A 70247-nucleotide genomic window follows, 5' to 3' on the forward strand; every position below is an offset into this window, starting at 1 on the left:
TCAGTTAAACAGGTGATTCTCCATTCAGAACAGGGAGTATTCGTATCTTTACTCCTTTTGTTCATTTCAGTTATCAGCTATCAGATATCAGTTTCAGTTTTAGTTTCAACACTCATTACATGTTTATTCATTTGGGTTGCCCTTTCCCTGAGCACCCCACTGACAGTTCTTTCTCTCAGTTGCTTTACATATCAGCCCAATTCAAATGTACTGACGTCCCCTTTTATTGTCCGGGGCCTGCATTTCATGATGCAGGTAATGATTTACAGGTTGACGATTTAGAGCGCTAGGATTATCGTACCAGCTATTTGGTGAGCCCTAGTTCCCTCGTGACGTTATCACACTTTATAGTCTTTTCAGTATTTCTAGTCAGTCAGGTATGCCGGGGGTCTTGTCCCCGTAAACAATTAGACTTTATTATTCTTACAGGCTTCATAGACTACAGTTGCAATCAGTCAGATGTTTAGCAGGCTTTTGCATTAGCCTTGTCGGCTATATATTCAGACTTTCGAGCTTATTCAATATTTTTGCATTTATGATATTTCAGACAGACTTTTAGTAGATTAGCATATGTTAATATTATTTCCGTATTTAGTATGTTTTGATGTCACATGTTGATTCAGCTAGCCATTAGGTTCGTTCGGCCACATGCAATCAGGCACCGAGCACCGAGTTACGCCCAGGCCATGGTTCGGGGCGTGACAGAACTCCTATATCTTAACATAAGAATTTTCTATGCTATGAGTCATATAACTTAAAGAACATTTGTGATACGCCATATAATGAAAATGTTACAAGGGTGATAGGTAGTTAGATTGGTCAGAATGTTATAAGGGTGATGGGTAGTTAGATTGGTCAAACTCACTAGGGTTGGCTCAAGGGTGTGGCTCGTAAAGCTTTTTCTTTAGGAGCTCAAAATTTTTAAGGTCCCAAATTTTTTTATGGATGAAGTTTATGATTTTGTTTTCCTCTTTTACAATATTGAAGATTGTAAAAAAAATATATAATAAAAGAAAGGCAAAATTATATACTTTTCAAGAGAAATATTTTAGAACTTTGAACTAAACTACTCAAATGTTTGTATTATTAAATAAAGCTTTACAACACCATCTAAGGTAATGTATTTAAAACACGTGACTAACGTTTTCTTTTCCCAAGAATGTTGTTTCTTTTATTTCTCCACAAGAAGAATGTTGTTTCTTTACAATTTTTGATGTTTTCAACTGAATATCCCAATTTTTTTAAAAAAATGAAAATTTAGAAGTGGTAAGCCCATATATTTCTTCCTTTTCTCTAGAAGCATCTTTCTTCTTATTTCCTTCAATTCTCGAGAAGCTTGAAAATGATGTCAAATATCACATGGAGAATTTTGCGGCTAGTTGCCGGAGATGGAGTGGTAGCGTTAGGTAGAGTGACAGAGTTAGGTGAAGTGACGACGTTAGGTGGAGTGGCAACTTTAGGTGGAGTGGCCGCGTTAAGTGGAGTGGCGGGAAAAGGTGGAACTTTGATGGTGCCGGCACTGGTCACCGTGGAACTCTGACGGTGCCAGCACTGGTCACCTCTTTGTTAGTAGATGCATTGTAGTGGCGAGTGGAGAGCATAATTTTTTGTTGAACAGGAGTGGCTTCCCCCTTCTAAACAGAAACTTGAAAACACCAAGAATGTAGGTCCAAATAGAAGCCAGACTATTGAATTGAGAATTGAATATGATTTGTTTTGAGTATTGTATGATGAAGGGGTGGGGCTCACATCCCTACCCCTCCCATATTTATAGAGAGAGTATCTCTACACACTACATTTCGTTAGGTAACCACTTTATACAGTTCTAGTGGTAACCTCTAACTGAATCGTGACTAACATCTTATTAACTTGAATTAATTCTCACTATTATAAATTATTAATGTCACTATGTGAAGTAAAAAACGCAACAATCGTGAAAAATGAAAAGGCAACACTACATTCAGTTAGATTGGTGGCACTCAAAAATTTAGTTAAGTTAGTTGTATAGGTTAGTTGGTCTTAACACTTTTGAATTGTTGTTTTGTCTTTTGGATTTTGGATAAACAATTGACAAATTCCTTCTTGTAAAGAAATATAATATATATATAGATATTCTTAAATGACATAAATCTTTTAACTTCACATAGTAATATTATTACTCATATTAGTAAGATGTAATTTAAGTAAATAAGATGTAAGGCGTGTATTTACGATATATTAACTTTGATATTATTGTAAAAAAAAACTCTATTTACTAATGTGAAGATTTAAATAGTTTAATTTAAAGTTCTAAAATATTTTTACTATTGAAGAGTGGAAAGTCTTGCTTTCTTTCCTTTTTACAAATTTTTTGTACCTTATAATTTTTTGTTGCAAACTTTAATATTGTCGAAACTAAATAAAATTATAAAAATCACTATCAAAACTTTCGGGGCCCCTTAGTTTCAAGGGACAAAACTAGGCTTTACTATCAGAACTACAAACAGTCGTTAATTTGTGCTTGAATTTCAATTCATTTCAAAATGTTGGCTACTGATCTTGATTCAAACTCTTTTACTTTAAAATCTCAGTCCCCAACTATTTTCAAGAAGCAGAAATTTTTAGCTTTTTCCCAACCACATAAAACTTCTACCTAAAAGCGCTTTTACTTTGACCAAAAAATTTTCAGAAAAAAGAAGAAGATGTTTTTGGCCTCTAAAAAATTGGCCGAACAGGCTCTTTATCTGGATAAAAACTTGTTATTTGGCTATAATCTACTACCATTTCTTCATAAAATAGAATTTGTTTCAAATTAAACCCCCCAAATTATCAGATCTTTCATTCGATCGAAAAGTTATATAATCTTAAAAAATTTACCGTCTTTACTTTGCACATGGACATTAGTATTGAAACGGCAACCTGGACCTCACAGTTCTCAACTGTAACCTTAAATCGCCATCTCTTTTTTCTCTCTCTATACTTCCACATTAGTAGTATTACTGTATTAGATATACGAACTGCTATCTCATGGACGAAATTGTGACCTCTTTATTGCTTAACTATTTTGTGACTTGGTGTCTCCTTCACGTAAGCTTATGTCTTGGTAGTCTAGTAGCGGTTAATTTGAGATATTGTTGCTCCCACATAATATGTGTCTTGCAATTGATGCGCTTAGGTGTTTGATCATTGATGAAATTAGAAAGCGGCATTCGACATGTCACTCTTGGCCTCTGCTAGTCTGTAACATATGAAAACATTGTTTGGTGTGAGCTCTTTGTGGAGATTGGTGCTATTAGTGCAATTTGTACCTTATTAAATACTTGGAATTGTAGGGACCCAATTGTCAAGGTATCTTTTGAGGCATCCACTATTCAATATTATCCAAACTTTTTAACAAAAAATATCTTCTGGAAGAGAACTCAATGTTTACCTACCAAACTTTCATTATGAACTGCTATTTCTACTATACCTGACCATATTTATGAAGCCATAAGTTGAGCTTTCTAATTTCCATATCTTAGTTCATGCCTTTTCTTGAAAGTAAGATGGAGTTATTGGCTATAAGTACAATATCAACTGCTTTTTCATCACCTAATGATGCATACCTAACTGGATATGGTGATGAATTTCGTGCTTATGAAGATGGACAAATATTTGATATCACACATCAGTTCAATCCTAATACTCCTATTGGGGATTCTAATAAAGGAGTTGGACAATTCACACTCTTTTGTCGAGCGTGAAGAATAGCTGCAACTACAACTTTCCGGAATTGAGATTAGGTGTTCATGCGGGCACTCATGTTAATGCATCAAGACGGCAGGACATATGTATGAAGATTATTATGATGCAGGGTTTGTTGTTGATTCACTTGACCATAGATTTTTTTATGGTATTAACCCAGGAAATTCTACCTTTTGATGACATTAAAAACTTCTAGTTATATGATAAATCTTATGCTTATTTTTAACTTCGTGTGGCTCTGATTAACTCTACATCGCAGTTTAAAACACGGTAGTGACCCTGAGTTTTACTTTATCTTCAAACTAATGGCATATTGGTGAAAAAGTTAGTAGTGCCGGTTTTTTTTGTTGTCTTTAAGCAGATTATTTTCTCTAAGATTACTAAGTTTTCCTTTCCCTATCTTCTAACTTTTCTCTTTTTTGATGAAAATTACTTGTAGTTGTTTCCCACTTGAAACTCGTCATGTGAGAATTCACAATTTAAAGAACATCTTAGCATGAGAAACTTAAGTGTCCCATATTATCAGTACGGAGTAGATGCGGCTCTGTGTTTGTTATAGTTTATGGAGATCATGAAAAGCCACCACTGATAACTTAGCCAGATTTAGCTCTAAATCATAAGTGAGAGTTTGTATTCTTATGTTCCATATCTCCATTTTCAGGATTCTATTCATGTGCTCTAAGGTGCTTATGATGTTGCTTGATTTTTGTTGCTCATATGCAGGCTTTAGATGTTTTGCTTTCAAACATGCCTTTTGCAGATATATCATGTTTCCAAGGATTGTTCTTCTGTTCGGAAGCATCTTCATTGTTGCTCCATAACTTTTGCATTTACCACATAAGTCCTCTGAGGCACGAGGTCTGTGAATTGGCCAGTTTGCTTCCTTTTATGTAATCTTATCGGGGTTTTGGGTCTTTGTCTACGTTTGATTAGAATCGATTCAACTTATCTCCACTACTCAGATTGTGCTCTCTGATTTCCACAATAGTCCTTGCGGTTGGGAGCTGCGGCAATTTTTCATAGGACCTTGTTCATTAGTGGATGATTTGGCAGATCAGATAGTTGAGGTTCTAAACTATGTTAGGTAATTTCTCGAGCTTCATTTACTCTATATATTTAATTATGATTATATAAATACTGGTGCTTATATACTTACCTTATTCACAGTAAGTTTGTTTTTCAGAAATGTACCTGTGATATGCCCCTTAGTTGTCGATCATCTATTTCATTAATAGGTATTTAATATTATAGATAAAATATGGTGCATGTGTTCTTGGTATAATTCTTGTTTATCCTCTATGCAGAACACCTTCGTGGAGTGAATGCTTTTATAATAATGTACCATTTCGTATATTTCTTTTGCCTTTTCTCTAGTGAGAAGAAATTATGCTTCATAGAAGTTGAGATAATCGTTCTCATATGCAAGTCATGTCAAATTTACTTCTATAGAATGTGTGGTCTGCTGAAAGACTTTTTACTATATCGTTACTTCAGAGAGGTACCCGGTTGTGTTTCTTTTATTTGTTTTTTCCCTTCATGTCTATTGCCTTTTTCCACTGATCAGATTGAATAAGGAGGTTTCTTTAATTGTATCACTAGTTCAGGCACTGTCTTCTTCTTAAACACAACATAACAGCGACTGGTGAACATTTGCAGCTTAAACTTGGCATGACAACATAACAAGGTTGGTGCATTTACACACCTGTATTTTTTAAAACAGAAGAAAAAATCAGCCGGCCTTTGGATAATATTATCATCTAATAAAATTAGCATGACTTACTTTTAAGCTCTAGTTTCAATAAGGTGTAAATAGTTTTACTCCATTAGCTAGTTGTTTTAGTATAATATAAGGGCATGTCACGTCTGAATACAAAATACAATTGTACCTTTTGGAATCCGATTTGTCCTAAAATATCATTTGACTCTCTTTGTATTATGAATATCATGTCTTGGTTCTCCCGAATTATTTGTAAGACATGTCTGCTTATTTTACTCAAGTGTTCTGATCACTCCCATTATTCATATGACCCTTTATGCTGAAAACATTCTTATGTATAACTCAAATCTATTCAAGTTGATTAGGTAGATTTTCTCCTTTAAAAGAGTACTTCTCGTGAAAAGTTTTATCCTCACTCTTGTGAACACTTGAGAAGTTCTCTAAACTTCTCCTAACGAAGCATTTATTACTATAAGTCCCATAATGTTAGGTTGTTGTTAATAGTCTAATGAAGTTATAACCAACAAGGCCACCGCCCAATATTTATTTTTGTTTCCTTTGATACATAATAAGAGTAGAAATGCTATTCGGGTAAGTATCCTTAAGAGCTTAATCTTTGTTGGTCTTTTTTTTATGGATACAATAAATATCTTGACTATTTTTTCTTTATTGTTAGAGGGTTCCAAGAAAGGTTTTATGGAGATGCTTGGAGGCTAGAGGTGTACCTGTAGCATACATTAGGGCGATCAAGGACATGTATGAGGGAGCCAAGACCAGGGTAAGGACAGTGGGAGGAGACTTGGAGCACTTTCCAGTGGAGATGGGGTTGCACCAGGGATCAACTCTTAGCCCATTTTTATTTGCTCTAGTGATGGATTGTCTGACGCGGCGAATTCAAGGTGAGGTGCCATGGTGTATGTTATTTGCGGATGACATAGTCTTGATCGACGAGACACGCAGCGGAGTGAACGCTAAGCTGGAGGTTTAGAGACAAACTCTGGAGTCTAAAGGGTTCAAGTTGAGTAGGACCAAGACAGAGTACATGGAGTGCAAGTTCAGTGACATGACACATGAGCCTGGCGTGGAAGTAAGGCTTGGTACCCAGGGCATCCCAAAGAAAAGAAGTTTCAAATATCTCGGGTCTATTATACAAGAAAATGGGGATATTGATAATGATGTCTCACATCGTATTGGCGCAGGGTGGATGAAATGGAGACTTGCTTCAAGAGTGATGTGTGATAAGAAGGTGCCACCAAAACATAAAGGCAGGTTCAACAAAGTGGTTGTGAGACCGACCTTGTTGTACGGTGCAGAGTGTTGGGCAGTCAAAAGCTCTCACGTCCAAAAGATGAAAGTTGCGGAAATGAGAATGTTGCGACGGATGTGTGGGCACACCAGGCGAGATAGGATTAGGAATGAAGATATCCGGGATAAGGTTGGAGTAGCATCAGTGGAAGACAAGATGAGGGAAGCGAGGCTGAGATTGTTTGGGCATGTGAGGAGGAGAGGCACAGATGCCCCAGTGCGGAGGTGTGAGAGGTTAGCTATGGATGGTTTCAAAAGAGGTAGGGGTAGGCCGAAAAAGTATTGGGGAGAGGTGCTGAGACAGGACATGGCGCAGGTTCAGCTTACCGAGGACATGACCTTAGATAGGAGGTTTTGGAGGACTCAGATTAGGGTAGAAGGCTAGTAGGTAGTCGTTGTTTCGATCTATAGTCTATTGTCCTTTGTTTCTTGCTACTATATGTGGTTTCTTGTACTTCGATTATCTTATTTATCGGTGGTAACTACTGCTTTTTTTTTTCAGACTGCTCTATTTTGACTTATTCACTTTCTTTAGTTTCATTTGCATTTTGCTTTGAACTGCTTGTGCTTATCTAACCTTTCTCATTGTGATTTCTCTTGAGCCGAAGGTCTTTCGGAAACAACCTCCTTATATTCCGAGATAGGGGTATGGTCTGCGTACACTTTACCCTCCCCAGACCTTACATTGTGGGATTTCACTGGGTATGTTGTTGTTGTTGTTGTTGTCAGAGGGTTCCTCTGTGTTTTTTTCTTCTTTCTGTGGCACCTTACTTGATTGACATGGTTACTATCTCCAGCTACTACCTTCTTTGCTTAGTCCTAACTTGTGCCTACATTTGGTTTCTGCATATATCCCATTCCCACGTTGCTCATTAATTATTTCCTCCTCTTTTATGGTATCTAGCGTAGAATATAGCGAAAATTATTTCCATAGATTGCATTTTCTTGCATGCTCCTCACCGGAGTGAACTTATCCTTGGTGTAAGCATATTTTGTTAGTTACAAGATTAATTTTGCATGAATCTCATCAATACTACATGCTTCGTGTCACTAGTAAGTGGAACATCGTGCTGCAATTCATGTAAACGCTTGAACTAGTATCTACTTAATACATGCATAGATATATATTTGTATTATCTTCTCTCATACCTAATGTCAGATTTTTTTATTGGTGAATAAGGAACTTGGGCTTGTTCTACTTCTCTTTCTTTATCTGATTTTTTGTCCGTATGATTCATGGTTCATGTACCTTTATTATCTTCATTAAGTTGATTCATTACTGCCTTCAGTTGACGAATTTCATTGACCATATTTCTTCATAGTATTTAACCTGGGTTTAGTAGCATTCTTTCCCATTTTTTGCGATGAAATTATGAACTCCCATTTTTTGACTTGATCCTGAGAGGCTTCTGTGTCTTGCAGTTGCAGTTGGACTAGACTAGATGAGTGATAATCTTATTCCTGGTTTCCTTTTAAGCATTATGGACTAGTAAAAGAATTTGTAATTAATTGGCATTTGCTTTTCTTTTCCAGGAATAGATTACTTATCGGTTGCAGCTCCAGAGCAACTGATTCCCATTGAAGTAGAAATAGACTCCACAGAGGTCCTTCACCTGTACAACATTCACAATCTACTTACCAAACTCTTATTACTTCATGGGGCTGCTTGTTGAAGAGATTAGAGAGTCTAGTGTACGACAAACTTCCGCCGGGGCAACAAAGTTGTAGATGTTTTGGCAAAGCAAGGCAAAAGTCCAAGTAGACAAGGATGGTTGGAATTTAGTAAATGATTATGTCTATTTATGTGTAATAAGTTGGCTAGTCTTGAAAGAATGTGTAATCACAAGCAGAGACTGCGATAATGTAACTTCGACTACTGATATAATGCTATAATATTAGTATACATCTTGTTATCAAGAAAAAAAACCAAGTTAGATGTTCTTTATTTTTCATTGGCTTTGATAACATACAGTAACCACCAAAATTGTGTGTTGGAAACTGCTTATTTTAGCACCGTGAATATGTTTTAAAATTCAAATGAAAACATTATTATTTTCTATCGCGGTTTATGCTTCTCCAAGAGATCCAAGTCTAGATTATATGTCATATTCGATCTTAAATATTACTAGGGAGTTTCGTAGTCTTAGAAATTGCAATCAAAAGTATCCAATATTCTTCAATTATAAATTTTAACTATAAAAGAAATTATTTCTGATTTGAGTATCGGAAAAGACAACACTTGCATCTTTACTAAGAAAGATTTAGCTGGAAAATATTGTGTTGCCGGAAAAGAAGAATTAATCGGTGAATTCAAAAGGAAAGCTAGCTTGCGTATGTAGTATTTTAGTTTAGAGGATTCTTTTAAAAGAATATTTATAATATTCATTACATAAAATGATATATTAGTACGGACAAATTATCAAATTAATACTCTTTATATTAAAAATGATCTATCGTAAACAACAACATACCCAATGTAGTCCCACAAGTGGGGTTTGGGGAGGGTAGACTGTACGCAGACCTTATCCCTTCTTTGGGAGGTAGAGAGGATGTTTCCAAAAGACCTTTGGCTTAAGAGAAAGCAGGACAAAAAGTCAGACAAGAATTGATGAAAGTAAAGGAGCCATGGCAAAATACTATTAATAAGCATTATGAAGAAAAGTAATAGTAAATGCAACAAACTAATAAGGTAAGCGAAGTACAAGAGACATCAGGAAGTAACATAAAATCAAAGGGCAAGGAACTAAAAAGATAATACTACGCCTACTAGTACAAAATGGATACATGGGACAATGCTCCACTACCTACTAACCTTCTACCTAATCCGCATCCTCTACAACCCCCTATCTAAGGTCATGTCCTCAGTAAGCTTCAACTACACCATGTCCTACCTAATCATTTCTCCCCAATACTTCTTCTGCGTACCTCTCCTCTCCTGAAACCATCCATAGCCAGCCTCTCACACCTCCGAAATAGGGTCTTCGTGCATCTCCTCTATACATACCCGAATCATCTCAGCCTCAATTCCTGTACCTTGTCCTCCACCGAGCCCATTCCTATCTTGTCCCGGATAACTTCATTTCTAATCCTATGCTTCCTAATATTCCCACACATCCATCATAACATCCTCATTTCCGCAACCTTCATATTTTCGACGTGAGATTTCTTGACTGGGCAGCACTCCGCCCCATTAAATAAAGTAGGTCTAACTATCACTTTATAGAACTTGCCTTTAAGCTTTGGTGGCACCTTCTTATCACACAAGACTCCGAAGGCGAGCCTCCATTTCATCCACCATGCCCAATATAGTGTGTGACATCATCATCAATCTCCCCACCAAGATACTTAAAACTTCCTCTCTTTTGAATGGCCTACGTCTCAATCCTCACCTCCACACCCTCCTCATGCGCTACACTACTGAAATTGCACTCCAAGTATTCTGTCTTAGTTCTGTTCAACTTGAACCTTTTGGACTCCAGGATCTGTCTCCAAATCTCCAGCTTAGCATTAATTCCTTCGCGGGTCTCTTCAATCAAAACTATGTTGTCCGAAAATAACATACACCATGGCACCTCACCTTGTATTTTTCGTGTTAGTTCATCCATCACTAATGCAAATAAAAACAGGTTCTAAAATTGTTTAGAATACGAAGTAAAAGCAACAAATATCTAATTATAAATTTAAGTTAACTATTCATGTGGTGGTTGCACAGTATTTCATTATGGGACGGAAAAAGTTTCGATGGAAGTGTAAAGGGCCTTACGTGGCGAGAATACAAATTAGTTAGAAATGGGTTTGGGATACCAAATAATTATACAAAAAAGGATATTTGATCTTTTATTCGGTTATTTTAAATTTAAATACCAGGTCTACATGCAAGTATCTATCATTTTATAACATTTGAGAAGGATATAGTGCACTCGCGTATACATAGAGACTCGTTATTAGAGATATATTAAAAGAATTGTTATAAAGAATCAAACTAGAAAAGATAAATATAATATCGTAAACTAGAAGAAAGATTAGTGTTATTAGACGAAATCTAGAGAAAAATCACTGCTATTATCCCTTTATAATATTATGATAAAATTAATTAGTTTAGGGTTAACGACATATACATATAATTTTCCCCCTAATTATAGAGTCACAAATTTTAAATTCCAATATTCATAAAAATATCCACTTTAGTACATTATTATCTTCAAAGAGGAAAGATCCAAGACCAAATGAACCAAACCGGTCAGAAGTCCAGTTACCAGAAAACTAAAAAACCCTAATCTTGAAGTTTCATATCTCATAGTAAACTCAACAACTCATCACAGGTGCGCAGCTTTCATCCATCCCCCGCCCCCCCACCCACACACACACACACACACACACAATTATACGTATATACACTTGAATCACATCAATTGTTTAATTCTTTCTTCATAATCCAATTTTGGTACATATTCTTTATGACCTCTGTACTGTAATTTTGTCTGGTTTTTCTTTAAAGATTTTATTTTTATCATCCTGTGTGTATCAGTAGATTATGTTGCTTTGCCTATTTGTTTGGTTAATTTTGTTACTACTCAATTGTGTAATTCTTTCTTCATACTATTGTGATTTTGTCTGCCTTATTCAATTAATTTTTATCATACTGTTTGTGTCTTTTTATCAGTATTTCTCTCTAATTGATCTTTAATTCTTCAAAATATTTCCAATTTATTTCTTTATGTTTCTATTTAATTGGCTGTGTTTTGTTTCTACTACAAAAAAGGGTAAATTTAGGATCAAGGTGTAGTTGATAGGCAATTTATTTTGTATTTTGTGCTTAATTACTGAGGGGGGAAATGGAAAAAATTGTAGAAATTTGATTTTGTTCATAGGGGGTTTTCATTATTGAAGTATTTATTTCACTTCTCCCTGACCTATACATACAGACCCTTTACACGACGGCGTTTAGGGTTTGTTACGAGTCAATTGTGTAACTCTTTTCTCCATAATCCAATTTAGGTACATATTCTTTATGATCAGTGTATTGTAATTTTGTCTGCCTTTTTTTTTTTTTTAATTATTTGCGGTTTTTATCCTACTGTGTGTGTGTCTTTTAATCTGTAGATTATTTATTTTATTCTCTTATCGATCTTTTTGTCAGCTATGGTTTGTGTATGTAAATATGTAGCTTTTCCTCCTTGTTTGTTTAATTATTAAGAATAGTTCCAATTTTATTTCTTTATGTTCTGGGTCCAGTTTCTATTTAATTGACGTGACTAGTTTAGGATCAAGGTGTAGTTGATAGGCAGTTTATTTGGGAAAGTTTTGTATTTATTATCATTTGCTATAATTACTAGGGGGCAAGATGGAAAAAATACTGAAAATTTGATTTGTGTCTAAAGTGCCTTTCTGAAAATCATATTTTTGGGATGTGTAATACTTGAACAGTTTGTTTTAGTTTTGTTTTTCGTATGTCAAGAATGTGTATAACTAGTTAATTAGGTTTATTAACTTTTATTATTGGTGCATTTAGGGGTAATTCTTAGAGTACATTATGGGTGAGACTGGGAAAAGATCTCGTAGGGATGACGGAGATAGCAAGAATCAGAAGAGGAGGACAGACAGAGATGAGAAAGGCAGCGATGATGAGCTAATAGTCTACAGAATTCTATGCCCAAATAATGTGATTGGCAGTGTTATTGGAAAGAATGGGAAAGTTATAAATTCGATTAGAGCGGAGACCAAGGCGAAGGTCAAGGTGGTGGACCCGTTTCCAGGTGCTAAGGATAGAGTTATAACCATTTATTGCTATGTAAAGGAAAAGGAAGATGTTGAGATCGATGAAGATTTCAATGAGAAAACACCTCTTTGCACTGCTCAGGATGCTCTTCTCAAGGTTTATACTGTAATTGCAAATGCTTTGGCTGCAATTGGAGATTCTGATAAGAAGCGCAAGGATAAAGAGGAGTGTCAGCTTCTTGTTCCTTCAAGCCAGTCTGCTAATATCATTGGTAAATCTGGTACCACCATAAAGAAGTTGAGAAGCAAGATGAGGGCCAATATTAAAGTAGTTGCCAGAGATGCTAGTGATCCAACACATTCCTGTGCACTCGAGTTTGATAACTTTGTTCTGGTAAGTCTTTTAAATTATTCATTGATGCTCTCTCCGTTTAAGTTTGTTTGTCTTTAGTTGCTATTTGGACAGTCAAAGGATATTTTTTTTACCACAATTTTTTAAAATAATTTCTAAATATTTTGAATTGTTAACTATTGTGACTTATAGTACTTTTTATGTAGTTTCTAAGTAGGCATTTGTCCATGAAAACCAAATACTTTTCACTTTATTTGGAATTTTGAAATTGGAGTTGAAGATGGAGTTGTGTTTGGTTATAGTTTTTGCAAAGAAAGGTTGTTTGAATGTAGTGAAAGTGAATACAAGTTTTTTGGTGTTTTTCAAATTCCAAATACAACTTCAAGATGTATTTGGAATTTTCATGGCCAAACGTTGGTTTCCAAATAAAGTGAAATAATTTTCCGGAAAAATGTGAAAAACTCTCATGGCCAAACGGGTCCTAAATATGTACATTTTATTTCAAAAGAGTTGAAGATTCTATGTCTGAATTCACATCGAACATTAGTCATATTGACCCTTGTATATTTAAGTTATAATTTTCTCTTGTTTCTTGATTAAAAAAAAAATTGACCCTTGTATTCCGAATCAAGCCACATAAATTGAAATTGAGGGAGCAATTAAGTAGTGTTAGTGCATCAGGCGAAGCTTATAACTTTACATTGTGCTCTTATCGGGAAAATGTTTTTGAGATTTTGTTGTTTTGAGTCAATTGTTGTACTTTATGCGTGAACTGACAGCTTCTTACTTTAACTCAGATAACTGGTGACCCAGAATCTGTAAGGAGATCACTCTTTGCTGTTTCTGCAATCATGTACAAGTTCACACCTAAGGAAGACATTCCTCTTACTACCAACGTTCCTGAAGTTCGTCCAAGCATTATTATCCCTTCAGATGTTCCCATATATCAACCAGCTGGGATTTATCCAAGTGTGGATCCTATTATGCCGTCTCGATCTGTTCCATCTGTTTTAGGTACCACCCACATACCAGAGCTTCCAGGTTATGTGGATGCAGGAGGCACATGGCCTATTTATTCTTCTGCTCTTCCCATGGTTTCTGGTTACGGAGGTGCCTCTCAAACTGAAGAATTGACTATTAGAGTGTTGTGTCCAACTAGCAATATTGGTCGTGTTATTGGCAAGGGAGGAGCTTCGATTAAAAGTGTAAGGCAAGCAAGTGGTGCTCGCATCGAGGTTTGTGATGCCAAAGCCGATCGTGATCAGTGCATTATCACAGTCATTTCCACTGAGGTATTGCTTTCTCTCCAGAATTCTTTGGTACTCGAGTTGTGAGGTTTTGGCCTTTTAGCAGTCATCTTTCTTTTTGTGGAAGTGTACTATCTTTGCCAGTGCTTTTCTTCTCCTAGATCATTGTGAAACAAACTTTTACACAGTAAGCATTGGTGACATTTTTTCATCTGTTTTCTTTGTTTATCCTTACTAGAAGGTAAAAAAGGCTATGCGCTTTTGTTCCCGCTTCTGATCTTTGAGATCTTTACATGATAGGCCTATAACGTGTGTTCCAATCGGTAAATGTGTACCTTAGATTGCTCAGGAAGGGGATGATATATATTTCATTTTATTTGATGCAAGAAACATTATTTAATAGGTTGTTTATGTTGCTTTGCAGTTAACTTTAATATGAAAGTAGTTTGTGCTTCATCTCCACTGTCTTGTATTGCATGTAGTAACCATTTTCAGCATTTGGTTTTCTGTAGTCAGTGGATGATCTTAAATCCATGGCAGTTGAAGCTGTACTGCTGCTGCAAGGGAAAATAAATGACGAAGATGAGGATACTGTAACTTTTCGTCTACTTGTTCCGTCAAAGGTTATTGGATGTATCATTGGGAAAGGTGGTTCAATTGTTAATGAAATCCGGAAGAGAACTAGAGCTGATGTACGTATCTCAAAAGGCGAGAAGCCCAAATGTGCGGATTCAAATGATGAACTTGTCGAGGTCTGTCTTTCATAATAGTTTAATCAATTAAGCTGTCTTTTACTTGCTGATCTTGATATTTCCTCAAGTGTTTGAGTCATCGTTTTAAACGCGTAGGTGTCTGGAGAAGTTAGTAGTGTGAGGGATGCCCTTATCCAGATTGTACTGAGGCTTAGAGATGATGTTATAAAAGGCCGAGAAGGTAATCATAATCCAGCTGCAGGTGCTGATTCTTTACGCTCTAGTGGTAAAGAATCAGCATTTGGTTTTGCGCTGGCTGCAGGATTGCCCAATGTTCCTCCACCTGCTCCTTTGAGCTATGAACATAGGATTGAAACAGGGAATGGTGTTGGAATGCGTTCTTCGGGCAGCCACTATGGTCGCCATGAGTCACTCTCGGTATACTTCTGCTTTTCCTGCATGCTGCAAAGTTCGATTTCCATTCTATTGTGTATCTGGGCATTTCAAATTCGTTTTTTGATCAAATGCAGCCTTGGAAACTGCATCTTATGTTAATTTTTTCTCGTTTGTTTCATTTTTTCCATAAATTGTCTGAAATAGCTGTTATAAGGTGATTCAAGAAATGAAGCATTTGGAACTGGTGAATGCCTAAACTTTGTTTGATGAAGATAAGATATGCTGAGTACAGTTATCTCGCTTTGGTAAAGGAGAGATATTGAGAGTAGCCAGTAGTCCGGAAAACATGTTACCCCCTTCTTCCTCTTTTACTATCAAAGGTTTGGTAGTTATGGAGAAGTTACATTCACGTCATTCTGGACCAATCTTTCTTCTCCATTCATATAAATAAGTCTAACTAATGGAAATGTTAATCCCTTACTGAGGATGTAATACAAATATGTGTGAAGTCACATACATGCATGATTTCTCGGGTGTGGTACTTATGCCCCCGATTTTTCTGCATTTCATAGAATGAAACGTTCCAATCACTGTTAATGTTTATCTTGCATCTTCATGGATTTACCGGTTGTGAAGTCCTTGACTCTATTTTTTAAATCTCTTTTGGCTTTGCGGTGCCATGGATTCCGCTTCTTGCTGAATGCTATTCTTCATCATATGTTCTTTTAACTTTCACTGTTCCTGGATGTTTACTTACACTGCTTTTTCTGTTGGAAGATGGCGGATGATGGCTATGGATCGTATTCTTCATATTCCTCAAAGTTATATGGCGGGTAAGTCATGCTGGTGAATTAATTTATATTTTCTCTCTTGCCAAATCATTATGTCATTTATTCTTGAGCTGTATCATGTCTTTCAGCAGATTACCTCCACCCTCAGCTCTAGAGATCGTTATCCCAGGAATTGCTGTTGGTAAAGTTATGGGTAAAGGTGGCTCAAACATAGATAATATCCGCAAGGTCAGTAGTTTCTTGAGCCCTGTTTAGAACTTGATTTTTATGTCCATCACTTATCTTACTTTGGTGGTCTAATTTACATGGTTGTGAAGTGATTTGGGTTTTGAATTTTTAAAACTAACCTCATCCTGCATCTCTACTACTCTTGATGTTGCATTTACATTTTGGTCAAGGCTGGTGTTGTCACTGACACTTCTGTCCACTCAACCGAAAGAATTAAAAAACAAAAGGATCTTTTGTGCGTGTGGGTGTGCACTCATACATCTCCGTGCATGCCACTATGCATGAATACTTTCATATCTGAATATTAGATACTAGCTACTTTATCTTGACTCTGTAGGTATTACTTACTGCTTTAATATGGTTGGTTACTTTCTTAAAGTCATTGATTGTCTTGCAGATATCTGGAGCATCTGTGGATATAATCGATTCCAAATCCTCTCGAGGTGATCAAATTGCTATAATTTCTGGTACACAGGAACAGAAGCGTGCTGCCGAAAACTTGATTCAGGCATTTATTATGTCGACTTGAGCAATAAGGACACATCTCCTTTCTGAAGGTGTGACCTTGACTAAATATCGAGGGCCCTTTTTCAGAAGTTCCGCTCTAGGATATGGTAGGTTCTCGTGCTGGAGAGTGTCATTTTGCGTAGGTTTGATAAAATTTCTTCTCTGTAGGAACGTTTGAAGAATTCATAAATGCTTGTTCTTTTTTCTGCCTATATAGGTTCAGCCATGTAGCCTGATAGGCGTTCTTTTCATCTGCTCTGGTTAGAACTTCATAGGACATTATCTTTCCTTTGATAGTCTGTCATCAGTTCTTATCTTTTGATGAATATGGCTTTCAACTGTCTCCTACTTTCCCATGCTCTTTTAGCTTTATACGGAACTTTAGCTATGATCAGCTGTCAAATCTCATGTTACATGGATTTCAGTATCTTGTTGCTGATTCCTCTTTGCTCTCAGCTTCTTCAGTAAGATTATGTCTTGCTGATATGATGACATGTGGTCCACGTGCTCTTCCTATGAGTTCAGATAAATTCTTTGCTGTGTGCATGATCACGATTAGGTATTTCCTAATAACGTGTGAGCATCTCCGAATTCTCAAGATCCTCTAAAGAAGGAAAATTTCTTGTGCTTAACTTGGGCTGAAGTTTTTACTGCTCCATATAATCATAGATCTGCAGTTTCCGGTGCCAATTGCTTCCACGATTTCTCATTAAGTATATGTTTCTAGCTAATTTGATGCCGTCCCCTTCACCTTTCTCTGTCTTGTATCTATTTTTGAAATCTTTCAGTTCATCTATTCACTTTACTGAACAAAGAAAAGGGAAAACAAATCTATTTCACTCTGACAGCCTTTTAGATCTTTGATTCAGAAGACTAGAACTGAAACTAAATTTAAACGGAAAGAATTATAAGCAAAAAAGGCAAACAATTTGTTCAGTTTACTCATTGGTTGCCTTGTGACTCTATTTTATGTACATAATATTGATCTGCCACCGCTTTTTGTTATTTCATGTAATTACAACTCAAAATTATCTTAGTACTAGCAAGAGAATTTCTTAGAGAAATTAATTCCAAAGTCTTTGGATTTTTCCTGTCTAAATCCTTCATCAAAAGGTTCACTCTAGCCTCGTTAAGGAAGGGGAAAGACACCTTTGCACATCTTTTAACTTATTTGTGCTTTGTTATCTCATCTTTTCTTGGTGAAGATCATTGCGTCTTTAGTATAAGACATGAGTTGTGTAGCAAATTGCTTGTTTAATATTTCCAATCTGTCGACTATCCGTCAAATCATTCTTAGTAAGCGTTAGCTAATATGAATCCTGTATCCCTTCCGCTCTAGTCATGCCTTCTGTACTAGTAAATTTCTTTTAGAGTTTCTTGAAATCTCACACTTATGGTTCACTGGGAAGACCGGACCTAATGTAAGGCGTAATCGTAACAAGGCATTAACCCCAATTAACATATCACTTGTATAGATTCTCTGCTTCATTATTCCTTTTCTTACCAAACTTCATATTTCTTAGAAATTGTAGGTCTTTTGAGATTCTTTTCTCAATTTAATCTTAGGTCTTCCTTTCTCCTTTTAACACCTTCATCACCATAATGTTACACTCTGATTATAGCTTCATGTGGGATATGGCCAAATTATCTCGAGTGTCCTTTTAATTTAATCCGTACGTTCTTTCTCGCGCCCTTTGTATGATGGTGATCATTTCTAATATTTTCCAATCAAAACCTATTGTCTATCCCTGTTCACAATACTCGTAAACCATTTCCGGTACATTTGTGGACTTCTCGTTTCAAGTACTCAAGGGTGTGGCCTAGTGGTCAACGAAGTGGTTGAGAACCATGAGGTCTCGGGTTCAAATCCCAGTAGAGACAGAGACAAAAACACTAGGTGATTTCTTCCCATCTGTCCTAGCCTTGGTGAATAGAGTTACCTGGTACCTATTGCTCGTGTCACCTGCTGGTGGGGGGTGACAGGTACTCCGTGGATTTAGCAAGCTGGCCTAACACCACGGTTATCAAAATTAAAAGAAAAAATGTTCCCAGTAGAAAATCTCTCTCGACATTCTATTTTAAGGTTCTCTAGGTCAATAAAATATCATTTGGAGATCCTTATTCTGCTCCTTCTATGTTTCTATCAATGTTGGTAGAAGTTCAAACTTTGTTATAGATCTACCAGATAAGTATTATAAACTCTGTTATAGATTTACCACACAAGTCCAAAGTAGTTATGTTGTCGTCCAATCAGTCTTTTACGCTCTCCATCTTCCCTTTTGTTCTCATTCCCTTCCAGTCTCTTAAATATGTTTGTTTTGGAATAATTAGTGCTTCTGGTTTATGTAAAGGATGGTCCTTGTGCTAAAATTCTCCATTTTGATGGATTGAGTACTTGGGATAAACTTTTCTGTTGTGGAGCTTGGCAGGATTCAGTTCTGGTCCATTTTTCTTGGTCATCTTCGTTGGACTGAAGGTTCACTATAGACATCTGAGTTAGAGAGAAGAGCTGTGGTTTTCAACTAGTATGGTGATAGTGATGTTGAAGCTTCCAGGGAGACGTCCTGCTAGGACATCTCCTGCTCGTTCAGTGCTAGGGATCAATTCTATGCTTTTATTGAAGCTTGATTTTTGGTTCAGCGCCAAAATTTGTGTTATCTTTGTAGGACCTTTTGGCATCTAGGTTAGCAATTAGAAGACGTCTAAGTAACAGGGAAGAGCTCTGACTTCCAACTAGTTTCCGACCCTAGTTTCCAGTCTGCTGATAGTCATAATGAAGCTTCTAATGAGATAATCCTGCTAAGAAATAGGGTAGAAATCTCTATTCTTAGGAAGTTTGCCCTGACCTATCATAGTTTTTATCCCGTTCTAGCAGGAAGTCTGCCCCATGTCCTCGGAAGTATGTAATTTAGCTTTGAGGAATGAGACATTTTTGTGATTAAATTAGTGATTGTACATATTTGATTTGATGTTTTCACACTTACACAAAATGAAAACTGGTCTTTGTATTCAAGAATGGATAACTAGGTGATGACGACTTGGAAGCGGTTTTTTTTTTTTTTTTTTTGTTTGTTTGTGTGTAATGTTATGACTAGGTGATGATGACTTGGTGGTGGTTTTTTTTTCCGGTTTTTTTTGGTTTTTTGTTGGTGTGTAATGTTATGCAGTTTGAAGCTCTGCGGATGCATATGTTTTCTTGCTTTAGTGACCATAATCTATTCGGTTCTCTCTAGTACAAAAGCTACTCCTTTTTATGCCACATTTATTTTTTTATTTGTGGCAAGGAAATGCTTGATAGTGTTGTTTGTGCTAAATTAGGTCCCAACATATTTTGATGGAGATTTTTCGGACTCTCATGGTTATGGTCGTGACACATCTTGATAACAAAGTAACTGCTGCCTAGCCCGTATCCACTGCGCTATTTTCAGTTCGAACTTGTATTACTGCATGTCAGAGAAAAAATAAAAGGTGTATACAAGTAACGTCTTAGTGATAAATTCATTTATTTTAAGTTTTGGATCTAGGCTTTCCCTCACTTTAGAAAAGCGTGTGTTCTGCTTTAATCAATTGAAAAAAAAGGTGTATGTTCTGTTTGGTGCAACCTCTTTTCAGTTTTGCGATTAGTTTTAACATCCAAAAAAGTGATAATAAACTGTGAAAAGATAAATCATTGTGCCTATTTTATAAAATTGCTTCTCTTAAAATTTATTAATATTTAATGTTGAATATCTTACAAGCTTAACTGAGACTTGTGCTAGAGATTTTACATTTGCTGAAATTTTCTTGATGAAACGTACAAAGTGTAATTCCGTGGTATCCATTTACAAAGTGTAATGCCCTCGTATGGATGGTAACTGATGATTTATTGCACAAGTCTTCAAATTAAATTCTGTAACTAAAATGTACTTAGACTAAACGTAAACGCGGTCACTTCAAATATCCCATCTATAGATAAATATAGAGACAAATTATTCAAAATTCCAACTTACTCAATTACTCATAATTTCAACCCATTTACCCAATAAGGTTACACATTTACTCATTATGATCCATTTTAGTTACTGGCTAAGTATATAAAGTAGAAAAGAATACATCAATCCAGGGTGGCACACATTTGCCGATTGGAAGACACTTCTCAAGAAAAAAAAAGTTGGAAGACATGATACTGACAAAACTTCCTGTGACCTTGTTTCTAAGCTTTAAACTCGTCTAGGCAAATCATGGCGTTTGGTGATTGAAGATCACCAATTCATCAGTCTTCACTGTTAATAATGCAATAGTGCTAACAAAAATTCTTTGCCAACAATTACAATGCCAGTGCCAGATGATAACCTGTCCATTACTCCCTCTATCCCAATTTATATGACACATTTTTCTTTTTAGTCTGTTCCAAAAAGAATGTCACTTTTCTATATTTAGAAACAATTTAACTTTATGAGATGATTTACAGCTGCAAATTTATCTAAGACTTGTTTTGAACCACAAGTTTTAAAAGTCTTCCTTTCTTTCTTAAACTCCTTGCCAAGTCAAATGGTGCCAGATTTTATATTCGTCCTTTGAGCTTTACGAAGGATGGAGGTGTTAAGTTTAAAGTCCACAAATGCATTAAGTGAGGGACTTTAAAAGTGAAGTATGAATTGGGAAATGGAGGGAAATGAAAGTTTGAAAAACAACCTTTCAAGTGAACACTTCTCCCACATTGGTGGTTGAAAGTGTTATGTGTGTGCTTATATTAAGCAACACATTCTCTAGCTCATAAAGGGTTGAGAAGAGGACCACCCCTCGCGCCGTCATCGTCGCTCGGCTCGGCTCGGCTTCGGATATTTATTTTATTTCCATTTTCCTTACTTAATGTTTCTAATCCGGATATTAATTAATTCAAGCGAAATTAACTCAATTCATTAAATTCGCGAAATTATTTTTTTTCCAACGGACATAACGATGACCAACGATCATCTCCTTCACCGAACAGACACTTTCATACCTGTTCAGATCAAAATAACAGGCTATAAATTTTCAGAGGCTTCGCCTCATTTGTTTTTTTTTACACACTGAAAAAACTGAAAATATTTTTGTTCTCTGAAAAACGCAATTTTCTTTCCCCTCATACTGCATTCTTTTCGAAACCAAAAATCAGTAAGTGTCGTGTGATTACTACCATTCGTTGAGTTCGCTGAAATTCTGCAATTTCCATTGCCGGTATTGCAGAATAGAATTTCGTTCTATCCTGGGAAGAATTAATCCAAACCTTTGGCAACAGTGAGGAGATTAAATTCTTTAAAGAAATGCAGTTTTCTGTGGGCTCGAAATAAACACACTGTTCTTTAGTTTATGTAACCAGATTACTATTTGATTAACAGGAATCACAAGAGGCACGTGTTTGTAAGTTTAGTTTCTGTTTCTGCGAGTAAGTAATTCATTCTATTTAACTATTCTTCTTTATAATTTTTCATGGGAAATATTTTCTTGAAAAATAAGTGAGTTTTTTTTTTTTTTTTTTTTTTTAGTGTTTGCTACGTAAGCAAAAAAATGTTCTCTAAAAATATTTATATGTGACATAGAAAACACTATCTGGGCGGGACATGTAGTGGGGAGTGGGAGCTTCGGCGTGGTGGGGGCGCAAAGGTCAAGGGGTGGGGGCTGTTGGAGGTGGGAAGTAGGCAATAAGCTTGGTAGGCCACTTATGAAACTTTGGGTCAATTTGGTCATGAAAATTGTGAGTATTCTGAAAAAGTAATTTTTTATTTTCAAAGTGAAAAATGATATTTGAAAATTGGAGTGGTGTTTGACCATTAATACAACTTGGAGTTGTTTTTGAATTTTGTGAGTAATTTGGAGCCACAAAAATAAAAATAATTTCTTGGTGTTTTTCAAATTCCGTAAAATTTCGGAAAGTCGAGTTCCGAAATTTTATGGCTAAACATGATTTTCGGAATTCAACTCCAGAAAAAAGTAAAAAATATGCATGACCAAACGGCTACTTATTTTTCTATTCTCACCAAAAAAATTTTTCCTCATTTTTCAAAAACTTAATTTTCTAAATAAAATATTTTTCAAAATATTCTAACCAATCATATGTGAGAATGTTTAACACACCCTAATTGGAAGTTAGACAACGGTCACTTTGAGATCTTAAATAACAATATTTACAATAGGTATTTTATGTGGAATAAAACCAAAAATTTTGCACCATTGTGGTGCGCACTTACAAATCCTTCTATCCGCGCCTAGCCTATAACAATATGATGCAAACAGATATCATAAAGGATCATAAGCCTAACTAAAGATAGGACAGTGCAGGGATTGTCCTTCAAAGGCGCTGGTCTTTAATTTTTGTCATATTTTTAAAAAAGTGATCGATAATATTTTGAGATTTTGAGTGCGAATTTTCGCTCAGTTAAAAAAAAGAAGAAGATAGATTTATTTTACTCTGCTGAAAATGCACAAAAAATAGGCTTAACTTTTATCCGAATAGACTTACTTTTAGTACGAAACTTTGTCTATAAAATTGTTTTTTTTACTGAACCAAAATTCGAACTAGAAACTCAGATATTTTAGGCTAAGGACACAAGTTAAAGACCGGCAAGTTGAGGGCCAAGTATTAAAGACCACCCCCGAATAAGGTTAATCGTGCAAATGACCCTTAAATAATGGGCCTTATTGAAAATGGAAAACCAAGCAAAGATTGGCTGCACGAAAAACGGATTTGGTCTTACGCTGACGAAGGAAGGAAGCAGATTTCGTGAGAAGTTTGCAAATCACAAATTAACTTTTATTCAAAGGTATTCTTCTCTTGCGAATTACTTTCTGCTATTAATTGAGATAATGCGTTGGTTTTTGAGATTGAACTTTTAAAAATAGTTTCAACCCTTAACATATATTTTGTTAATATAATCGAATGCGTGAATTTATGGGTCGGATTGGGAATATCCATTAACGGAATTTTTGAAGCTTTGTGAAGGAGATGAGTTTGGTTCATATGATGCATCTTGGGGGGCTTAAAAGCACTTCTAAAATTAGTTTATTTTCGAGAAAAGCAGTTTATTTTTGATCAATTAATTTAAAAATTACTTTTGAGCAACAATTAGCGTTTGATCTGATCAAGCTTTTAAAAGTGCTTTTGGATAAAAAATATTTTCTCTCTAAAGTTTGGCCTAACACACCTCACTTTTTTTTTATAATAAGCACTTATTGGAAAAAATAAGCACTTTTGGGAAGAATAAGCTCGACCAAACAAGCTATAAATTGGCTACCCATCATTTTCTTTTGTCTAAGTACTGTGGCGGCCTTTGCTTAATTGATTGTGACAAGGAAAGCAATTTCAGCATATTTCCTCTTTCCCAGGATGTCGCAATTTTACTGCTTTTTCAGATATACTGGGTTCATTTCTCGACTGCTATCACTAGTTTTATTTTAGAGTAAATTCGTAAAAAAAAACCCTAAACTATCACCATTTTACTACAACAACATACCCAGTGTAATCCCACAAGTGAGGTATGGGGAGGGGACGATGTACGCACACCTTACTCCTGCCTTTGTGGGGATAGAGAGGTTGTTTCCGATAAACCCTCGGCTCCTAAGGAAAGAAAATAGCAAGATAAAAAGTAAACTATCACCATTTTGCGAGTTTTATACTTAAACTATTGGTGTTTCTGTTAACTCTCTTTAGATTAAAACCCCCTGGGTTGAATATGTGATAAAATATTTAAGATAACTTGCTTGGAGATGCGTGGAAGATGAAAAAAGTCGTAAAAATGAGTCCATCTGACCCAATTAGTTCATAGTAGTTCAAGGGGTTCCGTGAACACCCAATATTTTAGGTATGCAGCTCGTAAAACGGTGATAGTTTAGGAGGGGTTTTAACCTATTCACTCAAGCTTTTTTCCACGTGTACTGCCACTTCGAACTTTTTGGAGGAGCTTTTGGAGCGTGATGTTCAAGTAGCATGTCATATTCCTTAAAAGGGGTATTTTAATGAGTTCAAGGGAGTTTGGGATTCTGTGAACACCCCATTGTGTATGTATGAAACTCGCAATACAGTGATAGTTTAGGGATTTTTAACCTATTTACTCTTTATTTTATTGTGGGGAGAGAGGAGGAGAAAATAATAAACGATCTACTGCTTTAGAGTTTGCTTTTAGTTCTCTCCCATTAATGGATCTTCATGGATTTTCATTCTTGGTGAACATGTCCCAAGATTTTTTCCCATTAGCTAGCTGATTAATTTCCCATCTTGACTTTCTGCAGGGAAGAGGAGTTGATGGTTTAATTTTTGTCTTACCATATGTTGTAGCTATAATTACACAATTGTAGACATTAGTACGTCAAGTTTCCTTAATTGACCTACATTGGACTAAAATGAGCACCATGGAACCAGAGACATACCAACCTGAAGTTGGAAGCTCAAATCAGTTAGAGACAAACAATTCAAATTATGTCTTTCATGTCAAGAAGCTACTACATCGAAGAATGCTGGTCGGTATAAGTGATGGAAGGTTCTTTCTAGGTACGTTTTATTGTGTTGATAAGCAAGGAAACATAATTCTTCAAGATGCAGTTGAGTACCGTAGCACCAGAAGATCTGCTCCTTGTCCAATGGAACAGCGAGTTCTTGGTCTCATTTTAATCCCTTCCTCGTGTCGGAAAACATGTCATGTGGATTGTTCTATTGACGAGGAGTTGTCCCTAATGTCACTTGGGGAGCAAAACTCATAATTATTAGTGGGTATAAACTTGATCGAAGTTGATCCAATTGGATGAATATGTTGCCGGTTTGATTTATCCTGACAATTTGTTATGCTGTTTTCAAGTGTGAACTTTACTGGTGTTATATTATCAGATGTATATTTTTCCTCAGATAGGAAGAAACCTTGATGAGTTTGTCACCAAGAAACCTGTCATTTTTCTGTTGCATCCGTCTCTCTAATGTTCCTTATGGATTGTTTCCTCTTTCCATGATGTCCCTGCCCCAATACCATTGTAATGTTCCAATTTTGACGACTTGCCCTCATGGCTTTGGTCTAGTAGTAAGAGCGCAAAGCTTGATGTGTGGTTTAGGCACAGGTTCAGACCTTGCTGCAGACAAACTCCTGGTATTTAAGTGAAGAAGGGCAAACCATTATCTATTGATTTTCGAACGGTGCCACTTATCCTCAGGATTTCTCGGTTATAAAACAAATTGTTTTGATGGCTAGTGTAAATGAAATGGTAGACCAGTCATCCAGGAGTGTTGACAATGGATGGAGATATCATGAGTGATTCTGGAATACTTTCTTGTTATCTTTCTTCCTTGTTGTAATTGGGGTTGCAAAGGATTGGTTGGTTCGTGTTGTTTGGTGTCGTGTTCATGTAATGTTATAATCTGAATTGCATAATTGAGACTTGGCATCAGTATTTATATGATGTTGTGCCATAGCAAAGGACAATTACATGACATAATGTTGTGAAGCAGATATCTAAGACAGCAAAATGCATAAACGAAAGAAAAAGGAAAGGAAGATTTTGATAATTCTGGTCTGTTTGAAACCAACTTTCATAATTCCCTCTCCATTTTTCCTGGCTATAATCAATGCTTGAAATTTGCTTCATTGAAGACGGAGGCAAGAAAAAAGATGATAAAAACTTTTCTATTCTTTTAAAGACCAAACAAATGAAAGAAAATGACTTTTTGTTTTGTTGGTTTTCTTGCATTTTCCTTTATATTCTTTTCTCTTCTTTCTCTTCCATAGTTTGCAAACAAAATCCGATGTGATTTCAAAACTTATTAGCTACTCTCAATAGACGCCACTCTATTTTATCTTTTAAAAAAAAATCTTGAGTTAATTCAAATTCAAAGAGGATAGCGCAAACCGGTTAATCTCACCAAAATTTATCTTCACCTTTTAATGGTTAATCCGTGTCTTAATAAGAGAGGTTTTTGTTCGTTTAGATTAATCTTTTTAATCTATTTGTTTGGTATGACAAAAATAATTTTTAATGGCAACAAGGGGTTGGAGGGGAAGGGGATGTTGGGTTATAGAATAAGAAAAGTGAAGCTGCTCAGATGGGTCTTTATGCATTTACCACTTTGAATTGTGGCACATGAACAGCTTGTTGCTGCAAATTCTCTTTAAAAGAACACTTCTCGAGAAGTAAAAAATCTCAACGAAAGAAGTCAAGAAAAGACCAAACAAATGAAAGAAAAAGGACTTTTTGTTTTGTTGGTTTTCTTGCATTTTCCTTTATATTCTTTTCTCTTCTTTCTCTTCCATAGTTTGCAAACAAAATCCGATGTGATTTCAAAACTTATTAGCTACTCTCAATAGACGCCACTCTATTTTATCTTTTTAAAAAAATCTTGAGTTAATTCAAATTCAAAGAGGATAGCGCAAACCGGTTAATCTCACCAAAATTTATCTTCACCTTTTAATGGTTAATCCGTGTCTTAATAAGAGAGGTTTTTGTTCGTTTAGATTAATCTTTTTAATCTATTTGTTTGGTATGACAAAAATAATTTTTAATGGCAACAAGGGGTTGGAGGGGAAGGGGATGTTGGGTTATAGAAAAAGAAAAGTGAAGCTGCTCAGATGGGTCTTTATGCATTTACCACTTTGAATTGTGGCACATGAACAGCTTGTTGCTGCAAATTCTCTTTAAAAGAACACTTCTCGAGAAGTAAAAAATCTCAACGAAAGAAGTCAAGAACCAATGCAAACTAAGATTCTGCAGGAACCAACAGGGAACTCAAGACACAGCTTTGATCTCATTGGTTTCTACTTTGTCTAATCTTTCATAGAAAATTTCAGAGAGAACAAATGAAATGAATATAACTAAGTGCAAGCTCACAACATCTTGAATCCAATCAATCTACATATTCTGTGAAAAAACAAAAAAACAAATATGGAGTAAGCACCACAAAGGTTGCAGTTAATAACATGGCCTTTTTTGTCAAGTTCGATACCATGCACTGAACACGCTAAAGCTGCAGTAAGGATCAGAAGGGATCAAGCAAAACCATCTAGTGCGGAAGTAACTTACTGACTACAGATATTCAATATCTGTCTTTGTAAGTTGTTCCATAAACGATCAAGAAAGGTATGGTCCGTACAACTGTGTCAATCGGTATGGCAAAGTTTACCCCCGAGGACATACCTGAGCCTGCATCATGATTGAAATGTAAAAGCAATTAGAAATTTCCTCAGATTTAATCTTTTTCTTATCTCTAAGTTTCTATATAGATAAAATATTCATGAGGACCGCGTCACCAGTGAGTATTAAACTCCAGTAGCAGCAAGAAAAGTAGTAGTTCATCAAAGATCAAGCAACTGAAATGACTATAAAATGGTCAAATATATGGTCAAACTATAGTAAAACACTGTTATGCATGATTTTTATGATATGTGAAACTGAGCATAAAGCAAGAAAAAGTGAAAAACCAGTTATACATGAATGGAGATCCTTTTTAGGAGCAAATCAAATCCGCCAAGTCCCTCCTGTGAAACAAACCTTGATCTAGCACATTTCTGGATCAAATATGATCTAAAAGAAAGTAAGTTTGAATTGTACCAAAATGCGACTACAAAATTTGATCACCCAACTATGGATAAATCCAGATTAGCAAAATTCCCGAGCAGTCACTAGGAGTAATAGCCTGTTTGGCCAAGCTCTTGGGAAACCAGAAATGCTTAATTTGGAACGTTGGGGTGTTTGGCCAAGCTTTTAGAGAAAAAAATAAGTGCTTTTGAGTTTTGAGCAGTAGTAGAAATTGTTTTTCATAAGCTAAAAAGTAGTTTTTCCCCAAAAGCACTTTTGGAACATTGATCAAGCACAAAGTGACTTCTCTATATTGACGAAAGTGTTTTTCAAATTGATTAGTCACACACAAACTGCTACTTTCCAGAAGCACTTTTTCGAAAAACAATTTTGACAAAAAGCACTTTCCAAAATAACAACTCAACTAAACATGCTATAAGCTTCAATGATTCTAACAATCCAATCTAATTTCTTAATTCAGCTTTATTTCTTAGAAAGGCATAACTTCTGATCCTTCTGAGGCATTAATGATAAAAATGCACATGCACATCTTTTACACCTTTCTTCTGTCAGTATCTCTTTACACCTTGTTATGAAAGGGTATTCAACTGAGGAACAAGTTCTGGCATGCTTTTAGATAACAGAAATGTTAATGCCAAAGAATAAGCAATTATGTTGATTGCATACGAAGTTTGACATAAAAAGGTATTTAAAAGGCAACGGATAAAAAATGCTGTGATTGTGCCAAAGCTATGTTCTGCAGTCTTAGGGTATAGGGAAAAGCCAATAGATTTGCAAAATGAGAATATGCTTTTACTTCTATTCTATCAGACAGTTTATTCTACAGAAGTTTCAAAAAGTCTCAAGAGATTTATACTTTTCCAACATTTCGTGAAGTTGTTGAGGCTTCAAAATCAATAGACCCACTCAATAGGAAAATGGACTTGGGAGATTTTATCAAGATTCTCATTAAAAGCAATGAATTTCTGACCTCTGAGGGTGAAGGTTGCTGTATTTACACCAATTACATGACCAGATGAATCAATCAACGGTCCACCTGAATTCCCTGCATAAGTAGGTCAAACTAAACCTAATTTTACATGAATAACTTAATGACAGTATATTTTGTGTATACGATATGTATAGTATATGTATATTCTTACTTAATATACACTACATATACATTTTCCAGCTGTTATTTTTTTAGAGTGGTCCAAAATGGTAATCATCCCAACAATAAAATATCTTATATAGGAAATCTAGAAAGAATAATGTTTACCTGCATTAATAGCAGCATCTGTTTGAATAGCTCCTTTAATGGCAGCTCCATTTGGTGCAGGTATTTCCCTGCCTAATCCACTAACCACCTGTAATATTTGAAGTAATTAGATAAAAAATAACAGTTTATTAACTAGTATCTCTTTTCCCTATGAATAACTGTTTTTTTCCCTTTCCCTTTCCCTTATGCATGGAGAAACATGAGCACATCAATATAACAACTTCGTCAGTTTCCAGATTTTGGTTCCGTTTGGACTAGGCATGGGAATTCTTTAGAGTTGGTAATTTAAAGCATTTTTCAGATATTGAGAGTATGGGTTGAATAAAATATTTCCTTTATTTATATCAAATGAAAAGATGCATACAGCAAAAGGACAGAGCTGCAATCAAGATTACAAGTTATACACTGAGTAGTTTAGTAGATTTGAAAAACAAGTGCTAGAAAGGCTTTTCCCTGGAAATGAAACCATAAATTGAGTCTCTACATGGGTATATTTCTGAACTATAAGTAAAATGTTGATATGTATTACCCCAGTTGTCAGAGTGTTCTCATATCCATAGGGATTTCCAATGGCAAAACAACTTTGACCTACACGTAAGCCACGAGAACTGCCAACGGATACTGGTTTAACTTCATCACCTTCAACATCAACCTGCAGTTGAATAAGAGACAATTAAACCCAGGGGATTCTTTAACCGATCAGCTTCTACAGATATAGAAAGTTGTTAAGACATCTATATTTTGTACATAATTTTTTTTCATGTTTAGTACCCATTCTCTTTTAACATTTCATTTTCACTAGACCTAATCTAAGAGAAGTGTTCTCATTTGTCCCTATATAATTGCTTTTTTGCTAAAGGAGAGCCATGACAGATGACAACTGAGAAGTTAGGGAGGAAAAGGGCATTGGAACTGTAAGACAACAACAGCTATGCCTCAGTCCCAAAATAAGTTGGGTTTGGCTATATGAATCTTCACTGGCCATGTTTCCTCATTTAAGCTTAACTCATGTCATTATCTTACCCAAAAGAAAAGTGAAAATAAGTTAAATATATATATATATATATATATATATATATATATATATAAGTAGTTGTAGTAGACTAGTAGTAATAGTAATAACAATTTTAAAAGTTCTCTATATGTTTAATGGCATATAAACCTATAATAAGGTCAAAATACTCCTAAAAAGTAATAGAATCAAAATCAATGTACTAACTTCAAATGCGTAACCTTGCTCACAGTGCCTGTCCCAACCCAGATAAACGAGGGTTGCTGTAGGCTGGCAACCAACGTAAAACTTGTCAACTTATGATGGTCCTTATAATACAGACTGAAACTGGATGACCTTGTATATAATTTAATAAGTGCTTAAGTACTTTTTAAGTGCTGAAAGTTATTTTATAAGTAAGCAGTTACGTGTTTGGATAAAAGTGCTTAAAGGGTTTTTAGAAGTAAGGGTAGTATTGGAATTAGCAGAAAATATAAGAGATAAAGAGGTAAAGTTGTTGGTCAAACCAAAATGGCTTTTAAGCCAAAAAAAAAAAAAAAAACTAAGCTGGGGTTGAGCAAATTCTTGGTTTTGGCTTATTTTAAGCACTTTTTAACTTAATTTAAGCTGTTTTCTATATTACCAAACACTCAAATAAGTTAAAAAATGGCTTATAAGCTGGTTTAACCAACTTATAAGCCAATCCAAACGGGCTCAATGTCCTCTTTGTAATTGTCATACTTTACTTCAACTAGCCATTATAAAATCCTTTAGATGGAGAAATTTAGATAAGTAGAACTATCAGTATAAAGCTGACCAGTATGAGATAAATTAGTAAACAATGGAAATTGGCAACATTATTAAATAATAGATTGATTTAACACCTTGAGAACAGCCAGATCATATGCAGGATCAACACCTACGATCTTCGCTTCCTTAGCTATGCTTTCTCCCTTAGCATTCACTAAAGAAACCTGAAAAGGAATTTCCTTTAAAATTAGAATTACCTGAAATGGAGCTGTCCTGTTGAATATCCAGATAAGAACTGAAAACAAAGGGATATAAAACACCAGGAATACAGAAAACCTTACAACGCTGCAGTCCAGTTTGATCAGTAGCTAATTTTGCAACGACATGGTAATTGGTTACCTGCGATAAATGCAAAATAATCATGCCCCTTCTCAGAGAACTGTCTGATTTCAGAATTATAAGTACACTGTATTTGGTCAGTACCACAACAAATTTACAGAAAAATTTGAAGCAGGGGTCAGATATTTAAACGAGATATCCAAAATTCAAGTTAATATTTTGGTAGCGAGAAACAAAAGGGATTTTTTCATTTTGGGCCCATCAGCTGAAATTAATTAAAGGTGCTAGCAAAAATATACAAAACCTATACATTGATTATGTATATTATATGTATATTTTTTAATACAATATGCATATTATACTTCATATATAAAACCTATACATTTTCTGGCTATTATTCTTTTGAGGGGTCTAAAGATGTAATTATCCATTGGAATCTTGAATTCAAGTCTGACATCAAGCATTTAACTTTCTTTGAAACGAGGCATTTAAATGTCTTTAGATAAACAGCAGGAAATTATCTAATTTACATGGAAAATTAAGATATTCATTGGATATCTGTAATCCTGAAAGTTGAAAAATCGTACAATGTGACCAAACTTATCCCAAATGAAGCCCGAACCTGTCCCTTCCACTTTTGCGTTCTCGTCATTAGCTAGCACCTTAGTAGAGTCATTGGAGCCTTTAGCCAGCTCAAGGTCTTTAATGAAAACAACAGAGGGGGAAGTTTCCTGCATTTGCATCATTAGTTCTGTTACTACATTTCGAACAGATAAAACTCACCAATCAATAAACATGATAAGACAAAGATGAAGATTTGATGCTTTCGTCTTATTGTTGTTGTGAAGATCTCGGATGATTTATTCATGACCATATTAAGAAGCATTTAAATTTATCTTAGATCTGCTCTATAGCCTTCTTACTGATACTAAACTATAACGCGTAAATTATCTGATTTGAACAAAGTGTTTCCTTTCTACACTCTCTATTCAGTGATATGAGACAATTATCTTTCAAATACAACAAGAGTTTGACAAGGTTGACAACGGCTGCAAAGTAAGCATAGAAGTCACAACTATCATGAGTTCAATTCCACTAAGAGTCGCATTATATTGTCCTAATGAAGATACCTGACCCACAAAGTTCAGTTGGTATATAATGGCTTCTTACTTCGAGACATCCAGTTTTCAATCTTTACTTTCCATACAGTAGCAAGTGGGCGGATTAAATTTGTAAGCTTAAAACAGAAGGGGGAAATGAATACTCAGTAATTCCTTTTTACTATATGACAGCAGTCTGTGTTGTATTAGTTATAATGAAAGAAAATAGTAGTTATTGGAATGTTTGTTTGATGAAGAAAGCTTTACATTGAAGTTTAACAAATTTGAATTGTTGAAAGTTGTATAAAAATAGAATGGGAACCCAAATAGAATAATTCAAACAACTTTGGGTTCGTTCAAGCTAAGAAGAGTGTTATATAAATTGGGACAATGGGAGCAGCGTTTACTTGATATAGTATAGGGATATAATGTATTCTTGACTCTCCACATTACAAAATGGTCTTAGTACTAATCCCAGGTTCCTACTCCAATGAAGCAAAATGGTTATTTTCACCTGTTCAATAGCATTTCAACAATAAAACACAAAAAGAGCCAAACTGGCAACACAATTCATCATTGAATTTTTCTGCATTTGGGCCATGCTCAAGTCAACAGCTAATCCACAAGCACTCAAAGGGGCGACCTAGTGGTCAATAAAGTGATTTGATAACCATAAAGTCTCAGATTCAAATTTCAGCGGAAGCAAAAACACGAATTCCTATAAGCAGAGGTGAATTTAGAATTTAAAGTTTACGGATTCCTATAACAACCTAAGTTAATACTACAATAATAATTGGGCTCACATTCACAAAAAATATAAATATTTAGTCAATATCTTAATATACAGGGTCTGCACAAAAGCTACTAGATCCCCATGAACCTGTATACAGGCCTAACAATCCATCTCAATTTGTTTGTCTTAGTTTGACTGGACATGAAGTATAAAAAAGTAAAGAAAACTTTTGAATGTTATTATCTTAAACTAAGATCCGTATAATGTATTAAGTACCAAATACCCTTTAATTGAGTGGTCTTTTAAACATGTTATGTGGGACGTTAAAATTAAAAAGTAGTCAAATTAGAAAAAGAGACAATTATTTTTTAAAAGAAACTAAAAAAAAGTAAGACAGACAAATTAAAAGAGAGGGAGTAATATACAACGAGAAAGCCAATCATTGGGTTTTCTTCTTCTTTTTAACCAATTGCACTAATCCTCTGTCCCATAAATACCTTTTCCTTTTTAGTTTGTCTAAAAAAGTGTCACCTTTCTGCCATTACATACAACTTTAACTCTAAAATTCCCTTTTTATCGTTAATGAAATATTTAAAGTTTAGTTAAATTACAAATTACAAAAGTCTTTCTCTCTTTGTTTAAGCTCTTAAACTTTGTGTCAAGTGAAACGGTGTCACGTAAATTAGAAAGGACGGAGTATATATTTTACTTGTACCCTTTTGGGTGAGTCATTTACCTGAAAGAGGTGAACTAGTGTATCTTCTTCTTGTTGAGGTTGATCGATTTGGAAGGCAGTAGCAGTAGCAGGAGAGTGATGATGAGATGTATTATATATGAAAGAGGAAAGCAGTGAAGAAGAAGTAAATATCAATGCTTTTCGCCTTGTCAAATATTGGGTTTGAGGGGGCATTTGGGTTTGAGGGGTCGGAACAGAAGGGAGGATGATATGCTGTGGAGAAAATACTCCCAAGACCACCATGGCTCTGAGTGCCTACTTGCAATGCAGACACTAGTGAGTTTAAACCAGATAACGTTGCCTACGTGGCTTAAAGTTGACCCAACTCAATATTTTGAGTAAACCAGCTTGGATTCTTAATTTGAAAGTTTCAAGGGCAATTAGCAGGAATGCCCTTATTTGGGGTGTTCTTTAATTTTTGTCATTAGTTAGAATCCTTTAGTTTCGGATTCGAACCCTCATTTAGTTAAAAATTAAAAAAAATCGCAAGGTAGAGATTTACCTGCAAAATTCTGTCTCAGGCAGAATTTTACTACCTCCAGGCAGAGTTTGAAACTCATGTAGAGTTTCGCCTTTAGGTATGGGCAGAGTTTTGGCATGCCTGAAGGCAAAACTCTGCCTTAAGGCCTAACTTTACCACAAAACTCTGCCTTGCGAGATTATCCTTTTTTTTTACTGAGCCGAGGTTCGACCCCAAACGTCATGATATTAGGTGAAAGGGACCAAAATTAAAGACCACCAATTTGAGGGCCAAAAATTAAAGACCAGTGCATTTGAAGGGCACTCCGCACAAAAAAAAAAAAAAAAAAGAAGTTTCAATAGGTTTTGGACTTGTGTATATGTTCAGTATAGGGCCCGAGAGCTCCGTGTGTGATTCAACACTATTGCATGGAAATTTGGAGTTTTAGGTTCGTAAGTCTAACTTGAGGGTTGAATTTGTGTTGTAGCATTCCCCTTTGTGTTTTGAGCCTTTGGTCAAGTCGATATAGGATATTTGGACGTGTCACAACGATTTGGTTAGGATCCGATGAGTTTTAATCGTGTTGCGATAGTATTTGGTGTTTAAATGTTGTTTTGAGCATAAACGGTACCACAAGAAGCAAATGAGCTCCAAATTATATTTTTATTGAACCATTAAATTCATATCGCGATTTCACAACTAGAGAAACAAGAATCGTCAAATTTGGAGACCGTATGAGTGAGTCATGAGCAATTTAGGATAAAAATCCATTGCTGAGTTTTGGTTGGTTTGGTGCGACCGCACCCCGATGTATAAAGTTGGCAGATTTTGGTATTTTTCAGCATTTGGGGAGCTAGGAAGCTCGGATTGAGGCAATCTTGCAAATTGATTTTTCTTGTACAAAAGCTGGGTAAGTGACTCTACCTTACTTTTGGTCATTTTGTAGGAATACCCATTGTTTTTCATGCTTAGCTTCATGGATTTGAATGTGAAAGTTGGAATACTAGCCCAAGGTGTAAATGATGAGTATAATTTTTGATGATTTGAAGGACGATTTGATATTAGATTTAAGTCTTGAGCGTATTTTGGACTCGTATGAGTACGGGTAACATGTTTATGACATAAAGTTACGATTTTACCTCTGAGGCTCGGGTTTGACTTTTTGATTGACTTTTTAGTCCGAATCATTTTATATTACAATATGGGCATCGTTGGACTCTTTTTAACCTCATAGAGTAATATTTTTAAATGAATTTGACTTGTTTGATGGATAAGGACGTGATAGGGCTTCTGAAAAGATTAAAACATCACTTGGATCGAGGTAAGCTAAGACTTTTATTGTAATAGGAGAACTTTTCCGATTAATGAATTGGGTTAAGGGTAAAAAGAGGTACTGAATACGCGAGGCGATGAGCGCTTATGCAACTGCTAGGTTCCATGCCAAGGTATTTTTAGTTGTTATGTGTGCTTCTTTCGTGCTTGTTGATTGGTAATTGAATTTCTGAGCATATTTTCAATGATTTAGCGATAATACATGTAGTGTTGATTTTCATGCTAAAACATTACCACAAATATCTCATGAACTTTACGACAATTAAGTTGCATATGTTCAATAATTCAATGCATTGACTGTTTCTATGTTTTATGTGTGAATTTGAGATTTATGTGCTATAGTAACATTCATTCTTATACTTTGTGATGGTTTATATGGTTATAGCCCAATGAGATCTAGTTCCGAGCAGAGTTATAAGGTTATGACCAGATGAGATTCAATTCAGGGAGTGATGAGATTATGGCCTGCCGAGACCTTGTTTCAAGCAGATTAGACTATTACTGTTGAAATTTGGTTCTAGCAGATTAATATGATGATTATTCACATGATGAGATATTATTCTGTGCAGGCGTATCGACAACATAGTTGTACCCCATGGGTCATTGGCCAATAACCGGTCCAGGTGTATACGGAGTGTTAGGAGCGCTTTATGAGACAATTGTAGTAAAAGGTTTGCATTAAATACATTTCATCCTAACTCTGGTCTATGCGTTTTATATGTTGTTGATTGAATCTGTGCATAATTTCCTCATTTCGAATAGTTCAAGGGCAGAATTGATACGTTTTCCTTTATTCTGGAGCAATCGCATAGTAGAAGGTATTTTTGAGTTTTGGCTAGTTAGATGGTATTTTTGATCTAGTTGACTAACAACGAGGATATTTTTGAGACAAAAACATAACAGAAGATAAAATTGACTTTTTCGAATAGTTCGGGGGTATTTTTAACTCCTTTTCCTTAGAAGTATTATAAATCCAAATATTTTATATCAAAAAAATACAGCAAGAAAGTATTGATCACAGAAAAATCTTTTTTACTGCCCAAATAACCAAATATATTTATATAGTATAATTTAAAATGACATAAATGGAGTGAAAAAAGAAGCTCTGGGTTGGATTTGGCACTAGAAATCTAATCCAATAAAATTAAAGCAAGAAGTGGATATGAAAGATTAAATAAAGAATACATGTAAAGGTAAAACTACTAACGATAATTTAGATTTATTTAATCCATTCCATCAATAAGGAGACAAGCAAAATAATGCACGGATGATATTATATTAAATTAATGATGAAGAAATTCGGGCGTATGTTTGTCAGCAGCCATGACTGTAATGTGAGTGGATTCAATGAATAAAATAACAGAATTCTGATTCAATTTGAATACCATTTCTGATCACGAGAATATACCATGTTATCTTGGACTTCTTTTAACTGAGCATTTGAATATATGATAATATATTTTTATTAGATATTTTCGGTTTAAATTTTGAAACTTTTTTGCGCGTGTCCTCGAATTCTTGTTACAAGTAAACCCCTTAAAACATATTAATTCAAAGTAATTATACGCATTAGGTTCAATAAGGCGTTAATTCAGGCCTTGAGGTTGATGCACATAGTTAAAAGAGATAAACATATTTGATGTGGTTAACTTAACATACTCTTAACGACATGCGCCAATGTTTTTTCAAATTTTGAATCCGAAGTGTTTAATAAATTGTAATTCAAGTGTTTACATGAAATTTACTAACTTGTCGATATATTAACCTATGATCTTTGTCCACGTAATCAAGTAATCCCCCGTTCAGTATTTGTCTTCGCTCTCCAATCTTTCAGTTTTCTAATTCATTCTGATTAGTTTTTTGAATTCTTGTCTTTAAATTGAAACTTCTCGGTGCCTTCTAATTTCTTGGTAAAAAGTACTCCGTCCGTTCACTTTTATTTGTTTACTTTGAACTTTTCACGCTGTTTAAGAAAATAATAAATGAAGCATAATTTACCAATTTACTCATATTTGCCAAGTAAACACTAGACCACAAGACAGTCAGCCACCCCAGGTCCGTTCTTGTTTTTTTTTTTTTCCTTCCTTATTCTTTGCTAATAATCAGTGTTCTGCAGATATAAGATTACAGTTTATACTATGATAATGTGATCAAGGTTTCCATATGCAACATAGACTCTGTGTAAAACACAGGAAACACATAATCTAACAAACAATTTTTATGTCTGCCCTCAATTCAGTTTAAACGGTTGAGTATCTAGCCGTCTAGAAGTGGGATACGGAAGAAACAGGAACAAAACTAAGCACACCTGTTCAAGTAAGTTATCTATTTTCTCTTCTTCGCCAATTAGCCGATCGCCTTCTTTAGGATGCAGAGTGATTGTTGTAAAATTAAAGCACATGATACCCCACATTTAATTATCAAGTCTGCCAGGAAATACTATTTTACCAATAACATTCATGTCCAAAAGATCAAGATGGAGAAATGGTTAGTGATACCAGAATAGCTAATTAGAGCAAATAATGTGTCATTTGCTTTTTAGATGATCACATCATCGTGAACTTCTTGTTCTTCAATCTCTTCCATTTTTAACAATGTCTCTGGTTGGAGATGAAACTAAATGAGCAGTGCAATCACTGTATGACATTACAAAGAGAAATTTAGGTCCGTTGTATATTTGTTCGCCAGCAATATCAGCCAAGTTATGATTCTGCTGCTTTATGGAAGTTAGCCTAAACTAGCATTACTGTTTTGCACTGACCTGGGGAGCCCTTTTAGCATTAATGCTTTTGCATAGGTTTTTTTGCTAATTGTTGAATCTTTTCATTTTCTTCAGCTTTAGTTCTGTTTATTTTCTATTGTTTTCCGTTTCTGAAAGCATGTATTACTCTTTCTTGACTTTCCTGTCAAAATTAGAAATTTCTCCTTTTTCATTCCAAATGATTCTAAAGCCTTATTGATCTGAAATTAATTATGGTATTTGTGTTCAGCAGACAGCACTAGTGTTCCATAAAATGGAGAGTGTTACCAATGTCATGGAGTACGAGATCCTAGCAAAGGAGAAACTACCCAAAATGATATACGATTATTATGCCTCTGGTGCAGAGGACCAGTGGACACTCCAAGAGAATCAAAATGCTTTCTCTAGGATTTTGTAAGTATTTCTATAAATATGTTGATACTGTTAATATTCTGTTAACCTGAAGCATTTGAAATGTAAAAATATAGCGAGTCTGAAAAGAACTTTTTTTGTGCAAGCCACTGAAATTTACTGTTCTTTCAAATAGGTTTAGGCCCCGCATTCTTATAGATGTAAGCAACATTTATACAACCACAAGTGTCTTGGGATTTAAAGTTTCGATGCCCATCATGGTTGCACCGACTGCAATGCAGAAAATGGCTCATCCTGAAGGTATCTGCTATTGTTTGTTTGAATTATGGCAAAGAGAGTTGGCTATGTTGCATCTATTGTTAGTAATTCTGTGTTTGTGATTAAGACATGTACGTATGAGACTTGACACTAGTAGAAGAGCTAGAGTCTACTGTTCTTACTACAAAAAAAAAAAAAAAAAAAAAAAAAACTGGAATTAGCTACAAAATCCGTCACTAAATTGCTCGTAACTAACAAAATTTTCTAATAATCCATCGCTAAATAGGGTTAGTGACGGATTTTTCTGTTTAGCTACAAAATTTGTCCATTGCTAATTCCTGTTTCATATTCTTCCTTTCTTTCTTCTGGAAGGGATGATTACTGATTGATACTAAGATGGTGAGTATCACTAAAGTTTGGACTAGGAACGCATGGCTTATTTTCTATGGGAAACAGTCCTGAAAAGTCAGAATTTGAAATAGTTGTACATTGACGTTTATAATATGGAATGCCGTTTTTCAGAATTACAAAGAGAAATCATTCCAAATTGTTTACTTGCAAGTGCTTCACGTCCTATCTTTTATCCTACAGTTGTAAGCACGTCATGGATAACATAGCAAGTGAGCTTCTTTTTTTTTTTTTTTTTTTTTTTAGAGTTATGTTTGTTACAAAAACTCAAGGGGTTCACATCAGAAGCTTTAACTTATTTGTTTTGTTTAATAGCTTTACGCTATAGGTAGACAACTGTTTGCATATGGTAGCTTCAGTTAGTAGCAAATGTAAAGCTAAATGACTATCAACTTCGGTTAAATTTGGGAGATGGTTAATACTGAGAATTTTGAGATTGTAAGTGATACTTCAGCAACGTTTGTCTTAGAATCCAATACTTTGATGCAGGAGAATATGCAACAGCACGAGCAACATCAGCTGCTGGCACCATCATGGTTAGGATTTCTATAACCCCCCGCACCCTGAACTGATTAAGCTTTAGCTGAGTGCTATGATTGTAGCTCTAAATTTGTTTACTTACGTGCATGTCCCTGCTATCCACTGAAACTTAGTTGGTAATTGTAGACATTGTCCTCAGGGGCTACTTCCAGTGTAGAAGAGGTCGCTTCAACCGGACCAGGAATTCGCTTTTTCCAGCTCTTTTTCTGTTCATTATTCATATTAACTCATAAGGAAGTGCTTTTTTTTTTCCTTCCTTCAATGGAATTATATATTCCCACCTTAGTCCCAAAAAGATTGTCATAGTTTGACTTGACACAAAGTTTAAGAAATAAAGGAAGACTTTTAAAATGTGTGGTCCAAAACAAGCCTTAAATATTTGTGTGACTGTAAATCATCTCATAAAGTTAAATTGTTTCTAATTATAGAAATGTGTCAATCTTTTTGGAACAGACTAAAAAATAAAGGAAGACAATCTTTTTAGGACGGAGGGAGTACTTGTTTTTGGCATGTCCATCAAAATTTATATTACAGAAGCCAATCGTGGGTATGTATTAATATTGCTTAATCATGCAATTAAACCCTGCGAGAAGAGAAGAAATAAAATAGGAAATGTCTTAAGAATTGGTTCATTAATAGCATGCAGTAGTTTGAACTGCGTCAAATAATGAAGTTCCCCAATTGTAATGACATACTAATTATTAAGAATATTCGGCAAAAAAATTCTTAGTGATTTTCTTGACTTCCAGAAAGCTCATTAAGAACTTTTTAAGCGATATTTTTAGTGATTCTCTCCACTTTCAACATGCTGCTTCACACTTGAGGATGTAAAGCAACTTAAGTCGCAAATCAAAACTAGAAAGTCGAGTTGAGTATGTCACAAAAGGTAGCTGTTGAAGAAGCACTCGCTTGGCTAATATTTGTCTAAAAATAGTGTCTTTGGAAACTAACTTGGTTGTGTTGCTACTGTGAATCCATGAGAAGTGCTGGAATTTGAGGACTTGGATGCTACTAGTTTTACTACATGACAAAGACAAATAGGCTGCCAACTTGACCAAATTCTGACAAACCAGATTGGGCATTGACTAGGCAATGATTTGACGATGACATGACCGCACAGTGACATAGTGTTGATTGTGCAATAACGTGTCGCTGATTGGACAAAAGTTAATTGATGACTTGACAGGTCAGCTGACATGAACAGATAACATAAAAAGATAGACATAGAATAAAGGTGTGCTGTTGGAGTGGTAATTGGAAGCATATCAGAATAGTAAAACGCGAAAGAAGAAAAGATATTGGTCATGTGGGCAGCGTACAGCCACCTTCCCGTAGACAGAATCTATCTAGATCTCTACCAAAACTGTACAGGCTTTGATACCATATGAGAAGAAAAGAAATAAGAGAGTTTCTTATGAATTGGTTTTTAGGTCTTTCGTTGTCTTGCATTCTCACACTAATTTCCTTATTCTTCTTTTTCCTGTATTTTCCACACCTAGTCATAACTACGAAAATTTTAAGTGACAACTGGTTTGACATGCTTACCGTTTTTAGATGAGGTTATTAACTAGAACACAACCTAGAAGCCTTTAGGTCTTTATTATGTATCTCAGGTGTATAAAGACAGGAATGTTGTTCAGCAACTCGTAAAAAGAGCGGAAAGGGCTTTTTCCATTTTTAGCCCATCATCCGAAATTATTTACGGGCGCTAGCCTAAACATACAAAACATATATACTGGTTATGTATATTTATGTATACAATATGTATAGTTATACTTAATTATACAAAAACCTATACATTTGTTGGCTATTATTCTTTTGAGCGGTCCAAAAATGTAATTTCCCCTTTAATTCGATCTTCAGCTTGTTTTTTGCATAAGCAGTGTTGATTGATATTGTGGTTTCCATTTGGCTCCTGACAGGTTTGTTTTACCACCTCACCTGACACTGAAGAACTTTGAAGGACTGGATCTTGGAAAGATGGATAAAGTAAATAATCTGACATACTTGAGACTAAAGTTATAAAGTTGTGCAATTTTTGCTGACTGTACACTTTGTTTGGTGACCCTGCATGCAGACTGATGACTCTGGACTTGCTTCGTAAGTTGCCGGTCAAGCTGATCGGTCTCTTAGCTGGAAGGTATTTTGCTGTTTTACTTCATCCTTGCAAAAATAACGGATGTATACTTATTGTAATCTGAAAAACTCTCTTGTTAAATTTGGATAGGATGTGAAATGGCTTCAGACAATAACACACTTGCCAATCCTACTGAAGGGTGTTTTAACTGCAGAAGATGGTATGCCAAAATATTATACATGAACACTCTGCTTTTTTCTTTTTCTTCGTATTTAGTAATTTTCATTTGTTGACGAGTTTAGCAAGGCTAGCTGTAGAAGCTGGAGCAGCTGGAATTATTGTGTCTAACCATGGGGCTCGACAACTTGATTATGCTCCCGCAACAATTATGGCCTTGGAAGAGGTTAGCTTACTACTTTATTGAAACTATGATGCCTTTCTTTGTTGCAACATATTTGAATTACATTGCTCAACTGCTATTACATTGATGTATATAACAGACCCTTTATATATCTTTTCTCCTTTCTTCTTTCCCCATCATCTATATAAGCATGTAGAGACTTCTCATCTCCACCAAGCTATGCGCGTAGAAAAGAACATAAAAATTAAACTGATCGTGTTTTTCTCTTGCTTCTCTCTATGCTTCCTTCACTCTTGTGAAAGTGGGGGGTTTGGGGTGGGGGATAAAGGGAGGAGAATGTAAATTGTGTCCTAGGTGTGTGATTTTGTTTCTGGCTGCTTTATCTTTTGCAAGTTCCTATTGCTAATCAACTTGTTGAACCTTTGGACCGCCTCTTTTCTAGTCACTTTTGATAAAATCTTTCTTGTGATTTTGTGTTCTCTTATTAATTATGAGAAATTGTTTGTTTTGTTTGAGCCGTCTTCGCTTAATGCATGTAGGAGGGGGGGCTGGGGCTTTTCCCCCACAACCCCTTTTAAAAGTAGTGTCTCTGAGATCATAATCTCCATAAGAGTTTTACATGAAATTATTTCTTTTATTTGCTGATAGAATTTTTGCTTCTTGAAAAACTTGCAGGTCGTTAAAGCAGTCAACGGAAGAATTCCTGTTTTCCTTGACGGTGGAATTCGTCGTGGGACAGATGTCTTTAAAGCACTGGCTCTTGGAGCATCTGGTGTATTTGTAAGTAGAGTTATCACATAATTTGGCACCAGTTTTAGAAAGTACCCCTCTTCAAAAAAGGACTTAGGCCTCATTTGTTTTTGAATGTGAATACATATCTAAATATTAAGACGTGCATTAAGATTTAGATGTCTGAATCTGAAAACACATCTAAATATTAAGATGTTATACTAATATCTGAATACTAAATAATTAAGACTGTTTTCTCAACATCTGAATGCATAAATTGACACAGAACTGACGATTTTGCTCGATACATTCACAGATTGGAAGACCAGTTGTGTTTTCATTGGCTGTTGATGGCGAGGCAGGCGTTAGGAAAGTACTTCAGATGCTTCATGATGAGTTTGAACTGACAATGGCGTTAAGTGGTTGTCGCTCAATCAAGGAGATCACTCGTAGTCATATTACGACTCCTTGGGATTCCCCTCGCATCACACCCCGGTTATAAGCTGACCTCTCAACTTCATGCACCCAACTCCATATATATTCAAAAACAAAGTTGCCCCTATGAGAATAACCCCTATGAAATCTATTTGCATTTAGCAAGAGAAGTTTTTAGGCAGTGCTAGGAAATATGTATCTGGCAAAATGCAGCCTTTGAACTCTTTTTGCTCGCTTGCATTGATACTTTGTTTTATTGTAGGCAACCCGTCATATCTATCATATTGAATTGCAACCAGTGATGGTGTAAATTGTAATAGGTGGGGAGTGGATGCTGGAAGTTTATTCTCTTTCGCCCCGTGATACCGTTTTTAACATTCCCATGTTCCCTCATGGTCCGATATGGGTGCAAAAAAGGGAAAGAAAGGGATGGGGTTGCTATCGCTGGCTTAGCGGCCTCTAGTGGGAGGATTTTTTTTTCCCTGCTCAGAAATTGCAATTAGCTAATGTGGGAGGATTTTTTTTCCTGCTCAGAAATTGCAATTAGCTAATGTGGGAGGATAGCTTAATGAGCTATTAGCTCAGTGGGAGAGCGCACCCTTCATAATATTCATCGTCGGTTGGTTAGCTGTGAGAACTTTTTAGCCACATGGATAGTTAAATGTGCTCACCAACGCCTGTAGATCATTGAAGGGTGAAGGCATGTAGTTCAATATATTTATTAAGTAGGTTTGATATGATGAAATATATTATGGGAATATCACTAGTTATGCGATGATTTCTTTAATTCACTAAATAGCATTGAATCTTTCATCTGCGGCAGATGAGAGATAGCATGTACTTAATAGTAGCTAGTTTGAAATTACTGTTATCAAAGTCATAAGAGCCCTGATCTCCGATGTGGACAAAGCTTTGACCTTTTTTTTTTCCATTCGGTGTCGGATACCAACATTGAAGGCTGACTGTATTTGGATTCATGCCGTGTAGGGCCCATTAGCTTAGTATAATGCCAAATTTAGAACCTTAGCTTATAATGACAAGCTTTCGGAGTTTCAACTATTAAACACTTTTCCAAGTAAAATGCAAAGAAAATGCGAAATGGTTTTTAATGTATTTCAAATAGTGATCAGTTTGGGCCTCAGTCCTTGATATGATTCTCATTGGCTCGAGTGCATTTATAGAGCCTATGATTTGTGATGGAGCTCAACTTAGAGTCTACGATCTTCATTGGAGCTTATTCACCACATTTGAAGCGTTTCAAAGGGCCTCGAGTGTGTATTTCCACACTTCACACTTGATGATGATCATTGATGAGAGCCAAGTCTCTACGAGCTCCATAGAGGTGGAATCCTACAAGGTTTGGGAGATTGCTTGGTTAGGAGATTATGTTGAATTGAGATGAATACTCTAAAATGAGTGATAGTTTGTTTGGTAGAATTAGTGTAGTGCTAATCTAGTGATTAGTGTTTAGTGATGGTTGATTATGGTGGATTCCATTGTTGGCTATTGAACCCTTTTTTCATTGATTTCATATGAGAGTTGTTCATTTATGGATTCATTTGATTGACTCGTAAATTAAATTCAAATAGTATAGGTTCGTTAGTAGGAATCGATTAGGAGGGTTTGGGTTTAATATACCTAGATTTACCTATAATTCCTTTACTAATTGAGTCTTACTTCTATCCCTCTTCTTCTCATCCCAAATTCTTCACTTCTCGTCCCTTGATTTCTTCGCTATCTTTATTTCCGCTTATTTGTTGTTTAAATCCGTATCTTCCACAAGCCGGATCATATCAGTCCCATAAGTAAAGAATTCTGCTACTTTTGCCCTAATTTTTTGTAAGCGGCCTGATTTGCCTCTCTACTTTGAGAAATAGTTCATATTTACCCCTCGTTATACTATCAGTCCACTTATACCCCTACCGTTAGGATAGTTGTAATATTTACCCTTATATTTAACCCTTGTCCACTGTGGCCAATGTCGTGGGCCAGGCCTGTCCACTGTGTCCCATTACGTTGCCACATAAGAGGCCATGTCAGCAATCCCAATTAAATGAGTCTTAAAATTAAAAGACCAAATGATGCCTTCTTCTTCACCATTAAAATGCCTTCTTCTTATCAAAATGCCATTAAAATGCCAGCTTAAAAAACAAATAATGAAATCTTTAAGAGAGATACCAAGAAGTTATGGTAAACATAGGCTCTTGGTTCTAAAGAAATCACTTCAACCCACTGATCTTTTTTTCCATCGTCATCATCATCTTGTCTGCACCCAAAACAAAACAAAAAGGCTTAATACCTAGATGGACCCTTAAACTTGGCATGTTTTGTAAGATAGGCATATAAACTTATAAGGTGACCAGATAGACACTTAAACTTACTCAAAGTGTATTTTTCAAGTTTTTCAGTTGTTTTGAAAACAAAAACTATATTTTTCAAACACTCACAATTTTCATGGCCAAACAAGCCCTAAATATATCACAAAATATTTTTTTTAAAATGCAAAAATAAGGCAAACGCATATACATGAGACTATAAATGTGCACTTAAACCAATAAATACTCGCTAATCGCAATTTTGCAGCTTTCAATTAACTCGGATTTTTTTTTTACACTTGAATAATTAAAAAACAATAACTTTAACCAATAAAAATCCTTAAAAAAAGAAATTTCAAATTAAGAAATTTCTAAGTTCAGTATTTCAAGTGTAAAAGAAATTTCAAATTAAGAAAATTGTAAAGCCGAGAAGAAAATCCTTAAAAAAAAGAAATTTCTTAATTTGAAATTTCTTTTTTTAAGGATTTTTATTGGTTAAAGTTATTATTTTTTAATTATTCAAGTGTAAAAAAAAAATCCGAGTTAATTGAAAGCTGTAAAATTGCGATTAGCGAGTATTTATTGGTTTAAGTGCACATTTATAGTCTCATGTATATGCGTTTGACTTATTTTTGCATTTTAAAAAAAATATTTTGTGATATATTTAGGGCTTGTTTGGCCATGAAAATTGTGAGTGTTTGAAAAATATAGTTTTTGTTTTCATAACAACTGAAAAACTTGAAAAATACACTTTGAGTAAGTTTAAGTGTCTATCTGGTCACCTTATAAGTTTATATGCCTATCTTACAAAACATGCCAAGTTTAAGGGTCCATCTGAGTATTAAGCCAAACAAAAAAAATTAGCTATCAGATCCCTACACCAATTGCCATAAGAAAAAACAAAAAACAATCAGCAAAATTCAACTCAATTGAATGGTACCTTTGAACAGTGTTGTGTGCTGTAGAGCTAAGATCATGTGCTTTCTGAGAACCCTTTGAACTACGAGGAATGGAGATAATTCGGAAAGCAAGAAAAATGAGACCCACAAATGACAACAAAATAAATCCACCAAAGATTAGTGTAGAATTTGAGGATTTTCGAGGCCCAACTCGGGAATGTCTCCCTTTAACTGCCATTGCTCCTCAAATCTGTAGTAACAATCAAGAACTGAATTTGCAAATCTTGAATTTTTTGAAGATCTGAATAAGACTTTGATTCAGCCCATGGGACTTGGGATCACAGCTCGTGGGTGTTTTTTTAGGTGAAGAAAACGGAGGGGGTTTTTATATTTGGTGGAGAAATGGGTCGGTTTATGGGTGACATGGCCTCTTATGTGGCATAAAATTTTCACCGTGACATTTATTTAAAAAGTCATTGGTCACGGTGAACATGGAGTTAAAAATAGGAGCAAATGTTTCAACTATTGTAACGGTAGGGGTATAAATGGGCTGATAGTATAACGGGGGTAAATATGAACCTTTTTCCAAAGTAGAGGGGTAAATCAGACCCTTTTTCCATAAATAAAATACTGTAACGTCATATTAAAAAAAGAATAAAATAGAAATAAAACATGATTCACATACATTACTATAACTCTTCTCGATGATGTTTTCAGTTTTTAAAAATGTATTCCAAATAACCTCATTAGAAATTATACTAAACACTTTTTTTAATATTAGGCAACAAACGATCATTAAACAACTCATTATTTATTTGATTCCGCAAATAGTTTTTAATCAATTTCATTGACGAGAAAGAAGATTAAATGAAAAAAAAAAAAAAAAAACAGATAGCACAAAAGTTTAAATAACTGTCGCACTAGTCAACAAAAGCGACTTTGGACTAACTGGTTCAATGTTTTGTTAACATCCAAGAGGTCAGCGCTTTGAACATGGACAATATATGCTTTTGCAAATGTGGTGCAAAAATTTGAGAACACCAAACGAACTGAGTTGCTAGTGTCAAGCAGGGTCATTTTGTTCAATATAGGTATTTTTGTTTCTGCCTCCTAGTTGTATATGTACTTATTTAGCAAAATTTACCGACAAAGCGGTGTTATGTGACACCACGTAGTCTAAGGTAAATCTGGCCCTGCATGTTATTTTATAAAAATACATTACAAAAGCCTACATTTTTCAGGTTCTTCTTAGAATAGACCAAATACAAAAAGCTCACTTTAAAGTAATGGTGCAAACTTTGCTTGTTCGTTTGGTTTGATCTTGATCTTAAAATAGACAAAAGAATTAATTTCCATCACATTTATACTTCAAGGACCAAATGGAACTAAATCCCATACACAAAGGACCATTTTGATCATTTTCTCTAAAATGCACCATATATATGGTGCCCAACATTTTTAACATTGAACGATTGAGTCATAGAACTTTTGAGTGGGCAAACACAAAAATAATTATGTGGGGCATAGAAAATTAAAGTGACGGACTTCAAACGACAACTCAACTTTACCTAAACAATGAGAAAAAGAAGAAGTTCTCTTTTGTTAGGTTATAGATGTACACAGAGTCAAAATCATGTATTTTGTCATGAGTTTGTGTGCGGTTAAGGACATACACAAAGTCAAATCATACATTTTGTCATGAGGTTTGTGTGTTTAGTGTAATATTAATTTGCTTTTTTCTTGTTGCGCTGTTTATGGTCACATAATCAAGCCACCCAATGTCTTTTTATATGCGTAATATACAGGGGAACGATTACGGATGTCCCTTTAAATAAAAAAAAAGGCTAAATACCTAGATAGTCCTTTAAACTTGACACCTTTTGTAAGATAGACACTCAAACTTAGTCAGTGATCAGATAAACACTTGAACTTGATAAAAGTCTATCTTCTAAACATATCACAATGGCTTGAATTCTGATTTTTTTTCTTCTTTTTTTTTCACTCAAATTTTGTTTATGTATGGAGTTAATTTTTCACATTCCAAAATATTATTCCATGTGGGTCTTCATTATTTCTGCTTACTCCTTCACTAATATCTTCAAATTCCCTATTCCCTTGACAGACACCTTTTTCTTTTTTCAATTATATTATTACTATATCACCAAAAACATAATTTTACAGAATAAAATCCAATTAACTATGATTATACAAATAAATCTTTTTATGTTTTTAATATGCATACTGTAAATTAAGCATTATACCCAACAAATGGATATTTCTAAATATGAAATCTTGTACTAAAACAAATGGGGAAGGTCTGAGGTTTGGTCCAATTCACTGACTTAACAAGAGGGCCGGGTTCCCTTATTTTTTTGAGGGGGGGGGGGGGGGGGAATGGTAGTGGGGTGAGGGGAAGGCAATTGCGCTAGTGGCTGGGAGTTTTCCTTTTTACTTTTTAACTGTTTTTCTTTTTTTCTTTATATATTTCTTTTACATACTTTTATTTAGTTTTATAAAAATATTTTTAAGTTATATTTGTTAATTATTTTGAATTTACACGTGTCATACAATAATTAGTGCACTTATACATTATAAAATAAGTGTATTTCACACACTTGACTTTATATATATGGGTGTTCAAGAGATATACTTTTTCCAAGTTCAAGTGTCTATCTGGTCATTGACTAAGTTTGAGTGTCTACTTTATAAAAGGTGTCAAGTTTAAGGGGCTATCTACCCGAGATGCCCCCAGTTATGATACCAACATGATATATAAATATATTGAGGTGGTATTATGTAAGATGTTTCAGTCCTTCTCTTAGTCCTCCATGATAACATCATGATATATAAATATACTGAGATGGTATCATGGAAGATGCTTCAGTCCTTCTCTTAGTCCTCCATGATACTATCATGGTATAGAAATATACCGAGACGGTATTATGAATGATCATGTTCATTTATTAAAAATGACACACTTTTTTCGAAAAAAAAAAACCTCTATGATACCATCGTCTTATATACATATACCGTGATGATATCATGAAGGATTGCTTCAGTCCTTCAAAGAGACACTCCTCGGGACCATGATACCATCATCGTATATAAATATACTGAGATGGTATCATGGAGGACTGTTTCAGTCCTTCTCTTAGACCTCCATGATACCATCATGATATATAAATATACTGCGATGGTATCACGGAGAGGAAGGGATTTGGCCGAGGGATATGCCGTGTAAATATTTTCAGCCGATGGCGGTAGAAGCGAAAATAGTTTGGGAAGGAACATGGGCAGGTAAATATTTTATATTTTGAGGGTAATTAGTGATGTTTTCCCTAATGTAACATATATCATAGTGAATCTGGTCAAATTTTTTTTAATTGAATAATTAACAAAAAGTTCACCAATTAAAAATCCCCGCATAAGAGTTGCAAGTCTTTCAAATCCAGTCATCTCACATGCAAACAAATTAGTGATTATTCTATGAAAATTGATGAAGTATTTCCTAGTCAACTTTTTCTATTCAAACAAGTCAAACTAATAGCATGGTCTCTCCTTATGCATAAAAGATAAAATTGGATACTTATGAGAGTGTCACGACTCACACTCACACTGGAGGACTTTGATGATCATTTGTGTGCCATGTGTACCCACTATATGTCATGGATCCTATGGTTTGACCATGAAAAATTACAAAATAGACAAGATAAGCAAAAGCGATTTATCTTTTCTTTTTTGCCTCCTCGATCATCTTTCCGTGCTCTATCTATAAAGAAATCTGTAAAAAAACACGAAGAATTAGCCATTAATGTCATGGCGAAAGTTAAATTTTATAAAGTCAACAAAATTGAAATTTTGTATGCATTACATCCTATTGATTGAATGAAAATTTACAAGGAAGATATCCAATGCCTTTTCAAAAAGCAGAAAAGAAAAAAGAACACGTACATATATAGAGCCTGTTTGGATTTGCTTATAAACTCGTCAAACCAGCTTATAAGCCATTTTAACTTTTTTAGGTGGTTGGTAAAATAGAAAAGTGCTTTAAATATGTTAAAAAATGCTTAAAATAAGCCAAAGCAAGAAGTTGGGGAACCCCAATTTTTATTTTTTATTTTTGGCTTAAAAGTCATTTTGGTTTGACCAACGATTTTACTCTTTTATCCCTTATATTTTCTTCTAATTTCAATATTACCCTCACCACTAAAAATCCTAAACTATCGATCTTTCTCCCTTTTACTTCAGTTCATCACCGCAACTCTTCCTCTCCTCTTCTTTCCTCTTCCTTTCCTTTATCTTTGCATCAATTCTTGGAGAGATTTCACTCCTATCGAGCTTGTGGTAAGTTAATCTCCATCAAATACATTATTCTTGTGCCTTTTACCTTTTTATTTATCATTTTTAGGGATAAGACACTATTACCCCCGAACTATACCCGAAGTTGCTACAACACACCTTACCTTTCCCTGGGTCCTATTACCCCCCTAAACTTATTTAAAACAGAATAATTACCTCCCTAAATGCTAATGCCCACTCTCATATGAGAGAGTGACATAGACTCTCCTTGCCACATGTGTATTTTTTTTTAATTTTTTTTCAGCTTACGTGTCAATTTTGTTAAAAAAACTAAATTTTCTTTTAAAAAAAATGATTTTTAAAACCCATTTAAAAAAAATTGAAATTTGATTTTTTTTAAACCCATTTTGTTTTTTAAAAAAAAAAACTGAAAACATGGATTAAAAAACTGAATTTTCTTTTAAAAAATGATTTTTAAAACACTTGAAAATTTGATTTATTAAAAAAAAAATTGAAAACATGAATTTTTTTAAAATATGGAAAAATGGATTTGTTAAAAATATGTAAAACTTGATTATTTTTTAAAAATGTCTTAAAACATCTTGATTTTCATGATTTCATTTTCTTAGGACACTTTTATTTTTCAAATAAAATCTGGAAAAAAGTGTTTTTCTTGTCAAAATGTGAAAAAAATGATTTTTTATAAAATTTTGAAAAAATTAATTATTTTTTTAAAATGTGGAAAACTTGTTTTTTAAAACTAAATATGAAAAACTAGATTTATTTTCATATTTTAAGAAAATACAGATTGTTAAAAAAAAAATTTAAGTTTTCCCCTTTTTTATGTTTCTCACTCTCTCAAAGAGAGTCCACGTTAGTGTTTAGAGGGGTAATTATTCCGTTTTAAATAAGTTTAGAGGGGTAATTATTCTGTTTTAAATAAGTTTAGGGGGGTAATAGGACGCAGGGAAATGTAAGGTGTGTTGTAGCAATTTCGGGTATAGTTCAGGGGGTAACAATGCCTTATCCCTTATTTCTTTTTGCTCTGAATCTCCAAATAGACGAGTGGTTATAGTATTTGTTCGATTCTCCTTTGGATTCACGGGCTCTTATCTCTCTCTCTCTCTCTCTCTCTCTCTCTCTCTCTCTCTCTCTCATGGTTGTAGTATTTGTTTGATTCCTATAAGTTTGGGCAAGAGTGGGCTGGTTCGCTTCGTGGTTGGGGTATGTTATCACTTCTTAACTTCGTAAAAGAAGTCGTAAGGACCATTTTTAGTATGTTTATCGTATAGGACTCACATGACGGTGATTCGAAGCAGTGAGTCCGAGTTATTGAACTTGTTGTGGGTTGTTTGTGTTGGTTATTAGCCTGTCTTGTTATATGATGTTGTTATGGAGTTCGGAGGAAGAAAGAAGGGGGCGGGGGGGGGAGAGGTTGATTGTATTGCGAGCTTGTCGGTCGTCACTGTTTGTTTTGTCTTCTTGTGTTTGATATATTGCTCAAGTTCTTATTTTGTTAGCATGATGAGCTTAAAATAGACAAAGAATTAATAATTTCTTGAAGAAGACTGCGAATTTTTGTCTATTTGAGTCTTTGGTTGGGATTTCTTTGAAGCCCTATTGATCAGACCTTAGTTTTGTTTATGAAGCTTGTAGCTAGACTAGAAGAAACAGAAATTAATCATTTGAAGAACCAAAGCACAAACAAAAATAGGGAAACAATAAAAGAAATAGTAAAGTTGAAACAAGGGGTTTCATTGATTGCTAACAAAGGAAATCCTAACAACAACTAACAGTAGCAATGAGCTAAATCTGTTGCTTCTAGTATCTCAAGAAACTATGTTCTTAAACTGAAACTGGAAGGGAGGGCTTTAATAGAACCACTATAAACTGTTTGAAGAACACTTAAACCTTGTCCCCTAAATAAATCTAATTGTAGTTATGTCTGCTCGTTAATTCTGTAATCTTGATCATACTAGCTAATTATGTGATGGAAATCTTTCATTTTTAGCTAATTCTGACCCAACATAGCATGGGAATTGCAAAATTATTAACTAAAAGACTCAAGTTTCTGATTTTTATGTTATGAGCTAATCTGAATTGCTAGCTTGTGAGTATAGAACCGAGAAATTAATATGCCTATTCGATGACACTGTAACTCTTGTCTACCCTTCCGGCGCTAGCAGGTAAAATCTAATCGTTCATGTGCATCTAGGAAATTAGTAGCTGTCCCAAAGTACCTCAAGAATGCAGTTAAGAAAATAAGCTAATATGAACACAAAAGGCTTTGTTTTTAACTTATTAAAGATTATACTGGAAGTTACTGAGAGGGAAAATGGTAAGATGAAAAAGAGCTAAGTAACAAGTGTGGTTGACTGTCTCCTCTGATTTCATGCCGAGAGTTTATAAACATTTATTTCTCATTTCTTAGGATTATTTACATTCAATCATGTTAGAAACTAGTTTGGCATGAAGTAATTCTAAGTGGGATGATGATGCCAAAATTAAATTTATAGACTTGCGTGAAATAGAGATTAGAAAAGGAAATAGACCACATACTCATTTTTCAAAAGATGGATGGAAAAATGTTGTTGAAGAGTTCAATAAAGAGAAAGGAAGACACTATGATAAAAAACAAATGAAAAATCATTGGGATAACATGAAAAGAGATTGGACTCTTTTTTAGCAATTTATGAGAGGGGATATGAGTTTCGGATAGTTGTTTATAACTTGGTGGGGTGATTGGTTCGGTTCCTGAGGCACTCGGGAGCGTTTTGGGTCCTTGGTCAGAAACTTGCTTTTGGGTTTTTGGGGGTTGACCGGGTTAAGATGACCTCTGTTGGGAATTCTGAGGGCATGGGTGAGTTCCTAGCGTGTTTTTACATTGGTCCGCATGTTTGGTTTGTATCCGGGGGGTCTCGGATGGATGCCGGGTTTTGGGTTGAACTTGGTGAAAAACCAGATTTTTGCTAGTTTTTGGTGTCCCACTTCCGCGTGTGTGTGTTTGCCTCTGGGGGTCTGCCTATGCGGAACTTGGCCCGCAGACGTGATGAAGTGAGGTGGCAAGTGGCTCCGCTTGTGCGAGCCTCTTGTTCGAAGAGGCGAGTTCGCATCTGCAGACAAGGTGTCCGCGGATGCAGGAATCGCTGAACAGAAACTTTATATTTCCCAAGTTGAACCATTTCTTTTCCATTCACAGAATTGAAACCTAAAGGAGATTTTAGGACGATTTGTGGAAGCTTGTGAGTGATTCTTCTTGGGGTAAGTTCCTCATACCCTCTTTTACTTTTATTATGGCTTAAGTTTAGATTCCATGGTAGTTTTCATGAATTAGTTGGGAAAATGGGGTCATAAACCCTAGGATGATTATTATAAATCTTTTTCAATCTAATTGAGTTATATTGAGAAATCTACCGATTTCTATCATCTAATCAATGAGTAATTAGTCCCCAGGCTTGAATCTTCCTTTTATTTCAAGAATCTAAGTCATGGAATTTGGAGGTTTTCAATGAATGACGAAATTAATGCTAAATTGAGATTAGATTGTGTTGATTATTAGTGTTTGAACTTATTAGGCTTGGGGTTAACCGTTTCCAAATTGGAATTTCCATTTTTACCCTTGTGGGCCCTGGCTTCTTCTTTTAAAGGTCATTTTTCATTTCGAATAATACTATGGCATTATGGGTATCATTTGTTGACACCCAATTTTCATTACTATTAATTTTCATTATTTTACCATCAACATTACTAGTATTACTTTATCACAATTTAAATGGTTCGTCATCGTTTCATTTTAGGATTCGTACTCGTTAAATTAATTTTTTACTTTATACACACCAATTACTATTTGTCTTCACCTAATATATTTTGTACTAGTTAAAAGCCCAAGAATAATTAAATAGAGGAGGAAGGATCAACAATTTTTAGCCAAATTATTAGCCCATATTCTAATTAACTCAACCAGTCCATTATCCACAATACCCAACCAGCCCATACTTTAATTAATTAGACCAGCCCATTATTCTACACTACCCACTTAAGAGATCAGCCCAATTAATTTCTACCAGGTACCAGCCCATCTACCCGACCCGGTCCAATTTTCCTAAACCTAAAAAACCCTTCAGCAGCCGCCCCTGCCCTTTTTTTTTTCCCTTCCCCTTCATCTCTTTCTTCCTCTCCTCTCTCACGTTCCCCACCTACCTCTTCACCCGCTCCCCTCCACTCACCGTTGTCCCCCACGCCTGTCCCCCGCTACTTCGTCTCTCTCTCATACGCTCTCCTCTCTCTCCTCACTCTATAAAGGTACAAGAATTATTCAGGTGAAGAGGGGATTCAGTTTTTTTTGGTGGATGATTCAGTGTTTTGGGGGGATTTCTCAGGTTTTCGGAGGATACACGAGTTTCCTGTCCTCAAGTCTTAAGCTTCGTTTCTGCTCTAGTCTTGATTTTCTTTTAAAATCAGAAAAACCTTCTGTTGAAAATATAAGATTTGGGACTGAAATCCTCGTCGAAAAGATAGCCTCGTTCTGAAAAATAGCCACATATTACTCTATTTTCACTTTCCAATCTGAAGCTTTAGTTACTTTAATCGATTTCGAGCTCGTCGTATTCGAGTAGATTCGTGGCCGTTGACACCCACTTCACTGCACCCACAAAAGGTCAGCATGTTCTTTTCTCTTCAAATCTGAAGTTTCGAATATGTTCGCATGTTTGTTTCGTTTTGGTTGAATCTTTGTTTATGATTTGTAGTATCGAGCATGTTCAGGATTGGTTAGTTTGATTTTGGTTTTGATGATTCTTGTATGTGCGCGTCTTAATTTAGTTCGGGTTTTTTGCAGTCTAGAAGTTGATAGAATCTATTTGGTTTATGTCTTAACATTTAGCTTAGTTCAATTTAAGTTTTGTTGGTGTTTAGATGTTCGTACGAGTTCGTTAGGGATGATTATGATGACGGTGTTTGGTCTCTAATTTGACATAATCCTGTTTATTTGGACCTGTTTAGATTAGTTCAGTCATTTGCTGTTTGTCGTTTAAAGTGATTTTGGTGTTTAACGTCAGTGTATTCTTCAATCAAATTCATGTTAATCCTGTACAAAAAATATATGTGAACTACTATGGAACTGAAATTATCCATGTGGAACAAGTTTGAGGTCTGATGAGGGTAACAGTTCACTATTAGTACTGTGTCTGAATAAGGAGTTTGCTTTAGCTAATTAGGGGACATATAGGATATTACATAACTGTTTGAATAGTAGTTTAGATTGTATGATTTTGATGGGACTGCCTCGTTCTAGATCCCTACATGACATGTTGTTGGATCACTTTTGATCATTTGTCCTCTCTATGTGACAATACTTATTTTGAAAGAACTAATGACCTAGATATACCTCTAAGTGCTGTTGTATGATACTTGTCTTGTATCTTGAATGAGTCTGCAACTTTCACTAACTTAAACTATGATATTCCTCTCCTAAGAGATGAAACTGTCACACTGCCTGAAGTGCCTTGCACACCTCAAATACCCATCTGATAACTTCAGATTCAACCGTGTCTACCTGAATTACTACCTTGGTGCCATAATATGGTTTTGTGCTTCTCAACTCTATTCATAGGTGACCATTATATAATCATAAGCATTGAACCTGGTTTGTATGCCCATCAGTGCCTTGAGGAGTTGTTTTTGGACTGCTTGAACCCTGTATTGATAGTTCATTCTCATTAGTCTTGCATAGTTAGTTTCCTCCTTTAGAATACTGCAGCATTGTATCTCACTTTGGACATCTCTACTGATCATAAACATCAAACCTTGTCAGTGTCCTGTTTTTACTCCTTGAACTCTGCATTGCTGAATGTGATTTACCTCTCTCCCTGTTCTAGATATGTCATCATTGAGTAAATTTTGCATAACCCCTCCCTTCCAAACATGTTGTAACTTGCCTGCTTTCTTTCATCTTGGTCTGGCTTCTAATCTACTCGCCTTAACCCACTCCTGAGATGCCATGATATAGCTATCACTCTGTAGTACTCATTTGACTCTCTTAAATTTGTTTGAGTCTATGATCATGGTTGATGTTCATATTCTCTAAATAAGTTAAACATACCTCTGTTCATTTAGTGTGTATACTTGACATATCTACCTAAGTCTAGTTATATTTGGCTTGACTGATTGGGGTCACATGGTTGTCTTGTTATGTTGCTTGAACTTATCCTTTTGATAATTGGTTGTTGGTCTAGTCTTAATCAGTCCTTGAATGTTTAAGTAATGAAGTTGTTGATTAATAGCTCACCTCTTTAGTATAATCATACATTTGGGTTCAGTAATCTTTTCTTATTCTAGTTGAGTATTTTCTGTTCTGTTTATGATTTCAGTTAGGACCCTTTAGACCATTAGTATGCTCCAAGATTGCATGTTTGAATTCTTGGAATGGGTTGACAGGAGTAGTAAACAGCTGGTTGTTTATTGAGCCAAATCTTTTCTAGTCCCATTTCTTCAATACTTTAAGTTCAAGTTAGAGGATCAAATGTTTCAACAACATTCAAATCCTTCTCCCTGTCTTTGGTTAAGTAGCTGTCTCATTAGCATCCCTTACACTTTTATTTTTCTGTTGATTATATGAATGGTTCTTGCTTAGTTCAATTTCACTTCAGTAACTCGTTTGGCCTGAGTATATATTTTTGTTGAAATGGTCAGCCAGTTTCATATCCTATTTAAGTCAGTTCGTTAGATTTTGTGGAGTATTTCAGCTTGTCAACAGTATTCCTCCACTATAATGGTAGTTTGGATTAAGTAACATTTCTCTGTATCAACTTGAGTATTAGCAACCACTCAGTTGTTTCAGAACAGTAGCTGACTAAGGTTTTGTTCAGCTAAAATGTCGCTTGTCTAAAATCTATTGTTTCAGTTGTATCAAAAATGAATCTCTGTTCACTTTCAAGCAAAGTGCAATTAGTTACTATCATGCAATGTTGAGTATCCCTTCTTTGGCAAACTGGTTGGTAAATTCATTTATGACGCTTTATTTGAAATGATGGTTTCTCCTAAGAACAATAGCATGAGCATGTGTTATAGGTAAAATTCTGTGTTACCCTAAAGTCTATACTTGAATATACATATGGTATACTTAGGTATATTCGGCACTTTGTATGCCTTTGGTGTCTCTCTAAATGACAATGAGGTGCTAAGTAGGATTAGGATTCATCTCTGAATTTAAATATTGATTCGTGTTAAAAAGAAATTGGATTCTTTATCTAAGTTTCGGCTGTTACTTTTTCTTTATTGCATATTTGAAGTATAAATCTTATAAATCCTCATTGTACTAATCCTTTTTTTTTTTTCATGACTATCGCATACGAGACCAAGCGACTCGTCTCCTTCCGCGTTCGGCGTTGGGCTAAAAGCCCAACAAAATCCCCCTCTCGTATCCGATCAGCCCAATCCGTAGCCAAAGAAGAAAAATAAAATCTAGGCCGAAGCCCAATAATAGCGGACAACAGCCTTCCTAAATGGGCTGAGCCCATTTACATTACATCTACTCCTCTATTTTATTTTGTGTGCATTTAATGTGTATTGTATGGCTAACATTTTGTTTGTTAATTTAGATGAACCTTAGTGACATTAAGGGGTTTAGTTTAGTAATAGGTAGTTAATTCCACAAATTACATTATCTTCTATTTATGTTCTAAACTATTTATAGTATCTATAACATTTATTTGGAGTAATTGATTTTCAAATAGCATGCCTACGCATTTTTGGGTTAAAGGAATCACTTTTCACTCTTACTATCTTAGAAATTTAAAACATCACAAATTTCTGAGAAATAAAAAGGCAAACTAATTTAACGGATAACTCTTTCACTTTAGCTCTTTTTCAACGCTTGAAACATGTATTTGTTAAAATAATTCTTACATACTCTATATTGAACTAATAATCTTTTATAAGTCTTACTTTTAAATAGCACTTAAAATCTTCTTTTATACCAATTATTACCTTTTACAAATCCTATTTTAAATCACATTCTTACATGTCTATCTATAACTTTAGACATATTTACAAAGCTACATTTTTTTAATACTATATTTACACTTAGCCTAACTAATCGTAAGTCCGGTCGGTTAACCATTGTTAATGGGTCTTAAAGGGTGCCTAATACCTTCCCTTTAGACTAATTGAACCCTTACCTAGAATCTTAAGTTTCGCAGACTTTTAAAACAAAGTTAACTTTAAAATAACTTTAATAAACTTTAGGTGTCCTAATTCACCATAAATAATTAGGTGGCGACTCCTTAAAAATAAACAAAATAGGGATCACCAATATGTTGTACTCTACTTTAACCCGGTTAAAATGGGGTATGACATCATTAGTTGCGGATTCTAATGTAGATTACGTTGTTGATTAGACTTCGACCGTTAGAAAGCTCTTCGTAAAGGGAAGACTCATGTTGGATAGTTCGTGGCAGCTGCTCGGCACAGAGGTAGGTTACGACTTACCTTATGGTTAGACTCCGATTAGTGATGAATATATAGAAGTAGTTATTGATGGGGAATGCATGAAAGGCCTTAGGGCATGGCGTGGAGATGAAATCCAATTAGGTTGGTTCCGTCAACTGTTATGTGGGCTTGTCGCCATATTTGCTATATTTGTGATTTCGTTTGCATTCATCTCTCTCTCGTCTTCTCACTTATTATCGAAAAAAGGAAAGGTCATGAAAAAGGCTTGAATTTGTGTTGTGTAATTCATGGCAGGTAATGATTGTGATTTTGATATGATTACTATCAATGTAGATATCATGAATGGCATACATTCTTATTTATATGACGATTTGATATGAACTGTCTAGGATATGATGATAAGTGAGAGAGTGTAGCCTCCGAGGTTTCTGCCGGAGAGCATAAAAGAGAGATGGGAGTCTTTGATCTGAGGTTGTTACCGGAGCGGAATGTGTGCTCGTGATTCGAGGTCATTTACCGGAGTGAGAGAGTGCTCGATGCCTAAGGTGTCTCACCGGGATGAGGTGTGCATAGACTTTGCGGATCCCTTATGGATCATGACTATGAGACTTTGCCCTTATCATGTGTGTATGGTACAGAAAGGTTGTTTAGTGCATTGCATAGCATTGCATCGCATATACATTCATTCATTTGCATTGACTAATTTTGTGCCTGGAGTGATATATGCATTTCGATTGATCTTATGTTTCAATTGATCTCATTCATAGTTTGACTTTACACGGAGACTGTTCATGGAGTGTGCTTGATTGCTTATCTGTCTACCTGTTAATTTCTGTCTTTTATATATGTGAACTAATTGGTGTCTGCCTATGATGCTTACCAGTACGAGTGTTGTACTCATACTACCCTATTGTAAGAGTGCAGAGTTCGCTTCTGCATCCTCGTCACAGCCTCGCGAGTGATCCCGAGGCCTATCTATCGAAGTCTTCAGGGTGAGAATCTCTAGATCCGTAGCCCGAAGCCTCCTTCTCTCTATTATCTGTCATTTGTACTCTTCTGAGACAGTTTATTGTTAGGATTGAGACTTTAGTATTCCATTTCAGACTTGTATTTATTTAGTAGCTCTTGCACTACTGTTCAGACCAGATTCTTGGGGTGTATGTCTTGTATTTCCGCACGTTTACTTAGTATTTTATATATTGAGACAGCTTATGTGTTATCTTCATCTTCTGCATGTTTATTTAAAATAAGGTATAGTACTGGAAGGGTTCGCCCACCGGGGGATCGTATGGGTGCCCGCTCGACCCACGAGTTGAGTCGTGACACTTCAGCGTAAAGGACTAACAACATCACCGGGAAAGCAATAACTTGAAAGCTTGAGAGCTTGAGTTACAACTCAAAGTATGTGATAGCTATTGTGATGAAAATCAGATGGCCTACTAGTGAGGGGGAAATGATTTTATAGTCTAAGTAACGTCTTGTATGATTCTCACCCCTCGCATAATGACTCATATTTGCCTTGTGGCAGTTACGTAAATGAATATGAAATTGCTGCATCAATTTTCAAATTCTTTGAGTTTGGTTGCTGATGGTGTATGTCTTCCTCCTCCACTCTCATCCTTTTTTGATTAATCCTGTAATTTCCAGTGAACTCCTCCGTCGATATACTATTCCTGTCACTATTTCATATGTTATTCTCTTTCATTTATTAGCATTTTTCATCCTAGCCATGACGGTGATGTAAAATCGAGGATACAAGCTGTGCAAATCAGACACAAATGAATACATACAAAATGAAATTCGAAAAATTCAAAAGAGGATAAAATTAGGGTTCTATACATGTATATCTTTTCAAGTTTAATCACTGATAAAAGCTTATCGTAGCTTTCCAGGGCAGTGGAAGAAGGAAAAATTCAAGAACTTACTTTATAATCTGTCTATGATCTATGAGTTTCGTCGAAAACGTAAATTTCTTAGCCAATTTTCTCTTGTTCTGGGAGAGGGAGAGAAGCGCAAGAGTGGATGAGCAAAGTATTGATTTTTTGGGGAAGAAGAAGGGTGAAGGTTGGGTAGAGTCAAAATTTGTTATGTTTAAAGAGAGAGCCATAAGTGTTCCTAAGCTCACGTTTGGCATTTTCTTGGGGCAAAAAAAAAAAAAAAAAAAAGAGAGAAAAGATACAGATCATGAATTAAAAGACTTGAAAGGCTCTGCCAAAAAATATTTCCTTCAAACTTGTGATCCAAAATAAGTCGTAGATATTTGTGATATCAATTATCTCATTAAGGCTACAATAATAAGTTTAAAGTTAAATTATTAGTCCCTCTGTCACATTTAATTGTCGTTTTAACTCAAAAAACTTATCCCAAAATAATTGTAACTTTACGAATTCAAGACTAAAATTGACAATTATTTCCAACTACAGAAACCTCTCTATAACGGCACCCGCATATAACAACACCTCTCTATAACAGCCAAGTTTTTTCGGAACCGATATTTTTCTGTTATATTTTACTTCTCTATAACAGCGTTTCACCTATAACAGCAACAACCAACTTTATAACAGTACGCTCTTTGTAAAATTACCCCCCATGTAATAGCTATCTTTTATTTTTTGGTAATATAATAATTAACCATCTTTATAAAAATAGAATATCTATGATTACCAATAATAAGTGTATAGATTTTGACCAAATATTTGATCCTTTAATGCACTATTTATAACAAAAAATATCATATGAATATATATATTTTCATTATTAAACGATTTTTCTTCGTTGTACAAAGTGTGATTAAGCTTAGAATTTGACAATTAAAAATGAAAATTAGATTTTATGCATCGCTTTTGCCTATAACAACGAAGTATTATTTAAATGTCAATGCTGTTATAGGTGTATAACAGCCATTCTCTATAATAGCTGAAAAATTTCGGACCCAACGATGCTGTTATAGAGAGGTTTGACTGTATACCCTTAACTTTAAAGAAGTATGCACAATATTTAAGAGGAAAAGTCAATCTACCTTTATTAATTACATAGGGGTAACTTCGTAAACTATACCTTGTATTTATTATTTTCTTAACGGAAAAGACCTAAAATGCCATCAAACTTTCATAAATGACTTATCCATGCCACTCGCAATAGTTAGGCATAAAAATGGCATCGTCTGACACATTTGGTTCATTCGTGCCACTAACCACTAACAAAGCCCTACTATTATCAAATTTTGTCACGTGGAATTATCTAAATTCTTCATTACTTACCAACCCCCACCCCTCTCACCCCTTTTACAAGTGGCATATGTGAGCCATTTCGTTAAGTTTAGTAATATATTTACGCCTTTTTCCAATCCCCTGTAATATATGACTCTCTTGGGTAACAAAACTAACTTATGTTATTTTTCTGTTTATCATTGATGCATGACATTCAACCTTTTTGAGTCTTATTCCTATATAAACCTCTATCTTTTCTTATTTTATGTAATAAACTTTATAATTTTATGTAACAAACTTATAAGGACAAGTTTGTCTCTTATACTAATAACATTATTATTTTACATGAAAATTTTTTACTCTCTTATTGATTGGATTATGAATCTAATCTTATTCTACATCATGCACAATTTTCATGTACTTTATGGCTCTTTAACCAAATGTGTCATGGGAGTGACATTTTTATGCCCAACTATTAACGAGTGGCATGGACCATTACTGATAGTTCGATGACATATTTGAACTTTTTCTCTTTTATTAATGGGGGTGAAAAGAGATAAAGCAACAACCAAATAGACAGAGGGAGTACTAAACATAGAAAATATCTTCTTCTTTTTTTCCACTTGATTAAAAGAAAGTGTCATATAAATTGAGACGCATGAGGTATTACTTAAAATGACATAATTGGAGTGAAAAAAAAGCCTTTTGTGTTGGATTTTGCACTAGAAATCTAATCCAATAAAGTTAAAGCAAAAAATTATATATGAAAGATTATAAAGAATACGTTTAAAAGAAAAACTACTAGGGATAATTTAGATTTATTTAATCCATAATAGATTCCATCAATAAGTAAGACAAGCAAAACAATGCAGGGATAATATATCTATTAAGTTAATGAAGAACAAATGCGTGCGTATGTCCGTCAGCAGCCATGACTGTAACTAACGCATGTGAATGACATTCAATGAATAAAATAACCGAAATCAGAGAGTAGCATTTTTGGATCTCGAGGAAATACATATGATCTTTTACCAATTTCATAGGTAAAAATTTAACCGGACGTTTAGGCTCAACATAAAACATACTCCCTCCTTCGTAAGAACTCAACGGGATTCCCTTCTTTGTTTGTTTGATTCGAAGGGGAAGGGCCCGTTGAGTTCTTAAGAATCATAATATTTTTTTCGTCTAAATGATAAAATGGAGGAATCCTTCATTAGTGGTTGTGAATGACTGATTTTTTCAATCTTTTCGACCTTGGTTTCGTAGGAGCAAGTCAGAAAGATTGAGAAATAGAACCATCTGATTTAATTCGTTCTCAATAGCCACAAGATGATCATCTTAGGGTGATTCTTTTGTCGACGGATGCTGTTATTACACTCATAGTCTCTGAAGGATGAGAACCAACTATGTAGCATCTACATCGAGAATTCAAGTATTGTGTACGTCATTAGTCCGATCCTTTGTAGGAACTACCCGTAATAACGAACTTTTAAAATGAATCTGTTTATCATAAAGAGATTCGTCGTTCCTGACGCTGCTTCACCTTAATTGCTATTTGAACAAATTCAAACTTGAAAATGATCTTCCTTATTCATGAAGAATGAGGGGCAAATGGATTGATCAAGAAAGATCTTTACCCAATTTATTTGACACTTTCACTTTCCGAGAGTCAAACAAGTTGTCTGACCGTAAATTTTTCATATATCTTTAAATATTTTGTGTTATAAATTATGGTTACTTATAGTACTTTTATGTAGCTTTCAAATATATAAATTTTATTTTAATTTTTTTTAAGATTCTAATTATCAAACAAATTGGGACAAAGGGAGTATGTTTTTTCAACACAAATTTATCAATTAACTATAATAGACTATTATACATTTTTCTTTTATTTTAATTCACTATGATTAAAGTCATGGATTAGGCGTAAACACTCATGATTAAATTTTTATATCTATGATCTTTGTCCACGTGATCAAACAATCCCGATTCAGTAGTTGTCTTCCCTATCCAATTATTCAGTTCCTTATCAATTCTCATTTGAAGTCTCTTCTTTAAAATAGAAACTTCTCGGTGCCTTCTACCCCTCCGTTTCAAATTATTTGTCGTATTTACTAAAGCTAATTGTCTCAAATTATTTATCATTTTAAAATCAAGGCAAAAATAATTAATTTATCTCATTTTACCTTTAGTAAAATTTTATCGTTAATTTAAATAACATATAAATAAAGTAAACATGTAATGGAGAAATTTTTTAATTTAGACATAAATAAAGGTAAAATTAGTCAAACAACTCTCCTAATTAATATTTTTTAACGGGTCATGTTAAATAAAAAAGCGATAAATAATTTGAGACGGTGGGAGTATTTACTTGGAAAAAAAAAGAGCTACTTTTGTTAAAACCCCTTTTAGGCCTCCTTTTAGGAATTCCATGCAACCCCTTTCTGCACAGTAACCACTGAACCAGAAGACAGCCAGCCAGCCACCCCCGCTCAGGTCCTTTTTTTTTTTTTTTGCTAAGATTCAGTGTTCTCTTGAAATTTTATGTTTTTAATATTAATCAGTATTTGATGTGATTGATGAGTGCTCTTTCATTAATTCCTTCTTGGGTCGGAAAACAGGGATATGAATTTGCTGGAATTTTTTTATTCTGCTTCTGTTTGTTGGGTTGGAGTGTAGTTTTTGACCTTTAATTTGGTGGTCTGGACTTTAATAGATTTCTGAAGTTCAAGAATTCATTAAAGGTTTCTGTTTTTTCAATTGTCATCTGATCACCCTTCTCCCCAAGACTCCACTTGTGAGATTACACTGAATATGTTGGGTATGTTGTTGTTGTCGTCGTCGTCGTCATCGTCTGATCACCCTTCTTGAAAAAAGAAGTTGAAATGTTTTTTAATCTGGAAAACAAAACATTTGTTGCTTAATGATTTTTAGATGAAAGAAACAATGTGTGCGGTTTTGCTTAATAATATTTAGACGAAAGAAACAATGTGTGGAGAATATCGACAACCCTGGCGAAGCCAGAATTTGAAGTTTATGAGTTTTGAATTTTATTCCTTTTTGGGCTACTAGGTTCTAAATTAATAATCTGTACGTATCCAATGGATTTTAAAGACAAATACAATACAACATTTGAACCAAAACTACTGGGCTCAGCCGAACCCGTAGCTGAAACTCTACCTTTGCCCCTGCCAACAAGATGAGTTTCACAGGCATTCAGGCATTCAGGCAAGGCAAGCTAGCTGGAGATTTGAATAATTTTTTCTTAAGCCTTAGTGGATAGAGTTACTCGATATTTGTGCTGGTGGGAGGTAATTGGCCTTTATAAAAAATTTATCCAACTTTCTATCTTAAAGAAGGGCTATGTTGCTGTTATCCACAGTTCGTTGATGTTTTGATCACAACCATTATGCCATCTTGATTGCTTAATAATGAGTGTGGTTGGTAGAATGTTTTCGCCTGATACACTGGATAGTTAAATATGGGGTATCATGTGTTTAAAACAATTGTTTTATGCCTAAATAGGCACTAAGAAAGATATCGGTTAATGGTGAAGAAGAGTAAATAGATAACTCACTTGAAGGGGTTGCTTTATTTTGTTCCTTTCCCCCCTGTATCCACTTATGGATGGCTAGATGCTGAACTGTTTAAACTGAATCGAGGGCGTAGATAAAACTGTTTGTAACTTATGGTGTTTCCTATGTTACATGCCGAGTCTATGTTGCAGATGGAAACCTTGATCAGATTATAATAGTATAAATCGTAATCTAATATCTGTAGAATTTTTGAGTGTCGATGATAGTATAATAGTTAAATAGAGCAAATAATGTGTCATTTTCTTTTTAGATGATCATATCATCTTGTACTTCTTGTTCTTTATTCTTTTCCATTTTTAACAATGCCACGGATTGGAGATGAAACTCCATGAGCATTGCAATCACTTATGACATTACACTGACAAATTTAGGTCCGTTGTTTTCCCCCCTAATTGTTGAATGTTTCATCTGCTTCAGCTTTTCTTTTGTTCATTTTCTCTTCTTTTTATTTTCTGAATTTAAACATGTCACTCTCTTTTGTTACTTTTTCTGATCTCTGAAATCATTGTTTCACATGGCTTTTTTTGGACTTTCCTGTCAAAATAAAATTAGATATTTCTCCATTTCATTCTAAATGATTTAAATACCAGCCTTTTTGATCTGAAATTGATTATGGTATTTGGTTCAGCAGAGAGCACTAATGTTCCATAAAATGGAGAGCGTTACCAATGTCATGGAGTATGAGATCCTCGCAAAGGAGAAATTACCCAAAATGATATATGACTATTATGCCTCTGGTGCAGAGGACGAATGGACACTCCAAGAGAATCGAAATGCTTTCTCTAGGATTTTGTAAGTATTTCTATAAACATGCTAATACTGTTAATATTCTGTTTACCTGATGCACTATAGAAGTGTAAAAATAGCAAGTTTGAAAAGAATTTTCTTCTATAAGCCACTGAAATTTCCTCCTTTTAAATAGGTTTAGGCCCCGCATTCTTATAGATGTAAGCAACATTGATACAAGCACAAGTGTCTTGGGATTTAAGATTTCAATGCCCATCATGGTTGCACCGACTGCAATGCAGAAAATGGCTCATCCTGAAGGTATCGCTATTGTTTCTTTGAATTATGGCAAAGAGAGCTGGCAAAGTTCCATCTACTATTAGTGATTTTGTGTTTGTGATTAAGATATGCATGTACAGCACAGACCTCTCTATAACATCCATCCAATATAACAATATGTCACTATAACGGCCAACTTTTTGGAACGGACTTTCATAGTTATGTTATATTATATGTTCTTTATAACAGCATCTCACTGTAATAGCCAAAATATATCCAGACAAACAATGTTGTTATAGAGAAGTGTGACTGTATTAGACTCATACTAGTAGAGGAGCTAGAGTCTACTGTTCTGCATCTTCTTCCTCTTTTTTATTCTGGAAGAATGATTACTGATTGATACTATGATTGTGTGCCTCATGAAAGTTTGGACCAGGAACACATGATTTATATTCTGTGCGAAACGGTCACTGAAAAGTCAGAATTTGAAATAGTTGTACATTGCTGTTTAGTATGGAATGCCGTTTTTCAGAATTACAAAGAGAAATCATTACAGATTGTTCACTTGCAAGTGCTTCACATCCTATCTTGTACCGTACAGTTGTGAGCTCTGACTTAGCACATCTCACAGAAAATATAGCAAGTGCGCTCCTTTTTATTGAGTTCTGTTTGATGCAAAAACTCTAGGGGTTCACATCAGAAGGTATAATTTGTTTGTTTTGTTCATTAGCTTTACGCTTCAGGTAGACAACTGTTTGAATTGTGGTAGCTTCAGTGAGTAGCAAATGGGAAGCTAAATAACTAGGCATAATACATAAACAGGCCCTCAAACTTGGCCTCAACTGGCAAGTATGCCCTCCAACTTTGGGTGTGCACAAGTAGGCACCTCAACTTGTACAAAGTTGAACACATAAACACAAATGCTGACGTGGCACTGATGTGGCACATAAGTTTGGAGTTGTTTAGATGATCATTTTGTAAGTTGGAGTGTTCAACTGACAAAGTGGAGGCAAGTTGAGGTGCCTACTTGTGCACACCCAAAGTTGGAGGGCATACTTGCTAGCTAAGGACAAGTTTGAAGGCTTGTTTATGTATTATGCCAAATAACTATCAACTGCAGATAAACATGGGACATGGTTTATACTGAGAATTCTTAAGATTGTAACTGATACTTGGCTGGAATAGCAGCATATTTTCTCTTATTTTTCACTAGACGGCGGGCACTTTTTGCCGCATTTCTTGTTGGAGTCTGTGTGATTTGGTTAATTCAGATATCGGAAGTTTTTTGAATTGCTCAAGTGACCATAATCTTGTCGTGACCAGCTTAGTTTGTCTTAGAATCAAATATTTTGATGCAGGAGAATATGCAACAGCGAGAGCGACATCAGCAGCTGGCACCATCATGGTTTGGACTTCTATAACCCCCACCCACCTACCCACCTAAACTGATTAAGCTTTAGCTGAGTGCTGTCCTTGTAGCCCTAAATTTCATTATTAACGTACATATCCCTGCTGTCAACTGAAATTTAGTTGGTAATTTTAGACATTATCCTCATGGGCTACTTCCAGTGTAGAAGAGGTTGCTTCAACCGGACCGGGCATTCACTTTTTCCAGCTCTATGTGAGTTTTTCTGTTCATTGTTCATATTAACTCTTATCTACTTTGTGAAGCATGGATCAAAAAGAGGAAGTGTTTTTTCTACCTTCAATGGATTTATATTGTTTCTTTTTCTGCATGTCCATTACAATTCATATTACAGATTAATATTGCTCTAGCATGCAAGTAAACGCTGTGAGAAGAGAAGAAATAAGATAAGAGATGTCTTTAAGAATTGGTTAATTAATAGCATGCAGCAATTTGAGCTACATTATAAGGAAGTTCCCCAATTATAGTGACATGCTCTACTAATTATTAAGAATATTCAATAAAATATTCTTAGTGATTCTCTTGACTTTTAGCAAACTCATTAAGAATTTTCTATGCAATACTTTTAGTGATTCTCTCCACTTTCAACATGCTGCTTCACACTTGAGGTAGTAAAGAAACTTAAGTCGCAAATCAAATCTTGGAAGTCAAGTTTAGTATGTCGGAAAAAGTAGCTGTTGAAGAAGCATTCATTTGACTAATTTTGCTAATTTCTTATGAATTGGTTCAGAAGTCTTTCGTTGTGTCTTTATTTTTGCTTTCTCAGGTTAATTTCCTTATTGTTATTTTACCTGTGCTATTGTCCCCACCTAGTCATAACTACCAGAAATTTATGCCACAACTGGTTTGACATGCTTACCATTTATCTAGAACACAACCTGCAACTCTTTAGGTTTTTATTATACATTTCAGGTGTATAAAGACAGGAATATTGTTCGGCAACTCGTGAAAAAAGCGGAAAAGGCAGGTTTTAAGGCAATTGCCCTTACTGTGGATACTCCAAGACTTGGTCGTAGGGAAGCTGATATTAAGAACAGGTATTGGGCGCAAGTATTTATTTGGAATAATTACCTTTATGAGTCGCCCTAAAAATAATAGCTGGAAGATGTATATGTTCTGTATATTAAGTATAAAATATACATACAATATACGTATTGTATACATAAATATACATATAATAGACATAGTACATACATAATCAATGTATATGTTTGTATGTTTTG

General features: G+C 35.0%; 6 protein-coding genes and 1 pseudogene across 34 annotated transcripts in view; 5 read left to right on the plus strand and 2 right to left on the minus strand.

Annotated features, from left to right (window-relative positions):
* The first annotated feature begins 2557 nt into the window (after positions 1-2557).
* Positions 2558-8675, plus strand: LOC132609185 (uncharacterized). Of its 23 annotated transcripts, none has more exons than XM_060323053.1 (5): positions 2561-3871; positions 4447-4581; positions 4686-4807; positions 7354-7447; positions 8279-8675. In XM_060323053.1, the coding sequence occupies exons 1-5, from the start codon at positions 3812-3814 to the stop codon at positions 8282-8284; spliced, it is 417 nt and encodes a 138-aa protein (XP_060179036.1). In that variant the 5' UTR covers positions 2561-3811; the 3' UTR covers positions 8285-8675. The 23 variants fall into 23 exon arrangements, 3 of the variants coding, with proteins under 3 accessions (XP_060179035.1, XP_060179036.1, XP_060179037.1); XR_009570733.1 differs by having other exon boundaries at positions 2592-3871; positions 6119-7447; XR_009570734.1 differs by having other exon boundaries at positions 2593-3871; positions 4484-4581; positions 6119-7447.
* A 2233-nt stretch (positions 8676-10908) lies between these two features.
* LOC132609187 (KH domain-containing protein At4g18375) lies at positions 10909-17019 on the plus strand. Of its 3 annotated transcripts, none has more exons than XM_060323056.1 (8): positions 10909-11067; positions 12258-12857; positions 13613-14107; positions 14575-14814; positions 14911-15192; positions 15928-15983; positions 16070-16169; positions 16567-17019. In XM_060323056.1, the coding sequence occupies exons 2-8, from the start codon at positions 12279-12281 to the stop codon at positions 16696-16698; spliced, it is 1884 nt and encodes a 627-aa protein (XP_060179039.1). In that variant the 5' UTR covers positions 10909-11067; positions 12258-12278; the 3' UTR covers positions 16699-17019. The 3 variants fall into 3 exon arrangements, with proteins under 3 accessions (XP_060179039.1, XP_060179041.1, XP_060179040.1); XM_060323058.1 differs by having other exon boundaries at positions 16073-16169; XM_060323057.1 differs by having other exon boundaries at positions 10918-11189.
* Positions 17020-23299: 6280 nt separating this feature from the next.
* LOC132609188 (uncharacterized) lies at positions 23300-25634 on the plus strand. Its single transcript, XM_060323059.1, has 2 exons — positions 23300-23458; positions 24924-25634. Exon 2 carries the CDS (start codon positions 25035-25037, stop codon positions 25389-25391), a length of 357 nt encoding a protein of 118 aa, XP_060179042.1. The 5' UTR covers positions 23300-23458; positions 24924-25034; the 3' UTR covers positions 25392-25634.
* A 1760-nt stretch (positions 25635-27394) lies between these two features.
* LOC132609189 (protease Do-like 5, chloroplastic) lies at positions 27395-34427 on the minus strand. Of its 3 annotated transcripts, XM_060323061.1 has the most exons (9): positions 34116-34424; positions 32134-32277; positions 31544-31606; positions 31342-31431; positions 29996-30118; positions 29467-29554; positions 29179-29253; positions 27693-27812; positions 27395-27530 (listed from the first exon to the last, which is right to left on the minus strand). In XM_060323061.1, exons 1-8 carry the CDS (start codon positions 34356-34358, stop codon positions 27706-27708), a joined length of 933 nt encoding a protein of 310 aa, XP_060179044.1. In that variant the 5' UTR covers positions 34359-34424; the 3' UTR covers positions 27395-27530; positions 27693-27705. The 3 variants fall into 3 exon arrangements, with proteins under 3 accessions (XP_060179044.1, XP_060179045.1, XP_060179043.1); XM_060323062.1 differs by having other exon boundaries at positions 27395-27812; positions 29179-29244; positions 34116-34427; XM_060323060.1 differs by having other exon boundaries at positions 27395-27812; positions 34116-34422.
* Positions 34428-39234: 4807 nt separating this feature from the next.
* Positions 39235-44175, plus strand: LOC132609190 (glycolate oxidase 1-like; annotated as a pseudogene).
* A 551-nt stretch (positions 44176-44726) lies between these two features.
* Positions 44727-47443, minus strand: LOC132609191 (probable prolyl 4-hydroxylase 10). Its single transcript, XM_060323063.1, has 3 exons — positions 47083-47443; positions 46006-46093; positions 44727-45177 (listed from the first exon to the last, which is right to left on the minus strand). Exons 1-3 carry the CDS (start codon positions 47277-47279, stop codon positions 45085-45087), a joined length of 378 nt encoding a protein of 125 aa, XP_060179046.1. The 5' UTR covers positions 47280-47443; the 3' UTR covers positions 44727-45084.
* A 17892-nt stretch (positions 47444-65335) lies between these two features.
* The window catches only part of LOC132609192 (glycolate oxidase 1-like), a 7364-nt gene continuing 2452 nt past the window's right edge, over positions 65336-70247 (plus strand). Inside the window, exons 1-6 of one of the 3 annotated variants that reach the window (XR_009570753.1) lie at positions 65336-65493; positions 67225-67385; positions 67516-67640; positions 68957-69003; positions 69142-69219; positions 69937-70061. Coding sequence is in view for 2 of the 3 variants with exons in the window: in XM_060323065.1 (XP_060179048.1) it covers positions 67234-67385; positions 67516-67640; positions 68957-69003; positions 69142-69219; positions 69937-70061 (527 nt within the window). In the remaining variant the exon portion in view is untranslated. Of the gene's footprint in view, positions 65494-67221; positions 67386-67515; positions 67641-68956; positions 69004-69141; positions 69220-69936; positions 70062-70247 lie in introns of all 3 variants that reach the window. The other 2 variants (XM_060323065.1, XM_060323066.1) reach the window with 2 other exon arrangements.

The sequence above is a fragment of the Lycium barbarum genome, chromosome 9 (assembly GCF_019175385.1).
Source record: "Lycium barbarum isolate Lr01 chromosome 9, ASM1917538v2, whole genome shotgun sequence".
In the NCBI taxonomy this organism is placed as follows: domain Eukaryota; kingdom Viridiplantae; phylum Streptophyta; class Magnoliopsida; order Solanales; family Solanaceae; genus Lycium; species Lycium barbarum.

What these genes read in the sequence shown, in the direction of transcription:
- LOC132609188 (XM_060323059.1), top strand. Translation starts at nt 25,035, where the DNA reads ATGAGCACCATGGAACCAGAGACATACCAACCTGAAGTTGGAAGCTCA.
- LOC132609185 (XM_060323052.1), top strand. Translation starts at nt 3,812, where the DNA reads ATGAAGATTATTATGATGCAGGGTTTGTTGTTGATTCACTTGACCATA. An exon ending in TAAGTCCTCTGAGGCACGAG is followed by an intron (nt 4,582 to 4,685) that starts GTCTGTGAATTG and finishes TCCACTACTCAG; the next exon opens with ATTGTGCTCTCTGATTTCCA. An exon ending in GAGGTTCTAAACTATGTTAG is followed by an intron (nt 4,808 to 7,353) that starts GTAATTTCTCGA and finishes CTTGAGCCGAAG; the next exon opens with GTCTTTCGGAAACAACCTCC.
- LOC132609187 (XM_060323056.1), top strand. Translation starts at nt 12,279, where the DNA reads ATGGGTGAGACTGGGAAAAGATCTCGTAGGGATGACGGAGATAGCAAG. An exon ending in TCACAGTCATTTCCACTGAG is followed by an intron (nt 14,108 to 14,574) that starts GTATTGCTTTCT and finishes GGTTTTCTGTAG; the next exon opens with TCAGTGGATGATCTTAAATC. An exon ending in CAAATGATGAACTTGTCGAG is followed by an intron (nt 14,815 to 14,910) that starts GTCTGTCTTTCA and finishes TTAAACGCGTAG; the next exon opens with GTGTCTGGAGAAGTTAGTAG.
- LOC132609189 (XM_060323061.1), bottom strand. Translation starts at nt 34,358, where the DNA reads ATGGTGGTCTTGGGAGTATTTTCTCCACAGCATATCATCCTCCCTTCT. An exon ending in ATGATCTGGCTGTTCTCAAG is followed by an intron (nt 30,119 to 31,341) that starts GTGTTAAATCAA and finishes ATTCAACTGCAG; the next exon opens with GTTGATGTTGAAGGTGATGA. An exon ending in AGATGCTGCTATTAATGCAG is followed by an intron (nt 29,254 to 29,466) that starts GTAAACATTATT and finishes CTACTTATGCAG; the next exon opens with GGAATTCAGGTGGACCGTTG.
- LOC132609191 (XM_060323063.1), bottom strand. Translation starts at nt 47,279, where the DNA reads ATGGCAGTTAAAGGGAGACATTCCCGAGTTGGGCCTCGAAAATCCTCA. An exon ending in GCACACAACACTGTTCAAAG is followed by an intron (nt 46,094 to 47,082) that starts GTACCATTCAAT and finishes TTTTGGGTGCAG; the next exon opens with ACAAGATGATGATGACGATG. An exon ending in ATGTTTACCATAACTTCTTG is followed by an intron (nt 45,178 to 46,005) that starts GTATCTCTCTTA and finishes CAAACCTTGTAG; the next exon opens with GATTCCACCTCTATGGAGCT.